We start from the raw sequence: 71,937 nt of genomic DNA, 5'->3' as shown, positions 1-71,937 counted from the left end.
CTTAATAAAAGTTAGCCAGTTTATTATTGCAATGGTGATTGTTTTTATATTCTTGGCAGTATGTCAAGTGCTTTAAGTATATTATTACTTCATATATTTCTACAAATATATATCTACCTATTAATAGCCATCTATATCATTCAACTTAACCATCTCAGCAACTCTGTAGAATAAATTCTCTTATCATTCCCCCTTCTAGGAGGGGAAACAGAGGATCCAACATTAAGTCACTTCCCCAAAGTATGCACAATACAAGGGTTTTGAAGTCCAAGGTTTTAGAAAAAAGCTGTGACTTTGAAAACGTGGTTCCACAATCACTGGTTTATGATTGTCAGCAAGTTGGCTTGCCTTTCCCAACCTCAGTTTCCTCATCTGGAAGATGTGTATAACCAGGCCTTGCTTCATTCACATCTTTGCTGTGGACACAGCTGCAGCAATGGCTGGGAAGACCCTTTCTCATGGTTAAAGAGTATTCAAGATTCCTAAGGGTTCCCATCTGGTCTGTTCCGGTTCCTAGTACATTGGAGGGGATGTAGTAGGTGCACAATTAAAATTAGCTGGATGAACGAGCAAAATAATTGCTATTGCTTCCATTGAGCAAAGATGTCTCAGAGCAGAAGTTTCCTGAGCAATTCCCCAAATCCAAGCAATTATATGGTCCTCAGAACAAGAGCCAGAGATGATGGTTGCAATATTTGTCCCAGGTTTATCTGTGATTTCCAGGAAGAAGAACAGATGCCGATTTCCAGGAGAGAAACGGACACTGCCATGCCACAGCGCTTGTGCCAGAGGGAGAAATGATTGGTTGCTGACAACCAGCGTGGCTAGTAATTCCAGGTCCTGAGTGGGAATGGCACAGAATTAAAAAAAATAGGCTTAGAGAAAAAGAAAGACGGGATTGGGAGGCCTCTGCAATGCTGATGGCAAGAACAGAGCACTCAACACCAGCTTCCTGCTTTATTTATAGAGCAAAGTAAGGCCATTAGCAAATCAAAGAGATCTCTGATCACATTTCCAAGGCAACCCAAGAATTCTACCAAGTATAGAAAACCCTCACCATACATAACATCTTAACTTCACAAGACAAAAGATAAGAGAAACTTGTCTCCAGTCTTTCTGGGGGACATGGGGGGTAGGATGAGTATAAACAATCCAGCACCATAGCAACTTCACAGAACAAGTGAGGTGGGGTTGGGCAGACTGTCAGCTTACTGCCAGTTCCCCACACCTCTGTCCCCCCAAAATCTACACTGCAAAGACCCTGTTGGCTTTCAGTCCCCAACAGTTGGTATCTTTGCAAAGACTGCCAGGTTGTGCCCTGCTTGCCCGCAAAACCCTATCCACAGGTAGGGTACAGTTCATGTCTCAGAAGTGGAAGTTTACATATAATAATTCATGCCAGTTTCATTTGTGGCCTTGTTTTGGTAGCTCAGAGCTCAGGCACCCTCTGAACCCCACACTCAGGTCACAAAGGAAAGCATTCCATGCTACTTGCTGATGGCCTGTGGCCATCCCCACATTCAACTTGGGTATTTCCTACACTTCTCAACAGAAATCAAAATCTCATTAGTGCTGTATTGTATGCTGAAGGAGGCATATATCTGATGACAAATCATGCCTGGTAAACGGACAGAGCCCTCCAGAGAGAGAGATTTATTAGTTTGCAGATAAAGCTAGAAAGGAAACTAATTAGGGCTTTTAATTCAGGTTCAATTTTGAAATGCTCCATTGTCAAGAGCCCAAAGGAATATGCTTTCAGGTCACAATGACTTGAGCCGCTAGACCAGAAGTAAACGGAGCTAGGAGTGAAAGAAAATGTAGCCCCCCTTCCAGGAACTGGCGGAGAGGTCCTGCAGGGGAGTGAGAGCTCTCTGCCCACAGGAGTGTGACCCTTCTGGTCACAATGATGGTCATGCATAATATTATTATACCTACTCACTGCAGCATGCAGATTCAACTACCAGTTCTGCCCCTGATTAGATGTTTAGCTAGACAAGGTGCTTAGCCTTCCCGGAAGCCTCAGTTTTCCTATCTGTAAATGGGCATGATGCTTGCCTACATCAGAGTTGTTCTGAAAAGTCCAATGACATATTGAGTGACAGAGCAACTCTAGAAATGGGGACGTGTTCATAAGAGTTGGAGCTCTCTTCAAGAGCCTTATGTCTCATCTTTCCCCCCCTCTGTCACCCCTTCTCCAAAGAAACAATGAACTCTTTCAGGGCAAGGTCCACGTCTTGTCCAGCAGTGAAATGCAGCTCAAAATGAACAGCCTCTGAAATGAGACACTCCTGGGCGTCAGGCTTATCCCAGTACACTTTGGCCATTTCAAGTTGGATATATTTCTTAAACTGAGACTTAGTTTTCTCTTCTAGAAAATGGAGTCATATTTTTTTCTGAGGGGTGTTGTATAGATTAAAAGAAATAACCACAATGTCTGACATTTAGGAGATGCTCCAGTGGAGTCCTTGCTACCTTTTCTCCCCACAGCACACTAGTTAGTATAATCCCACAGTTATCGGGACAGGGCCCCTACACACAGTGTGTGTCAAATTCATGTTTCGGTAAATAATGGTCTCAATAAATATGTGTTCTAGACCAGCTGGCTAATTCATTTGACCTTGTAGTTCAGCAGAAGGACCATTTCTGATTTTAAAAAAAACATTCTAGTCCCCAACTCTCTTCATGGGAAACCCAGAGGGAAATAATAGCAGTGACATCCACTAACCAGCTATTAAAAGCAATAAGCTATAGATTTCAGTGTTCTGGTATGAAGATCAAAATCATCATCATCACCATCACCATCATCATCACCATTACCATCATCACCATCACCATCAACACCATCATCATCATGTCTTATGTAGCTTTAACCAAGGCAGGCACTGTCCTAAAAGCTCTACAAATATTCCCTCACTTACTTCTCATAATGACTCTACATGCAGGTGTTATTAGTAATCCCATTCTATACAAAAGGAAAATGAGGCACAGGAGCCTTAAAGAAGGTCTCCTAGCATATAAAAGGTGAAATAATTCCATTCCCAGACCCCCTAATTGTGTCATTTTAAGTATACACACATGTAAAATCACATACACAGTGAGTTTCAGTCAACCACAGAGTTAGAGGGCAACATCCCCAAGACCACCTTCACTTCTCACAGCAACTGCAAATTCAGGAAGGTTCCCCAAACCCTCAGGTAATAGTATGCTAGAAGAATACACAGAACTCACGACAGCTCTTGTTCTCACAGTTATGGTTTATCACCAAGAAAAGGTGCAGCCACAGGAAGAAGTGCACAGGGCAGACAGAGCACATGAGAAATACCAAACAAGGGGTTCCCATTTCCCTCTCCCCATGGAGTCATGGACGTGCTACTCTCCTGGCATGGACGTGTGATGAGAGTATTCATAGCAAGGGATGCACACCAGAGTCTAGTATTCGGTGTTTATTGGGGCCCCACTACATCTGCATGATTGACAGACTGTCCAACCCATGGTTGGTCTAGTCAACTGATACTGCATTGACCCAAAGCCTGCACCCCAAATGATATTGTTGGTCTTCCGGCTTGGCCAGCCCCACCTTCAGTCACATTGTTACTATCTGATTGGCCCAAGGTCCCAAGCAAACAAAGATCACCTCCAGTAACCGAGGGCAAAGGCTTGACTCCTCTGAATAAGGTTGCACTCTTTACTGTACATGCATATACTTGCATTTGTATTTATACAGATATGTATGTAAACAATGCATAGAAGAAAGACTGGAACAAAACATATCAAAACGTTAACTATCAGAATAGGATGACATAAAACCTAAATACTTTACTCTGTGTATTTGTTCTATATTTCTCTATTTTAAAATCTTTCCGCCTGACCAGGCGGTGGCGCAGTGGATAGAGCGTCGGACTGGCATGAGGAGGACCCAGGTTCGAGACCCCGAGGTCGCCAGCTTGAGCACGGGCTCATTTGGTTTGAGCAAAGTTCACCAGCTTGGACCCAAGGTCGCTGGCTCGAGCAAGGGGTTACTCGGTCTGCTGAAGGCCCATGGTCAAGGCACCTATGAGAAAGCAATCAATGAACAACTAAGGTGTCGCAACAAAAAACTGATGATTGATGCTTCTCATCTCTCTCTGTCTCTGTCCCTATCTATACTCTCTCTGACTCTCTATGTAAAAAAAAAAAAAATCTTTCCCAGTGAGAATATATTTGCATATTACCTATGAGAAGAGTTATCTTTAGAACTTAGAGAATAAAGAAGGAAGAGGAAAGAAAACAAAGCCTGTGGTGGCTGCCACGCTGGCAGACAGGCGCCAGTTCTGAATTGCCACAGGACCCTATAAATAGGACGACTCTGCTGCCTTAACTTAGCGCGGGATGGCATGAGCTGGCCAGAGCGTGGAACTCATAGTTGGGAAATCCTCTTGAAAAGGCGAGCTGCTGGGATTTGGGAGGAAAGGGAAGGGGAGAGGCAAATCTGCGAGAGAGATGATTGTCAGACAAGGGTCATCTTGACCTGCGGCGAGCTGGCAGCCAGCCTGGGCTGAGTTCTGCCAGGAGATGAGTGGGGACAGCGGCTGGGGTGGAGAACAGGGAACTCAGATCTTGGCCCTGAAAATGGGGTAGGGGAGGTGAAGGTGAGAGGAGCAGGAGGAATCTTCCCCACTTCAATCCTCTTTCACCCCACAGCCTAGCCAGTAGCCCAGGGGAAGTGAGCAGCCAAGCCTTACGTCCTTCCTGCGTGGCATTCCATGGCACTGTTCTGTCCTCTTGTCCTGGCACGCAAAGTGCTCCCAGCAGAGCTCCCTGGGGGCTCTCTTATTTACATCCCACTTCTCTGCACAGGTCAAGGGAGGACCTGGTCCACCTGTCATTGTTCATCAGGACAAGTTCTCAGACCCCTGCTCTGAGGAGCCCAGCTGTCCCCAACAAAGGCAAGGCCTGGGAGGTTTTTACTTTTGAAATGTAGCTACACTTTGTCCTCTGAAAAGACTTTCTAATGAAACCTAACAGTGAAGAAAAACAAAGTTACCTGCCTAAGAAACACAAATTAGAAGACCATAATTCAAACACTCTATGGAATCTGCCTTGTTCATGTTCTCTACCACTGTTTTCCTTGTTAGAAGAGTCACAGATTGTTTAAAAAAAAAAAAAAAAAAAAAAAAAAAAGCTTGTAGTGGCATTAGATGCAGGACTGTGAAGTAATAACACAATGTGTGCTCTATACCAGGAACAGTGCTCATTTAAGTAACCCTCACAATGATCAGCAAAGTGCAGCCTGTTTTACAGATGTGCAAAATTGAGGCCCAGAGAAAGTAAAAGGCTCAGGGTCACACAGCCAGAGAGAAGAAGAGCCATTAAACAAACCCAAGACTGATGTCAGAGTCCACACTCTGTCCAGAAGGTCCCAAAGCTGCTGGTGCTCCCAGGAGGCCCACAGGAGGCCCTGGTTCTAGGATGGCACTGTAACCCATGATTAGTTGCTCCCTGTCAGGATTTGTTCCCAAATTCAGTAGCATTCTGAATCCCATAATGACCTGGGCTGACTTTAAGTTCTCTTATCATGAGGATTCATTTTCTAGACAAGTGATTTTTAAACCGGTGTGCCACAACCCTGTGAGCCGGTAAAGAAACTGGAGCTATGCGTAATGTGGTCAATGACCACCCCTTGGGGCGCTGAGCAACAGCTTCACACGAGCCTGAAAGGGACACGTGTGCCCAGTCCCACAGCCACGATTCTCAGTGACCGGGTGCACACAGGCCGCGCAGAGCTGGAGGGCCTGCCAGTGTCGAATGAGAAAATTAGGACCCCAAAATATCCAGACAGCCTGGAACAATTTCATGAATCCAACGAGGTGAAGCTGTGATGGGGACAGATGGTTGGAAGCCCTGTGCTCGGGCCCTGAAGCGCAGCTGCCCAAATCCCAGAGAGGGTGGCGAGGCTTAGCAGCAGCACGAGCGAGGAGGACGGAGGGCTTCTGTGGGGTAAGGAGTGCGGGGCGTCGGCCAAGCCGGGCTGGGAGCGCGGACGACGAGGGCAAGAGTAAGGTGAGCGTCCAACCCCTCTCCTCTCGGATCAGGGCCTCCAGGGCCCCACCCTTTGTGAGGGACAGTGAAAAGCTGGTGTCCATCCAGTGGAAAATGATGAGGACGGTGATGCGGAATGAGCCGTGTCATATGAGCAATGGCTGCAAGAGCTATGTTTATCCTGGGGAAGAAGGTCAAGGGGGCCACGAGAGCTGCTGTCAAATATCTGAAGGGCTGTCACAAGGGAGAAGAATTAAAACACGTTCTGTGCGTCTCCACGGGGTGAAACCAAGGCAATGGAAGTGGGATCAAGAAGACGGCTCCCAGCCCCGGAGAAGTCAGGTGGTGCGGCCTAGCAGCTAGAGCGGTCCAATAATGAAATAGGCTCTCTAGGGAGAGACTGAGCTCCTCATCACTGCAAGTAATCAAGCACAGCCAAAATGACCACCTCTTAAGGGCACTGGGGAGGGTATTGGCTGGCCAAATGCCCTCTGTGGGCCTTTTCTTCCCCAAGAACAGAGACTTTTCCTGATAGGCCTCAGGAGGAAAGACCTTCCTCCGGGGCTGGATGTCTCAAAGGGCCTTTTTCTTAAATTCTCTGGCAGAAGGTGGAGCCAAGCACTTTCAACAGCTGTCATCCCACTGATTCCTTTTCCTAAATTAGTCTCCCCGGGGCCTCACACCGCCTGGAGCCCAGACACAAGGGCCCTGCATAGTCCAGAAAGTAATTAAGTCCATGATATCATCACTCGACTTGTCCCAAAGTACACCGAAGCCCTGGGGGCAGGGGGCCAAGTTGCCTCAAATTACCATTCTTGTAGCAGATTTTGGCCTTTTGTCCCTGAGGGCCCCCAGGCCTCCGCAAGGTGACACATGCCAAATGGCGACTGAAATAGAGCTAAGCTCTGGGACCCAGGCTGCCACCCAGGAGGGGGACGTTCAGTCAAGGACACTGGGGAAGTGGCCTCCCATGTTCCGGTCCACTCCTCCCTCCGCTGGAGTCTGAAGTTAATTTCTTCTCAGTTGGCCAAAGTCAGGGAAGGCAGGTGGCCCCAGGCAGGTGTAGGAAGTGAGCCCCCTCGGGGTGGGCAGGACTGGGAAGTCTCCCACGAGGGCTTCAAACAGTGGACTCCTGAGAGCCTCCAATCCCTCACTCGGCGGATGAGCAAGCACGGACTCGGTGCTAGGCATTTTGCTACAGCGGCTCACAGGAACACTGAGTTCCAGCGGCAGGAAAGAACGTGAATACAAGTAAACAAACATTCTCTTATGTGGCACACAAGGAAATCAGAGCCCAGAGAGGCTGAGGGACTTGGCCAGGCCACAGAGCAGTGGCCAGACCCTGGTCCATTCTACAGAAATGTCAGCCACGCTGGGCCCAGGTGCACCAAGAAGCCACTCCCAGCCTGCCATCCACTGGCTCTCGTCTCTGGAACCTCTCTTTTCAGGAACTCAGAATTTGTTGGTAATTAAAATTGCTCCATAGGAAGACAATATACAATCTCTAAGTGCCTAGAGGAGGCAGATGGGAACCCCAGAGAGCAGCAACTCCCAGAAGAGCTCGGGAGTTCCAGAAGCAAATTCACCTTCTTCCCAAGATAACTGTGAACGCAGGAGACAGGAGAAGAAGGATGGAGACGTGTGCAGGGGAGAGAAGCAGCCACAGGAAGAGGCTGCCATGATGGGTGGACTGCCTTCAAACCCTCACTCAACAAATAAACATATGTGCTTAGCAGCAGGTGCACCTGGAGCAACGTAGTCTGTTCTGAAGTACTATAGAGGAAGTAACGTGATTCCAGGATTTCCTTCCAAATACCCCATTATTAATAGAAGGGGGAGGGGATAATAACTGAAACAAGACCGGCCGTGAGTTAATCACTACTGAGACTGGTGCTGGGTAAAAGGGGCTCATCATTCTTACAGTTCACTCTACTCTGTTGTGTATGTTGGAAATTTTCTGCAATTGAAGATTTAAAATAGAGATGTTGCCAATACTTGGAGCATTGCAGCTAATGTCACAGCCTAGAAACAGAATTTTAAAAGGATGCAAGTATTTTGCACAGGTCAGTTTTTGGTATCCATGATGGTGTGATCAGTCTTTCTGGGAGTCATAGGAGCAAATTGCTATTGAACAGGGGAGGGATTGAGAGAAGCACACTCATCAAAAACCATGGCAAAAAAGTTCCTCATCCTCTCTTCTCATTTCCAGGGGATGAGTTTGCTGGCTCCCTTCTGCCTCCTTTGTGGGAAGAGGGTATCTCTGTGGAAGCTCCTAGAAGATGCAGGGGGTTTCCTGCCCCTTTAAGTGCTTCCTGGTGGTGTCTGAGCTGCACGGCGTTTCCAGCAATGCCACCAGCAAGCCCGTTCTGGAGACTGGAGCAGCCCCTCTGCAGAGCCTGGCCCATCCCAAACCCAGTTGCTCACATGCCTTCTCTAAATAGAAGCCTGGTGTGGTGAGGCCTCCTCTTCGCCTGCCTGAGGAAGCCAGGCCGAGAGGCCAAGCTGATTAATCCTGAGCTAATTTTTACCTGTGTCCACCTGTCAATGTCAATTTCCACAGGTCCTGAATAGTGCAGGCACCGGGCATGGTGCTAGAACAGCCTGTCTTGGGGGCCGGACTGTCCGTGGCATAGGGGGAGTTCCACTGGCAGTTCAGGACACGGCTTTGTGGTCCACAGACACAGCATTAATAACACAGTAAGAAATGGACCATGTTCCATCATCAATTCTCTTCACATCTTGCCAGATATTACAGGAAGAATGTTTCATTTTGATGCCAGTATGTCTTTAACACTTTTTTTTTTTTCAGAGAGACTCAGGGAGAGAGATAGGAATATCAAGCTGCTCCTGTGCGTGCCCTGACCAGGGAATCAACCGGCAACCTCCGTGCTCCAGGATGCAATGCTCCAAAAAACCAAGATATCCAGCCAGGGCTTAATTTTATTGATTTTTAGAGACAGAGAGAGGAAGGGAGGGAGGGGGCAGGGAAAAGGGAAGCATTTATTTGTTGTTCCACTCAGTCATGCATTCTTTGGTTGCTTAACGTGTGTGACTGGGGATCGAACCTGCAACCTCGTCATTTTGGCCCAACGCTCTTAACCGACTGAGCTAACCAGTCAGGGCCTAACATCTTTCTAATACTAGCTAATCTCTCTTTTTAACAAAATAGCAAGCCTCAGGTCTGGAGTCTTTGCAGGCAACAGGTAAGTCACTAGCTAAGACTGAATAGCTTTGATTTTCAACATATTTGAACCTGTAGTCACTTTCTATGTATGGAAATAATGCTGGGATTCCCATGTACAAACACAAGACAATGTGAAGAAATGTTAAGCAAATATAGTTCAGGTGTTCTGCACCTTGTGACTACACTGACAGATTTAACACATTTAACACAGAGCTAATGAAGTTTGCAATGTCCTTCCTGAAGCTGCCCCGGCAACATTCAACATCAGAGACAGCCACAGGAGGGGAAGGCGGAGTGGGAGAGAAGGTGATCTTGACCACCAGGGATTAAGACACCCAATATCCATCTTTTCAAAGTCTACAAAAGCATAGAACTGTATGAATATATTTTGTATGTTTTTTTTTCTTAGAAAGGGCTTTCCTAGCCACCTGGCCTAGAACTCCATAAGTCATCTCTGACTTTTCCTTTAAATCCTACTCAGCATCTCCATTCCTGATAGTTATCACCATCACCATTCTTATCATCACCATAACCACCATCGTCATCATCACCACCATCACCTTTATCACAACCATCATCATCACCAGCATCATCAATGGATCACAGCTTTTTTTTTTTTTTTTTTTTTTTTTTTCCTATTTGAAGCTGGAAATGGGGAGAGACAGTCAGACAGACTCCCGCATGTGCCCGACCGGGATCCACCCGGCACACCCACCAGGGGCGAGGCTCTGCCCACCAGGGGGCGATGCTCTGCCCCTCTGGGGCATCGCTCTGCCGTGACCAGAGCCACTCTAGCACCTGGGGCAGAGGCCAAGGAGCCATCCCCAGCGCCCGGGCCATCTTTGCTCCAATGGAGCCTTGGCTGCGGGAGGGGAAGGGAGAGACAGAGAGGAAGGAGAGGGGGAGGGTGGAGAAGCAAATGGGCGCCTCTCCTATGTGCCCTGGCCGGGAATCGAACCCGGGTCCCCCGCACGCCAGGCCGATGCTCTACCGCTGAGCCAACCAGCCAGGGCCAGATCACAGCTTTTACTGAATGCTTGTTGTGAGCCAGTGCATAGCCTCCACTTCAGGTATCGCAGTGAATCCTCCCAACACCCCCACAAGCAGAGATACTCTTGCCCAGCCTATATTAGAGATAATAAAACAGACTTGGAGAGGTTCAGAGACTTGCCCTTGTTTACACACCCAGTAAGTGGAAGAGTCAGGATTCAAACTCAGTCTGTCAACAAAGTCCCAGCTTTCAATCCCTGCACTTTCCTGCCTATGGTGCAATCACGGATGTAGTTTAGGCTTGTAGTATTTCTTTCCTGGTCTTCAAAACGACCTAACCAATAAATGTAAATCTGGAGATTTACATTCTAGTCCTGGCTCTGCAACTCATCGGGTAGGTGTTCCTGGGCTAGATGTACCCCTTCTCTCAGCCTCAGTTTCCAGATCTGTGAGATGTTCAGACCCAGCAACTCTATGCTGCCTGCATTCAGGGAGAAGAGCAATGTGGGCGGAGTGCACAAACGCTGAGTCCAAATGCAAGCTCTGCAGATCAACTTTCTTCATCGTGTTTTTTAAATTAAATTTTATTGAGGTGAAACTGGTTAACATAATTATACAGGTTTCCGGTGCCCAATTCTTTAACACATCTCTGTACGTTGTATTGTGTATTCACCCCCACCCCAAGTCAAGTCTCCATCCATCACCATTTACCCCCCTTCTCCCCTCCTGCGTCTCCCCTCCCTCTGGCCATCACCACACTGCTGTTGTGTCTGTGAGGTTTGGGGTTTTTTTTGGGGGGGGGTTGTTTTTTGCTCCCTCACCCAACCCTGCCTTTCTTCATCATATTTTTTTTCAGTTAATATTAAAATGAACTCTGCCCAGTCATGGGATAAGAGTACTGACAGGAAGAGGGTGTTGTTCAGAGGAAAGACAGACTTGGGTTTCCATAGTTACTACTAATAATCCACTAAATCCATTCCCGGAATCAGTGTATGGAGGAGGAAGCTGAACATCCAGGATGGATAAGACTTGGACTTTATCCACCATCCAGCAAGTGGATTACACAATAGAATATATATTTTGGACATGTATGTGTGTACACTTATTGGAAAAGGCCCTAGAAAACTTTCCAAGACTAACCCACCCAGATGAGGATGCTGAGACTCAGTGAAGCTAAATGTCCATTTCTCACACTACCATAACTCTTGCACCAGCGGTGTCCATTGGCCCAGATCTCCTGACCCACACCCATGCGTGCCTAATCTCCCAGCAACTCCCCACACGTAAACCCCTTCTAAAATATATCTTGCCTACTTTTGCTCCAAAGGGACCCAGCTGCCCAGGCAGTGTCCCAGAGGAGGCTCTGATGCTTCTACGCCCGTGGGAGGCAGACGCAGACGCAGACACGTTCTTCCATATGAACCCAAAATACAGTGTTTTTCTCTAAGTTGGTTGGCACCAGCCCACCGTCAACCTGCCAAAAATCTCCCCTGCTCTTTGGGCTCAAGCCCAAGGTCATCATATCATTTTCCAGGGAGCCATGGAATTGGTCCCAGAGGGAAGAAACATCTGGAAAGTAGAAAATAGATACATATTACTCTTGGAACCAGATCAACCCTCACCCACTGCACGTGCTCACTAACAGGCATTGGGTTCACCATTAAGACACATGCAGGTGGGACTGGGAACAGGGCCATGACCTGGGGGCAGGGCCAGGCCTTGAGGAGCAGCCCTACCACACTCCACCCAGGAATAGCTACACAGAGACTCGTGCTCTCCTTGTCTGGCAAGAGAAATGGAGCTGGTACAACTTCTCTGGAAAGCAATTTATAAATATATACCATGAGCCTTTTAAATGCTCATGTCCCTTGATAATTCTGCTTTTAAAATCCTGAATGAAGAAAATAATCAGAGTTGAACACAAAAAGTGTGAGTATGAAGTTTGTGTAAAACATTGTGTGTGTTTATATATCACTATTATAAAATATATATATCTATATAGATAGATAGATAGATAGATAGATATAATGTACTAGCTACAATAGCAAAAAATTAGAAAAGAAAACAATTAAATGGCCACTATCATGCTAACGGTTATATAAACAAGTTACAGAAATCTATATAGAAAGAATAGAAAATTTTAAATATGTTTATTCATAATATTTACTCATAATGCTAAGAAGTAAATGCAAAGTTATGAGAACCAAACAACTACAGCTATATTGAAGAAAAATCCCTAAAGTAGTAATGGAGTTAGTCTCAGAAGTGAGAATCTGGGTGATTTCTGTTTTATGCCATGGTTTTCAAATGTTCTATAATTAATCTGAATTGCTTTTATAATCAGAACAATGGAGGAGCATCTTTTCAACCTCCGCCGCGCAGACCCCACCTGGCAGAGTTATCTGCAGCCCCCGGTGAACACTCCGCCTCTGGCCAGTTCCGGTTCTGTGTTCACTTGTCTGACATCTTCTCCACTTGACACTACGTCTGACCTTAGGCAACGCCCTGTTTAACTTTCCTGCAGCTCTTTCAGTGCTGCTATCTGCCAACCCAAGGCAAGGTGGAAGTGGGAATTGGGGGGAAAAATCCCCCAACATCACTCCTTCCTTCCCTCTGTTGCCCTGACCAGACATAAAGAGAAGCTCCTCATTGGCCAAACTCAAAGCTCTGTGTTAGTCAAGCCCAAATGAAGATCCTCATTGGCTAAATCCAAAGAAAGCTCCCCATTGATCAAAACCAAAGGATGCTTCCCATTGGCCAAAGGCAAAGGAAGTCCGAGGGAAAGACAACCCGTGAAGAATGGTCTTCCAGGGCTAGAGGGGCAAACAGAAGAGATTCAGCCCACCAAGCATTTGGGGATTTCTTAATAATTTCTACTAGTGAGGGGCGCTACGTATGTTCACAGGGAAAGTCCACAGCACCCAGGACCCCGAGTTTTTCCTTGAAAAGTTCCCCACCTGACATGTTGGCAATCTAAGCTGTGTTTTCTCTCCCCTCTCCTGCCATCTTCAATATGGTGGTCAGCCATTAAAACCAGTCACTCCCTTCCCAACTTCAAGCTCCCTGCCTCTGTTCCTAGCGGTCATCACAGCATGTCCTCCTAGCCGTACTGTGCCCTCCCCGAGAGGCAGTCTCATCTCATTTCACATTTTGTCATTTGTGTTGAACCACTCAAACTCCTTATTAGCTGCAAAGCTTTGTTTGGGGAGTGTTGCAATAGTAATAAATAATAATAATGTTCCCTGATTGATCTGGATAAACATATCCGTTGATACAAACCTGATCCCGTCATGGACCATTTGCTGCATCTACAGCTACGTGCTATCGGGCAAAGCTAGAGGCTTTCTGCAGCCCCGTGAGCAGCCACTGAGTAGATCTTTCTTTCAGAAAACTCTGAGTCAAGCTGGAGGAAGAAGAAAAATAAGCAGATGCTTTGAGCCAGGAGGATTTGAATGTTTGCATAATCAGATCTGTTCTGTTTCCCTGTTAGGGCCCAGATTCCCTTGTTCCTAGCAACAACCAGCGACCCAAAGCCATGTGCCTACCTTTGCCGGGAGCTGCCCAGAGCAGACCACACTGGCTTCTAAAGCACAGCCTGTCCTGACCACTTTCTATTTCTAAGTGAAGGGGCTGCTTTCTGTACCACCTGAAGCACTTGGCCTTTGTCTTCTGGAGCAATCCCCCCACTGAGGCAGAGCGACATCAGCGGACAGTGTCGGCTTCAGGAATGAAGGAGAGCTAGAAGTCTGAGGTCCCTGCTCAGCTTCAGACTGAACTCAGACCAGTATAGACAGAGAGTCTGCAGCCCAGCCCCTGTATCCTCAGAGGAAAAAGAAAATATCCCGCCTGGGGTTCCTCAAGTTTATATGTGACACTGACCAGGTCCAAGCTTACCATCTCAGAACAAAAGAGGTTGGCTGTGGGATGCCCTGTGTCAGGAGTGTGCAGAAATGCTGCCCTGGCCCTGGCTGGTTGGCTCAGTGGTACAGTGTCGGCCCAGCATGTGGATGTCCTGGGTTCAATTACCAGTCAGGGCACACAGGAGAAGTGACCATCTGTTTCTCCACCCCTCCACATTCCTCTTCTCTCTCACTCTCTCTCTCCCCCCTCCCACAGCCATGGCTCAAATGGTTCAAGCAAGCTGGTCTCAGACACTGAGGATATAGCACCATGTCCTTGCCTCAGGGGCTAAAATAGTTCAGTTGCTGAGCAATGGAGCAGTGGCCCCAGATGGGCAGAGCATCACCTGGTAGTGGGCTTGCTGGGTAGATGCCAGTCGGGATGCATGCGGGGATGTGTCTCTCTGCCTATCACTTAATAAGGAAGCGAGGAAGGAAGGGAGGGAGGGAGGGAGGAAAGAAGGAAGGAAGGAAGGAAGGAAGGAAGGAAGGAAGGAAGGAAGGAAGGAAGGAAGGAAAGAAGGAAAGAAGGAAAGAAGGAAAGAAGGAAAGAAGGAAAGAAAGAAGTGCTGCCCTGGTCCTTAGTGGTTTTGCTGACTACATTCCCCTCCCCTCTGGGAACAACACCCACATGTTCCTATGGGAATCAGCCTTCCCCCATCTGGATCAGGAGGTACTCATGGGGCTGGTCCCATTCCCTGGAGCCAGGTCTGGCTACTCAGCTCATTTCACCACAGAAACAAAAACTGGCTCTAGGCTGGCCCAAGGCAGTGATCTATTTGGCCCACTGAGTCTCAGTTCTGGAACCTTTTCTGGAACCACCAGGAAAGCCATGTACTCCTGACTACAGCAGTCACGGAGAGAGTCTGTGTAAGCCGAGAACTAAGGTGGACAGCTCGCCACCCCCAGGATGAGAGATGGAGAGAAACAGGTTTCTAAAGGCATTGTTTGAATCTCTGGGCACACCCCAGCCCAGGGAGTGCAATGCTGCCTGCCAACAAAGTGTGTCAGCCAGGGTGAGCAGGGCTTCTGCCTCTCGCGACCCAGTGCCCTGTGCCCACATGTGTACCTTCTGCTGTATCTGTATCACCGGTTCTTAGTGACACAAGTAACGTGTCCTGGCACCTCTGCACACCTCCCTCTTCTGCCTTTGGGTGTCCTGCCTTGGTCTGGAGGCTGCAGGGCGTAATGGGTGTGAGTCCTCTCTCAGCCACACAGGGGAGAGGGGACAAGGGACAAGCTGGCGGACCTGGAATAAGAGCATGGAAGCTGGACATAGGGTAGCCAGGGGTCAGATGCTAGTAGACTCGAGATGTCCAAACATGGTCTGTGCAGGGAGAATGTGATGGGACGGGGCCCAGGACACAGCTGGCCCACCAAGATCAGCAGTTACAAGAGGGCTGGAGCCAGAATCGGAGGCTGTGGCCTCAGGAACAAGCGGAGCTGCCGGGGTGACCGAGGTGGCGAGGACGGGGAAGGAGACGGTGCTCTGTGGAGGTCTGAGCCTCCTGGGCACACAAGCCTGCTCTGGTCTTAAAGAAACTCTCTCCGATTCCATAGAGAAGCCAGAGGTCCTGGTTCTGGTCTAAACCGCCACATGGCTTCAGAAGCTCAACCTCTACGAACCTCGGTTTTCTTATCTTTGAAATGGGTCTTAAAGTAAATGGGCCCCAGAGGACTGCTATATGTGTCAGATTGAGGCGGTGGTTGGAGAAGTGTTTCATAAATAGGCAGTGAGCTGGGGTGGGTTAAAAAGCCCTCTCCTGATAACAAGAGGACAGTTTAAAGGAGCCTTACTGCCTTATCCCAAAGTAGGAATTCATGACGGTTAGGAAGAAGGATGAAGGAGTTTGAGCCCAAATAGTTTGAATTTCAGTCATGACTTTGACCTTTTCTCTTTAGGAAATCTAGAACAAAACATTCTGATTTTTTTGAGTTTCTATTTCAACATTTTTCAAATCATAAAAAGAATTACAACTTCCCCTTGGGTCTAGTGTAGAAACCAAGTGAGGGCAAAAGAACTCAGTAAAACGCAGTAACAAAATGATAAAAATAACCATCGTCATCATATTAAAACAACTACCCTATAGTGAGCATTTACTCTGCCACACATTATCTCATTTAGTCCCCAAGCGATTCTCCAAGATAGAAATAACAGGAATAGTAATAATCACTGACATTGGAGTAATCATTATCGAGTGCTTAGCATGTGCTAGGCCCTGTCCTAAGGGCTTTCCTGGCATTTCATATCCCCAGTCCTCACGAGAGCTGTAGGAAAAGTAGACACTACTAACACCCCATTTTGCAGATGGGCAGACTAGTTCACAGAGACTGATAAATCCAGGTAGGCTTTGAAACGCATAGCTGGGATTTATTCAAATGCCAGGATGATTTTATAATTTATCATATGTCTGTTGTGAGTGTGTATACACTACATATACCTTTTATTGTATAATACAGGGGTCCCCAAACTGCGGCCCCCTGAGGCCCTTTATCCGGCCCCCGCCACACTTCTGGAAGGGACATCTCTTTCATTGGTAGTCTGTGAGAGGAGCACAGGATGCATTCACAAAGCGTGGCATCCTCACATACAGTACTACTTCCAGTGACGCAGGACGTATGCCTCACGGTTCCAGAAGTGCATCATATCACTTGTTACGGCTAGCAGTGACAAATATGGAACTGGACATTGACCATCTCATTAGCCAAAAGCAGGCCCATAGTTCCCATTGAAATACTGGTCAGTTTGTTGATTTAAATTTACTTGTTCTTTATTTTAAATATTGTATTTATTCCCTTTTTGTTTTCTTACTTTAAAATAAGATATGTGCAGTGTGTATAGGGATTTGTTCATAGTTTTTTTTTATAGTCCGGCCTTCCAACAGTCTGAGGGACAGTGAACTGACCCCCTGTGTAAAAAGTTTGGGGACCCTGGTATAATATATAAGTAATTCTAGTCCCATGAATGATTGGCAGGAAGAAGAATCACACAGGGCTCTATTAGTCACCTTGCCCATGACAGTGACACAAATCAGAAGCCATGGATAGGACCTTTACTTGCATTCTCTCTTTTTTTTTAATTTTTTTTTTTTTCTGAGACAGAGAGAGAGTCAGAGAAAGGGATAGACAGGGACAGACAGACAGAAATGGTGAGAGATGAGAAGCATCAACCATTAGTTTTTTGTTGCACATTGCGACACCTTAGTTGTTCATTGATTGCTTTCTCATATGTGCCTCGACCATGGGCCTTCAGCAGACCGAGTAACCTCTTGCTCGAGCCAGCAACCTTGGGTCCAAGCTGGTGAGCTTTGCTCAAACCAGATGAGTCCGCACTCAAGCTGGCAACCTCAGGGTCTTGAACCTGGGTCCTCCACATCCCAGTCCAATGCTCTATCCACTGCACCACCGCCTGGTCAGGCTACTTGCATTCTTAAATGAAGCTGTTTCTGCCTTCAGGTGTGGCTTAAGAGGTGGCCTAGGACCAACCCACCTTGAGAAGGGGCCAAGCCAGTGCTGGTGACAGAGAATGTTGAGCCCAAAACATCTACCCAAAAAGCACAGTGCATTTCCACAGAGCAGCTGCAGGGCTGGGGCCTTCCAAGAGCCACAGCTGCTCCCAGCGTCCACAGCCAGCAGCCTCTCTGCCCACCCAGCCTGGCAAGCCCTGAGGGGAGCTTGCTGTTGCTGTCAGCTGGTCTGCACACTTACCCCCTGGAGTCCCTGGGGTCACCCTTCTTACACACACGCGTGCGTGCATACACGTAAGCACACCATTTATACCGGCACGTGACATTTGCACCCAGAATTGAAAGCCAAACAGCCTGGCTCTACCCTACACTTTCCTGGTTAAAACAGCGCCCGGCACTTCATAAACTCTCAATAACTGTGTGCCAGGGTCACTACCTGCTGCGATCAGGGCAAAAGGGAAATAGGAATTGGAAGTTGTGGCGCCCGCCAAGGTTAGAGGAATCTCGGAGCCTTGCAGCGACTCCGGGGAGGAGACAAGGGTGCTGTTGGTACAACGGGGCTCCTGGATGGAGTCTGAGGACTGCTTGGCCATGAGCCTCTCGCAGCCGTCCCCAAACTACGGCCCGCCCCGTGGGCTGCATGCAGCCCCCTGAGGCCATTTATCCAGCCCCTGCTGCACTTCGGAAGGGGCACCTCTTTCACTGGTGGTCAGTGAGAGGAGCACTGTATGTGGCGGCCCTCCAATGGTCTGAGGGACAGTGAACTGGCCCCCTGTGTAAAAAGTTTGGGGACCCCTGCAAGGTGAGTTGCTCGGGCTCTGAGGATCTGGGGGCATAAGAATGGAACCGGCAAGAAGTAGAGCTTGTCTCCTTCCAATCTCTCCTGGGAACCCAGGGCACCGTCAGGGAGGTCAAGGACCCTACAGAGAGATTGCTGACACCCAGGGAGGGGCAAGGAGCAGTGGCTGGTGCCTGAGATCCCTTCATTCACAAGTTTAGAGCCTGCCCGGCACTCGGCCCTACTGGGGGGAGGGGCAGCCCCTACTCAGGGAATTCCCAAAGCTGCCCCGGATCTGACAGACCTTGTTCTCACCTGGTCACACTGAGACTCACAAGTGCCTGGTGAATGGGACATTACCACCCCCATCTTACAGAGGGGGAAACAGAGGCCCCCAATGAAGCTGTGGTGACCTGTGTCCTCAGGAAAATCAAGCTGAAGCAATCAGTTGGTCAACACAGCTGATAAATGTGTAAGAACAAAATGTTTTTTGAGAGTGAAAATGCAGGCCTTGGAAGGTTCTGGGACCCTGGGGAGCTGGATCCAGACCTTCTGAGGCCTCCGAGAAGCACATGGGTCCCAATGGCAAGGAGAAATCAGTGAGGGAGTTCATGAAGAGATGATGTCCAGCGTGAACGGCTCAAATGCCATCTCCCGGGAGAGCCCTCACTAACCCCCAGGGCCAAGTCCACGCCCTCGGGCCCCTGCAGCCTCTCACTGCACTCAGCCATAGCATGGTCCTAAAGGATGCAAACTTCAGGGGGATACAGTGTCACAGGCGGGGTTCCCCCAGAAGGCTTGCAGTGGAAATAGCTTAGTTGGAAGGCGACCCTGGGAAACAACAGTAGGAGTGTTAGCAAGTGAGACCGAGGAGGAAGAAACCAGGAAGCATGGATTATTGAGCAGGGTACTGCCCTGGCCACCTGGAGCTCAGTCCCACTGGAAACCACTAGGGGGAGACATAGAAAACACCTCAGGGTTATCCGTTTATCCTCCAACTCTCCCCTGCCAGGGGTGGAGGGCTGCTCCAGGGGCCAACATCTCCCCAGCACTTCCCACCACCCAGCTCAGTGAGACATCATCCGCATGCCTGGGAACAAGCAGTGACTAAAGCAAGCGTTTCTTATAGCTCTTATCGCTGGCATTATGATGTCCATCTCCCCCAGTAAATAAGATAGAGTGGGGGCTCTGGAGCCAAACTGCCCACGTTTAAATCCCTGGTTTTCCCTAGATGTGGGGCCTTGATTTAACTTCTCTGGGCCTCAGTCCCCTTCTCTGTTAATGCTACCCACCTGGCAGGAGTCACGTCAGTTGACACACATAAAGAACTGAGTCATGGCCCTGGCTGCTGGCTTTGACCCGGTGTGTGGAAGTCCTGGGTTCGATTCCTGGTCCAGACACACAGGAGAAGCAACCATGTACTTCTCTTGCCTCCCCTTCTCCCTTCTCTCTCTCTCTTCCCCTCCCACAGCCATGGCTCCATAGATTTGAGCACGTCAGCCCTGGGCACTGAGGATGGCTCCATTGAGCCTCCTCCTCAGGCACTAAAAATAGCTCAGTTGGGAGCAGCCCCAAATGGGCAGAACATCAGCCCCAGATGGGGGCTGCCAGGTAGATCCTGGTAGGGGCACATACGAGAGTCTTTCTATCTGCCCTAGTCTCTTTTAAGAAAAGAACTGAGTCACCACACCTGACACAGGGGTGGTACTCCAGAAAAGTTCCCTGATTTTGTGAAGGCCAAGAGACTGGAAGGCCAGGTCAATGCCTGACTCAGCTTCGTTTCCCCCATGCCTGGCCTAGTAAGTCTCCAGCACAGAGAAGGGTCTCAGTTCATGTCTTGAATGAATGTTATTCAACAGCTAATGTGTTGACCTAGATCATTACTTCTAATTTGACATCTCAAGCCCAGCTTTCCAAATGTCACTATTGTTTCCTATGGTGTCCCTTTGGAAGTATAAAACAGTTTTAACTAGACTCTCTGAATAATAAAAGAAAAATTAAATGTATCTGTGTTCTGGAGTTACATGATTTCTCTGCAAGAGACCCCATAGCCCAGAGACTGCTGAGAATGAGAGGCCCTCATAGAATTCTGATTTCACCCGCAAGGAACTCACTTGTACAGGAGATAGCGCTCTGAGGGTTCATGTGCGTACCCCTGGTGCCCTCTGGTGGACAGAGTCAAAGGCAGCAGGAAGCCCTGGGAACCAGGCTTTCTCCCTCCTAATAAGAAACATTTATTCAGTGCTTTAGTTTGCAAAGGGCTTTCACTGTCTGTTGCCTAACGTGAGCCTTCAAAGAACCCTGGAAAGGGAGGTAGGGCAGGAATTAACCCCTTGGCCAAGGTTATCCTCACTGCACTGATGAAGAAACAGATTTAGAGAAGGTAAGCCCATGGGAAGCTAAGAACTAAAATTTAAAGCTAAAAGTTCTGATTTCAAGCCCAATTATTATGACTCCTAATGTCAATTTCTACTTTGGATCATGCAGAAGAATCATATTGGGGCATTGGTTAAAATGACATAACCTCAGGCACCAAGACTGTGCATATCTAGGGGTGGGACTGGAAATCCGCATTCCCAGCAGACTTTCTGTCCAGATGAGGCTGGTGCATCAGGCCCCGATTCTTGGACTGGCTTTTAGAAACCACCACCTGTGCCTCATGGCGCCAGATTCTCTGCTTACACACGCTGTGTCTTAGTCTGCTCAGGCTGCTGTAATGGAATACCACACACTCAGTGGCTTAGAAGCAAGAGAAATTTGTGTCTCACAGCTCTGGAGGCTGGACGTACAAGATGAAGGCACCTGCAGATTTGGTGTCTGGTCAAGGCCCGCATCTTAGCTCATAGACGGCCATCTTCTCACTCTAACCTCACATGGCAAGGAAGCTCTCTGGGGTCTCTTGCATAAGGGTATGAATCCCATTTATAATAGCTCTGAACTCATGACCTAAGCACCTCCCAGAGGCCCCTTCTTAATTCCATCACATTGGGGGTTAGGATATCAACATAAATTCGGGGGGGGCACAACATTCAGGCTTTAACACCCTCCTTCACCTCTCCCTCCCCTTGCTGAGAGTCTGACACCTTCCTCCCAGCATTCGCCTGCCCTTGTGTTCCCTCACCTGCTGACAGCTCAGATCTCCTGCGAACCTGTGCCATGCACACCACATACACTATCCACTTAGTCTCCCACAATCCCAGCAGTCATTGCTTCCATCTTACAGATGGCACTTGGCAATTGCAATTGAGCCCGATATGACCCCAGACTGACCATGGAGGCCACATTGTGTGGCTTTGTACCACACTGCACTGTCTCCCATATAGAACATCCTATGCTATGTTCCATACCCCTTAAAGTAAGACCTGACTTTCCAGACATGGAACAGAAACAAATTGTCACTAAAATGACAGTGGCTGATTTTGGCCTAAAGGATTAGCTAGCTCCCCATATCCAAGTCACATCTTTCTTTTAGCTAAAAATTTTCATTCTTTCAACCAATAGGGATAAAAAGCAAAGAAATGCCCCATACTTGAAGACAAAGACAGTTGCAACATCCTCCTCTACTGGGGACCAGAGTAGAGGGAGGGAACCCCAAATCTGGGTGTCCCAGGGCCCTTCTGCTCCAGACAAAGTACAAGGGAGACACCAACTGCCGAGTCCCCAGACAGGGGTTTCTATGGCGCTTCTCTTCTCTGTAGGCGGCTCGCTCTGAGAAACACTCCCGAAAATAAGCTGTGTCAAGGGTCTAACTCTCGAAAGAAAAGAACAAAGGAAGGAAGAAAGTGAGACATAGAGGAAGAAAGGAGAGGAGGGAGAGAAGAGGGAAGAGGAAGGGAGGGAAGGAGGGAGGAAGGAGGGAGGGAAGGAGGGAGGGAAGGAGGGAGGGATCTGGCCACAGCAGGGGCCCTCGCTGTTGGTTCCCACTCGCTCTACCAGACGACCAGCACAAGCCTTTCGGAAGGAAAGCTGTGTTGTCTGTCCCCCCACCCCTTCTTCTTTGTCCTGTTGAGGTTTTTCAACCAGTGTGGTGTTCAATATGCAAATCGATTATTTTAAGAATTGCTTTTGTAAATATCTTTGTCAATATTTTAGTACTGTCTTTGATAATAGTCAACATTTTCATGACCTGGTCATAGCCTTTGCTGAGGTTTTTAAAATTCCTTGACTCAACAACAAAGACCAAGTTCTTTTTTCAAAACATACATACACACACAAAGAAAAAGGAAAGGAGAAAGAGAGAGAGAGAGAGAGAGAGAGAGAGAGAGAGAAAGGAAGAAAGAAAGAAAGAGAAAGAAAGAAAGAAAGAAAGAAAGAAAGAAAGAAAGAAAGAAAGAAAGAAAGAAAGAAAGAAAGAAAGAAAGAGAAAGAAAGAAAGTGTTAGTTTCCAGGCATGGCCTACAGTCTGTTGAGAGGCAGCCCGCCTCCCTGGCTCCCAGACATCCCCGAGACTGAGGCCTGTTCCAGCGGGTTCCCAAAGGCTGGAGGCCCGAGGCGAGGAGGCTGGAGGCGGCAGGGGAGGGCTCTGGACCCTGCCCCCACACCTCAACCGCAGCAACCATGTGTTTATATCTGGGTCCCACGGGAGATGTTGTTTGGGGGAAATGTAAAGACTGCCATGGAAAAGGAAAGGAAAAATGAGAAAAAGATAAACAGGATCCAACCCAACTCCTGACGGTACAGAAAGAAAACTGAGGCCCAGGAGGTGAAAGGACTTATTCAGCATCCTGAGCTGGTCGAGGCCACCTGGAATTAGAATCCAGCTTTCTTTGTGCTGAAGCAACATCTGGCAGCTTCATTCTGTCGCTGGGTCACAGATGGCCGTATCTAATGATGGGCGCTGCGTGTATCAGTACTGAGCTAAACACAGGTGTGCCCCACGGGGCTGGCGGCCAGTGGAGGGCAGACACACGTCAAATCATGGAGCACATGCAGCCTCTGCAGAAAGATGAGCTCTGAGGATCTGGCCCGACCTGAGGGCCAGGGGAACCATTCCCGGGGGAGGGGGGCGTGCGCTGAACTGAAGGATGAAGACAGGGAGGTCTCGGGCAGTCAGTGCTGCGGTGCTGAGGCCAGCTCAAGGCCACCTGGACAGGCGCTGTGACAAGCATTCAGCACTTTCACCCAAAGGAGCTTCGTTCAGGGAGGTACTGAGCTCCTACCGACGCTAAGCCCTGCAAACTGGATCTGTTTTCACCTTTTCTACCCAACCTGCAAAGCAAGCAGTGTCAACCCCATATCACAGATGGGGAAACTGAGGCTCAGGGAGGTTAACGGAATTTCTAGGTGTCACATAGCTGATAATAAGCGGGGCCAGAATTTGAACCAGAGTATATGTGGTCTCCAAACCATGCTATTTCCACAATCCCTGACCATTAAACATAAGCAAAAGGATATTAAAATTCTGAGTATAAGCCATCAGGGCCAAACTGTTGTATCTAGAATGTTCTTTCCTGCTAGAAAACATGATTCCACTTGGCCATTTTACCTGACCATGAAAAAACACAGTTCTGGCTTCATTTTCCATATCAAGTTCTGCACGTGAACTAGAAACTGAAGTTGGCCATGGCACAACAGGATGGCCACATGCTGAAGGCTAGGCTGTCTGGAAATACTAAGATGACAGGTACCTGGAGGGAAGGGAGGAAACCCAGTGGTGAAGGACATCCCTCCTGCTTGCTAAACAGTGACCCTCCCCACCCAGGAGCACACACACACCCTACACCCACACACACCCGACACCCACACACACCCTACACCCACACACACCCTACACCCACACACACCCTACACCCACACACACCCTATCACATACACACCCTATCACCCACACACAGCCTACACCCACACACACCCTACACCCACACATACCCTACACCCACACACACCCTACACCCACACACACCCTACACCCACACACACCCTATCACACACACCCTACACCCACACACACCCTATCACCCACACACACCCTACACCCACACACACCCTATCACACACACCCTACGCCCACACACACCCTATCACCCACACACACCCTACACCCACACACACCCTATCACCCACACACACCCTACACCCACACACACCCTACACCCACACACACCCTATCACACACACCCTACACCCACACACACCCTATCACCCACACACACCCTACACCCACACACACCCTATCACCCACACACAGCCTACACCCACACACACCCTACACCCACACACACCCTACACCCACACACACCCTACACCCACACACACCCTATCACACACACCCTACACCCACACACACCCTATCACCCACACACACCCTACACCCACACACACCCTATCACACACACCCTACACCCACACACACCCTATCACCCACACACACCCTACACCCACACACACCCTACACCCACACACACCCTATCACACACACCCTACACCCACACACACCCTACACCCACACACACCCTACACCCACACATACCCTATCACACACACACCCTATCACCCACACACACCCTATCACACACACACCCTATCACCCACACACACCCTATCACACACACACCCTATCACACACACACCCTATCACCCACACACAGCCTACACCCACACACACCCTACACCCACACATACCCTACACCCACACACACCCTACACCCACACACACCCTATCACACACACCCTACACCCACACACACCCTACACCCACACACACCCTACACCCACACACACCCTATCACACACACACCCTATCACCCACACACACCCTACACCCACACACACCCTATCACACACACACCCTATCACCCACACACACCCTATCACACACACACCCTATCACACACACACACCCTACACCCACACACACCCTATCACACACACACACCCTATCACCACAAACACCCTATCACCCACACACACCCTATCACACACACGCCCTATCACCCACACACGCCCTATCACCACACACGCCCTATCACCCACACACACCCTATCACACACACACCCTATCACCCACACACACCCTATCACCCACACACACCCTACCACCCTGTTGGGCAGATAAAATATATTATGCTCACTTTGTTAAAGATGGTGCCTCCCACATGGAGGCAGTCGCCCAGGTGATATTAATGTGTGTTTCTGGGCAGGCAGGATCTTTGTAGCCTGGGGCTTGGTTTTGGGATTAAGCCTTTCCCACCCTTTTTGACGTAGGGCGGTACAATCCAATCATGCCTCAGAGAAGTGACTTTGTATTAGAGACTTCCCTATTTTGTATATTGGATTAAGAATTTGGATTTCTACACTATAAAATAGGGGTAGAACGGGAGCTGGGGCGCTCTTGGTTCCTGAGATTATCATTAGAAGAGAGAGCAGAGGAGAGCAGAGAAAGGCCACGTGGAGGAGGCCAGGAGAAGCAGCCAAGATGGCGGAGTGCTGAGTGAGATGCCAGTTTGTGTAGAGTTTGTATCTGGGATAAGGAAGGAGATGGGGAACAGAGGTGAATAAGTCTGGTGAGCTAGAAACCTTTGATTCTAGGAAACTCGGATAAGTAAGTGGCTTTGTGAGCACTGAATGTGACTGGGTTTTGGAGCCCAGTGTGTATTTTTACTTGCCCGCCGGGTGCAAGCTAGAATTAAAGACTATGGTCCATCAGACTTTGGCTCCGCTGTTTCTTTACCAACTGTCCGAATCCAATGCGAACCTGCATGGGCCAGAAGGCTGCTGTGATAGTGGCCCTGGCCCTGGCTTCTGGCTTTACACACCCACACACACCCTATCACACACATACACCTTTTCACCACACACACCCTATCACCCACACACACCCTACCACCTACACACACCCTATCACACACACACCCTATCACACACACACACCCTATCACCACACACACCCTATCACCCACACACACCCTATCACCACACACACCCTATCACCCACACACACCCTATCACCCACACACACCCTATCACCACACACACCCTATCACACACACACCCTATCACCCACACACACCCGATCACCACACACACCCTATCACACACACACCCTATCACACACACACACCCTATCACCACACACACCCTATCACCCACACACACCCTAGCACCACACACACACTAGCACCACACACACCCTATCACCACACACACCCTATCACCCACACACACCCTATCACCCACACACACCCTATCACCACACACACCCTATCACACACACACACCCTATCACACACACACACCCTACCACCACACACAACCTACCACCCACACACACCCTACCACACACACACCCTATCCCCCCCACACACCCTAGTACCACACACACCCTAGCACCACACACACCCTATCACCCACACACACCCTATCACCCACACACACCCTATCACCCACACACACACCCTATCACCCACACACACCCTATCGCCCACACACACCCTATCACCCATACCCCATGCACACACACAGACCTACTCACACGGTGCCACTGAGCATGCACCCACCCTGGCATGCACCATGTGGTGCACATGAGACTTAACATAGTCCCTATTTATCCTAAGAAGACATGCCTGTATCATTTGCATGTGATACACCAAATGACACTTACATACATTCACTGTGCATACACACCAAGGGCACAAATATACATATACACATTCACCGTGCATGCACACATATATACACATGCACATACATACATACGCATATGCACACACCATGCCTACACACAAACGTACATACATACCCTTGTAACCATCACCACTTGGGTCTAGGCACGCTGGTCTTACGAAGCTCCCGACTTTCATGTGGATTCCCTCATTCTCCTGTGCACACAGGCTATCCTGTGGCCACAGGGCAGAGACCTCAGCACTCTGCGAAAACTGACTGCACACAGGCTATCCTGTGGCCACAGGGCAGAGACCTCAGCACTCTGTGAAAACTGACTAAGCCCAGCACGGCCCTGGCCACCCGACAGACTTTGTGACTGCTAAAGGCCAGGCTAGCGTCCTCCTTTGGCAGGGCAATAAAGGAAAAGCCAATTGCTTGAGTCTGGTGTTCTTTAAAAACAAGATCAAATCGGGACCAGAGCCACAATCTGCGATGGCCAGTTCTGAAGTTAGGGCTTCCCTGGTGAGCTCCCTCCACCCCGCCTGACGTCAGCTGCCCCGAGGGCAGGGCTACACAGAGCAGCTCAGTCCTGGGAGAGGCAGAAAGAGTGCATCAGGTCACATCCTGGCTGCAGCAAAGCTCGTAAAGCAGGTAACAGCACTACAGAGAAAGCACAACACTTACCACCCACCAGAGGGCCAGAATCCAGCTGGGATTTTGCCAGGACCATGGGAACTAAGAGGCTAGTGGCTCACAGGACCTCAATCAGAACAGTGTCCCTTTGGACCCACTTTATTCCTTCTAGATTTCTCACTGGGCTCACAGGCCAACAGTGTGAATGGCCCACTGGGCCTCAACCTTAACATAGTCCCTATTTATCTTAAAAAGAGATGCCTGTATCATTTGCATACTTATGTACCATCTTTTTAAGCAATTGAATACCAAGAGTTAAATATAAAGGAGAGATGAGAAGAAAGCGACTGTTTGTTTTTTTTGTTTTTTTGTTTTTTTGTATTTTTCTGAAGCTGGAAACGGGGAGAGACAGTCAGACAGACTCCCACATGCGCCCGACCGGATCGACCCGGCACGCCCATCAGGGGCGACGCTCTGCCCACCAGGGGGCGATGCTCTGCCCCTCCAGGGCATCACTCTGCCGCGACCAGAGCCACTCTAGCGCCTGGGGCAGTGGCCAAGGAGCCATCCCCAGCGCCCGGGCCATCTTTGCTCCAATGGAGCCTTGGCTGCAGGAGGGGAAGAGAGAGACAGAGAGGAAGGAGGGGGGAGTGGAAAAGCAAATGGGCGCTTCTCCTATGTGCCCTGGCCGGGAATCGAACCCGGGTCCCCCGCACGCCAGGCCAACACTCTACCGCTGAGCCAACCGGCCAGGGCGAAAGCGACTGTTTAACACACATCTTTCGATCTGTGGCTGCCCGGGCACAGTGGCATGAGGAGCGCCAGCGACGTCCGCAGTTACAGGTTTGGACTCGAGAGGGGAGAGGATCAGAAGCCACTTCAGACAAGGTGTATAGGAAAATCAAAGAACAGAGGTTAACTGTAAATAAAAATCAGCGTTGTGTTAAGTAATGATTGATGGAAGTTTGTATAACTAAGTTTGAAAGGAATGTCGGGGAATATCTGCAAGGCCTGTAAGATGTGGGGACGCCCCCGGCATGGCTGGACCTCAGCTCTCCTGGACGCCATCCACCAAATGCCACCAGTGTCACTTCTAATTATTCCAGCAACCAAACCGGTCCCCTCCATTTATACAAGGCCTCCTAGGGGCAGAAGCATCCCTTTGAGATCCATAGAAGTAAGCCAGGGGGACACCATCGGAGGCGGTGGCCTCTCATCGCCAGAGGGGGCTCCCAGACTGGAGCACACAGACTTTCAGAAGAGGAAGTGGGAAGCCTTGGGGAACTCTCCGTTTCCCCTGGCACCACTAGGCTCTGTCCTGAAGGTACAGAGTGCACCCCAATCCTGCCCTTGGCCTCCCCAGCATGCGGAGCCTGTGCCATTGGCTGGGGGCAGCATCGGAGACTGGCAGGTTTGCTGCGCTCAAGCATCTCAGAGCCGCTGGGTTCCAGCCCCTTTGCTTCTTACTCAACTTTCCTTTGTCTTCCTGCGGCCCCAGGGGAGCAGGACACCCCTCTGAGCACTGCTGCTGCTGTTAGCTAGAACCCCTCTCCCCCAGTGTGCAGGAAGCAGCAACACCCTGAGCAGAAGACTGGGCACCAGGGGTGGGAGTGGCAGGTGGCAATGCAGTTGCTCCTTTGAGGAGGATGCCCTGGAGGATGCCCTCCCCAACCGGGTCTGCTGGGTCCACACCTTCCCACCTCATGGGGGACAAGGGCTCGGGCAGAGAACCAAGTGAGGATACAGACTGGCCCTCCTGGGGTGTAGCAATCCCCTTCTGGGTTGGGGGCAGGCACAGTAAAATGACAGGGGCCTCTGATAACACACAAGCACCCCTCCCAGAGCCAACTGGACATTCCGTCAGCAGGTGTCCCCTCCGTCCACCTAGCCTGGCTGCACCAGCTGGCATCGCCTGCACATGACTGGGAGCACTAGTCCGTTTCAGTGGACAGTCCTAAGGTCTGCAGGTGATGTGAGACCCTGTGCCTATCTAAAAACCACTCTTCCAAGTCTCCCCTTGCATAGGCACCAGGTGAGAGGTCAGCATGTAGACCCTCAGTCCATCCACACTACAGGTTTGTTCTCCCCTTTGGGAACAGATCTCTAGTTCTTCAGTCAGGGCCTGTCTGAAAGGCACATCCCATGTTGCAAGGAAGCCCAGGCTGCATGGAGAGGCCAAGGGTAGGTGCTCCGGCTGACAGCAGTAGTGGAGGTCCCAGCCAACGGCCACCATCAATCACCAGATCTCTGGGTGAACCAGCCTTCAGATGATTTCAACCCCCTGTCCTTGAACTATCCCAGACTTCATGGAGCAGAGGTGAGGCCCCAGACATCATGGAGCAGGGACAAACCATCCTCATCACGACCATGTCTGAATTCTTGACCCACAGGATGGGAAATAAGATATTTGGATACAAGGTACTAAGGGCCTAAGAGCACTCTTTGGTGTGCATGAAGGGGCAGCCGATTGCGTGCATCTCTAAACATTTCAATAGTGTTCAGCTTGGCAAAGGCTCACACTAGGAGAGGCACCCCAGAGCCCAGACTGACCGGGGGGGGGGGGAACGTAACCAAACCACATGCTTAGCTGGAGCATTAGCCTTTGTTTTCTGTCCCTGCCATTTTAACGATTGGCCCTAAAGGCATGTGTGAAGGCGAATTCTTGTGGCTTGAACACAGGATGGATTCCAGCAGAGGGGCTCCAGAAGGACGTGTGGCTAGACAGACGAGAAGCTGAATTCTCCGGACGGACAGACACACCAGGGCTGGTAAACGGTTGTCCAAAGTAGCCCAGGACAGTGATGTCAGAAACAGCAGGTGTCCTCCCTGGTGAGTGCGAGCGGGCCGAGGGCACAGCGGCCGTGTCAGATAATGGTGCAGCCGCAGCAGCACCGCTCGGGGTAGTCCGCCACGTACACTCTGTGGTCGGTGCCGTAGATGTAGTAGACACTGGTCTTTCCTCGGTACCAGTAACGAACCTCCGTGAGGGGGATCAGCTCGATGGTCTGGCGCTGAGGAAACAATCGACCAGGAAAATGTTCAGCATTCTGCTCAAGCCCCTGGTCTGCTCAGGAGCTGTCGGTAGCTCCCTACTACCTGCAGGATGAAGTTTGTGCTCTGGAGTTAGCATTTTAGCTCCAATCTGATTGTTAGATGTATGTCCCACTACACTCCTTCACGTACCCTGAGCTCTGGGCCAAACTGAGCCGCCATCTGATCCTAGGTTTTAGGAAGGGCAGGCACAGGCTCCTCCAGGGTAGTCATGGGATGTACAGAGAGTCACCAGCCAAATAGGACATCTTCCAGAAACATTAATTTTATGAGATGGGAGTGGTAAATTTAGAAAAAGCTAGAAGCTTGCCTGACTGGTGGTGGCTCAGTGCATAGAGCGTCAACGTGGGATGCTGAGGTCCCATGTTCGAAACCCTGAGGTCACCAGCTTGAGGGTGGGGTCATGGGCTTGAGCATGTAAACATCAAAATGATCCCATGGTCACTGGCTTGAGCCTAAGGTCACTGGCTTGAGCAAGGAGTCACCAGCTCAGCTGGAGCCCCCGGTCAAGGCACGTAGGAGAAAGCAATCAATGAGCAACTAAAGTGAAGCAACTGTGAGCTGAAGCTCTTCATCTCTCTCCCTTCCTTTCTCTCTCTCTCTCTCAAAAAAAAGGTAGAAGATAAAGTCATTTTTAAAAATTTTACATTACAACAACCATGGACGTATTAGAGAGTCGATTACACAATTTGAATTAAATTTTAAAATAAAACATTGACACCACAGAAATTCCAGAGTTTGGTTGGCTGTTTCAGGTATTTTCTCAGACCCCTCCTGACCCCCCACCATGGATTTAGAACCTCCTTTGAGGAAAGACTTTCTCAAATATTCCCCTCCTTTTACAAACAGGGAGACCGAGGCCTGTGGGCTCATGTAATTTCTGGAAGATCATCTAGGCTGAGCCCCGCGTCCTTGCCATAGCTGGGCTGTTTAATGCTCATGTCTCCTCCTACCTAAGAGCCTGGACACTCACTCCCTCCTACAGGGAGATCCTGAAGTCCTGCATTCTCTGGCCCCTTCTCTGAGCAGTGACTCAATCACCTTCCAAAATCGAGGGGCACTGAACGGAACTAGCAGCCCCTGCCCCCAGGAAGGAACACTGGCCTCCTCCAGAGGCACCATCCCAGTTAGCTTTTAGTTCTGTTTTGTTATTGACAACTACAGATACAAGTGACATAAAAAAGTTGCCCCTAATCGCTGAAGCAAAGCTTGGTTGGGGACATCCTATGAATTAGACTCTATGTCAGAACCCCCAAGTTCTTCTGCACTGGCTGTTCTCTGTCCAGAGCCAGGTTTGGAGATCCCAAATGCAGAGGGAGGTGGCATGGCTGGTCCAGGACCAGACCCTCTTACTCACTAGAAATGCCTTTCCTTAGGAAGAGAGCCCACTCCTGTGGCTGTGGGGGATGGTCCGAGGCCCTGGGGAAAGGGTGAGACAGGCTGGGGAGGGGATTTGAGAAGCAGCTCCGTGTTGCACTGTGGGGAGAAGGTGAGGGGTAGTGTGACGTTGCGGCAGGAGAGGGCGCCAGGGGGAACCAGTCAGGGTGTGAGTTTTCCTCAGAGCTTTCTGTGGAATCCCACACTTTCTTTATCTGGGCCTCAAGTTCCTCATCTGTGAATTGGGGATAAAACTTCTATGTCACAGAGTTGTTGAGACAACCAATGAGACTGTGAGGCTGAGTTTTCTCCACGTGCCAGAAACTGGTCTCCAAGTGGTCATTTTGGAAATAAAGGGTAGAAGACCTCTCTTGACATTTTGATACAGAGGACCCAAGACGGAATTCCAAGGCAAGAGCTGATGGAAGCCCACACCACTGCTCAGAAAGCCGGACAGCAGTGTCAGGGCCGCTCTTATTTCCAGACCATTCTTCTAAGATCAGAGAGCACAGCAGTACCACCCACCACACCCTCCACCACCTGCTTCTGATTCAACTGGTCTCCGAGTCTGAGGCCACCGATGGGTCAGCACATCCATTAACATCAAGCAGTTATCTTGTAACCACCATTTATCTGTCTGTCCCCCTTGGTCACGACCCTGTCCCAGGACTGGGAATCGGAGTCCGGTGTCATGATGCTGCAGTCCACTCACTAACTTCTCAGGCCTAAACAAAATGTCAGCATGAATCTTTGTCTACAGATCCAGGACCAAAGGGAAATTTGGGAAAATGATCAAGAGACATGGCCTCTTCGCCCATTATGTTCCCTTTTAAAGAGAAGCGTGCAGCTTCTCCTGTTTCCCCTCCCTGCTCCAGGGCTGGTCCACAAATGGCTTGAGCTGCCCGAGACAGGACAGTGCATTGGGGGGAAGCCCCAGGAGATCAGGCTCCCGACTAGCGCTGCCCACCCAGCTCTAGATCTCAGCATTCGCTGCTCATCTTTGGGCCTCAGTTTCCCCAGCTGCCAAATGAAGAGTCCAAAAAGGATTTGAATTGTTTGTCTCCAAAGCGAAGAGTCCTGGGATAACCATGAGTGTCCACAAGCTACTGAGTCATGTCTTTATCCTCCTCCCTGTTCCCTCAGCATATGGGGTCTCCACTGGGACCCACACACAGGCCACTCGTGCTGAAGAGAGGGCTTCCTGAGACCCGTCCAGGGGTCTTTCATGCACATTGTTCTGTCCCACGTGGGTTCCCCCGAATCTGCCTCTGCAAGCTCTGCTGCTCTCGTCTCAGCCTTCCTCCTCTGAGCCCCGTCCTTGGGCTGCGGAACCCACCTCCCCCTAGCAGGAAGGACTTGGGAGGTTGTGCCAATGACTGGATGGTGCTGAAGAATGAAAGCCATGCTGGCTTACCTACAGGACGGTCTGAGGTGGGCTGACGCTCAGAGCTCCCCTGGGACTGGGCAGAGGCTGGGCCATCGCCAGCACTGCACCCTTGTGTGGCCTCCCCGCTCCCTCTCCAGCTCCACGGGTTCTCCTGGGAGCCCTGCCAGAATAAATGATGAGCCAACAACCCTCATCTCAGATCTGCTTCTGCAGAGCCTGACCTAAGGCGAGGTCCAACACTGCTCATTTCATCCAATCAGTGGCACAACCTCCCAGGTACTTTCTGCCTGGGAGAGAGGTGGGTTCCATACCTCAAGGACAGGAGTCATGAGGCCCAGGGATGAAGAAAGAAGCTCAAAGCCACGAATGTGCATCTGAGCTGATAAGCAGGCCCTAATCTGGTAAGCAAGTTATTCTTGCAATGTCTGTCTGGCCCAGGAAAAACGTCTTCACCAGCTGATACCCCTTCAAGTCTACAGTGACTTCCAAAGAGTTACTTGTGTCTCTTGAATACAGAGAATAACATCTGGCTTGGAGTTAGCAGACTCAGGTTCTACTCCTGGGCTCTTCCACTAAGAAGCTGTGTGAGCGTGGGCAGATCGCTTCCACTCCCTACACCCTCTCTGCTTTATTGGAAAACTCCTAAGTTTGTACTAGACCAGGGATAGCCTATGATGGCCAACTGGCCAAAGCAGGAGGGCCATTGGCTCATACAGTGTCTTAGTATTTTTAAAAATTTCATTGTCAATATTGAAAAGTTAGAAGGTTTCATATAAAAATCTGGACTTCAAAAGGTCTGAAATGTTTGCCTCTGCACCTTCATGAAGTTGATGGTCGCTGGCCCCTGGATAAGGGGCCTCTCATCCGTTACTGCCTGGCTCTGGTAGGCTATGGAGTTTGCAGCATCTCAATACCATGATTTCTGACATTCACTCCAGCTCCGGGATGTCATTTATTAACTTAAAATTAAATGCATCCTTCTCTCTTCCACAAACAGGGGACATGAACAGAGAGAGAAGGAGAGATACGCATTGCAAAGGAGACAGGAGGAACAGGGGCATTTTGATCACTGGGTTACAAGAAAATTGTCTCTAATCAGAGTATAGTATTGGCAGGAAAACAGGCACACAGATCACAGATGGAACAGACAGAGAGCCCAGAAATAAAATCACATGTATATGGGCAAATAATTCTCAGCAAAGGAGTAGAAAACACATAATGGAGAAAAGGAAGCCACTTCAGTAAACGGTGCTGAGAAAACTGGAAAGCCACATGCGAAAGAAGGAAACTGGACTACAGTTTGTCACCATTCACAAAAGGTAATTCAAAATGGATCAAAGACCTAAATAGAAGTCCTGAAACAATAAACTACACAGAAGAAAACAGGTCTTAAACTTATGCACCTTGGTCTTAGACAGGATCTTATGAATTTGACCCCAAAGGCAAACTAAGTAAAGGCAAAAATAAATGAATGGGACTATATCCAACTAAGAACATCTGCACAGAAAAAGAAACCAACAAAAAAGCAAAAAAGCAGCCAACCAAATGGAAGAAGATATTTGCAAACAATACTTCCAATGAGGAATTAATAATAAAAAAAAAAAATATATATATATATATATATATCACAACTCAATAACAAAAATAAAAAAAAGATCTAATTGAAAAGTGGGCAGAGGACCTGAGCAGACACCTCCCCCAGTAAGACATACCAATGGCCAACAGATACATGAAAAGATGCTCAACTGCACCAGCTATTAGGGAAATACAACTCAAAACCACAATGAGATACCACCTCACACCTGCTAGAAGGGCTATTCTAATAGCAAAACAGGGAAACAACCACATGTCCTTCACTAGAGGACTGGATAAAGAAGACATAGTTCATGTGTACAATGGGATACTACTCAGCCAAAAGAGAAGATAAAATACTGCCACTTGTGCCAACATGGATGGATCCTGAGAACATCGTGCCAAGCAAATTAGGTCAGACAGGAAAAGTCAAGAGCCATATGCTCTCACTCATATGTGGGATATAAAACTGAAAGCAAAAAATGAACAAATCAACAAAAACTCAAAGACAGACCACAGTATGGTCATTACCAGGGGGTGGGGGGAGGGAGAAGAGGGTGAACATGGCGACAGAAGGAGGTGCGCACACAATGCAATAAATATATCATGTATTATAGAACTGTACACTTGAAATCCATATCACATTATTAACCAGTCTCATTCCAATGACCTTAATAGAATTTTAAAAAAGAAAAAGAAAATTGTCTCATCCTTACAAATCCCTCTGAGGCCGTTTAAACATTTCTTTCCACAGGTGAGAAACTGGACTTCAAAGTGGAGGAAGTATGTGGCCCGTGACCGGGTTAGGATGCCAGAGAACCAGGATCTGAGCCCAATCTGCAAGACTCCAGCTCCCCTCACAGACCCCCTCACAAAACTGGCGCTGGGCATTGCCTATTCAAACCCATACGTTATAGCAGCTTTCTGCCAGTAGCTGCTGTGAATGCCGAGCCTGGGGACATAACCTGCACCACTGCCCCCTAGTGTCCAACAGGATGCAGCACCGAAGCAACCTGGTCGTGGCCTCCACCTCACCTCTGCCCATGGGAGGATTAGGGAAGACTGGCTTGGGACGTGGGAAGTGCCCTGAGGGGCAGGACACTGGGTTCTCACCCTGCCTAAGATTTCCCTCACCCTCTCTGAATACAGGGAGGTGCAGATCCAAACCACACTGAGACACGTTCCTACTTGAAACCCTGCAATAGCTTCCTGCCACCCTCAGGATAAAAGTCCAAACCTCTCACCACGGACTGTGTGACCTGCTCTGCTGGCTGCCTCCCACCACCCTGGCCTCAGATCAGTCCCCAGTACTCCCCCTGTTCCTCAGGCTGGGGACCCCCTGCCCACCACCACCCCTGTAGCTGACTCTTCCTCACCCTTCCTCCCTGCCACTGCCAGGAAGGAGCCCCCAGCAGAGGGAATATCGCATTTCGTCCCTTACGTGACCAGAGGGACAGTGTCCTTGGAGCCCCCACCAGGCCCCAGAAGCCTCGAGTCCCAACAGCCCCAGGCCCTGCCCGGCTCACCTGCTGCAGGATGCGGGCTCTGGAGGCCAGCGTGGCGCTGTGCTGGGCGATGCCCCGCTGCGAGGCCAGAGAGATCTCCCGCAGGGGGAAATCCACAAGGGGGTACACCTGGGGAGAGAGACGCACCCCCTCACCACTCTGACCAAGGGCCAGCTCCTGAAACTTGGTGGCTGATTTCTGGTGGACGGAGAGCGAGCCAGATTGGGAGGGTCCGAGGCCACGCAGCAAGTGGGTGGGGACTGTGTAAGCTCCACAGACCTTTCATTACCAGTTTGTTGGTACTCCTCCACCTGCTGCCCACTCGGGTCGACAGCCGGCCTCTGAGGTTGCCTGACGTCACCTGCTGCCCACTCGGGTCACCAGCCGGCCTCTGAGGCTGCCTGACTTCACCTGCTGCCCACTCGGGTCACCAGCCGGCCTCTGAGGCTGCCTGGCATCACCTGCTGCCCATTCGGGTCACCAGACGGCCTCTGAGGCTGCCTGGCGTCACCTGCTGCCCACTCGGGTCACCAGCCGGCCTCTGAGGCTGCCTGACTTCACCTGCTGCCCCCTCGGGTCACCAGCCGGCCTCTGAGGCTGCCTGACTTCACCTGCTGCCCACTCGGGTCACCAGCCGGCCTCTGAGGCTGCCTGACTTCACCTGCTGCCCCCTCGGGTCACCAGCCGGCCTCTGAGGCTGCCTGACTTCACCTGCTGCCCACTCGGGTCACCAGCCGGCCTCTGAGGCTGCCTGACTTCACCTGCTGCCCACTCGGGTCACCAGCCGGCCTCTGAGGCTGCCTGACTTCACCTGCTGCCCACTCGGGTCACCAGACGGCCTCTGAGGCTGCCTGACTTCACCTGCTGCCCCCTCGGGTCACCAGCCGGCCTCTGAGGCTGCCTGACTTCACCTGCTGCCCACTCGGGTCACCAGCCGGCCTCTGAGGCTGCCTGACTTCACCTGCTGCCCACTCGGGTCACCAGCCGGCCTCTGAGGCTGCCTGACTTCACCTGCTGCCCCCTCGGGTCACCAGCCGGCCTCTGAGGCTGCCTGGCGTCACCTGCTGCCCACTCGGGTCACCAGCCGGCCTCTGAGGCTGCCTGACTTCACCTGCTGCCCACTCGGGTCACCAGCCAGCCTCTGAGGCTGCCTGACTTCACCTGCTGCCCACTCGGGTCACCAGCCGGCCTCTGAGGCTGCCTGACTTCACCTGCTGCCCCCTCGGGTCACCAGCCGGCCTCTGAGGCTGCCTGACTTGAGTGCGGTGCAGGGCCTTCCAGAGGGCTGACGCCTGCCGGGAGCCTTTAGGAAGCCTCAGTGATCAGAGCAAAAAAAAAAGATACTAAGAAATATTATTCAGCCATAAAAAGGAAAGAAGACCTGACATTTCGACGTTAAGGATATTATGCTAAGTAGAGTAAGTCAGACAGAGAAAGACAAATACCATATGTTCTCACTTGTCTGTGGGATCTAAAAACACAAAGCAACCAAACTCATAAATACAGCGAATAGAGTGATGGTCGCCACAGGCTGGGATAAGGGATGAATGAATTGTTTTGGGGGGGAGGGTGTCAAAAGGTACAAACTTCCGGTTATAAAATAAGTCCCAGGGATGTAAGGACAGCATAGCGACTATAGCAAATACTACTACCTTGGATATTTGAAAATTGCTAAGAGAATAGCTCTGAAAAGTTCTCATTATAAGAAAAATCATCTAACTATGTATGATGTGCATGTTAACTAGACTTCTTAAGGCAGCGGTTCTCAACCTGTGGGTCGTGACACACAGACACCTCTCAGAGAAAACAGCGTGAAGACCCATAAAGACCAAGTTCCCTGCCAAGGCCCAGAGCAAGCTTGGCCAATCTTTTCTGTCAAGGGCCACGTTCCAGGCTTTGTGGGTCATAGGAGATCTGTCTCAAGTACCTGATCCTGCCTTTCCAGCACAAGGCCAGCCACAGACAACACATAAACCAAAAGGCATGGCTCTGTTCCAGTATGACTTTACTTATAAGAGCAGGCCGGGGGCTGGAGTTTGCCAACCCCTGGCCAACAGGACGCTCCCTGTTGTATGAGGCTGATCTGGCTGCTGGCACTTCTCCTGTCTTAGCTCCTCATTCTGCCTGGCTTACTGCCCTCAGTCGCACTGCTCTCTGCTGCTCTTCAAGGTCTCTGCCATGCCGTGGCCTCTGCTGGACGCCTTCTCTCCAGTGGCCTCACACTCCACCCCCTCCCTGCACTGCATGCAGCTCTTGGCCCAACCCTCCCTGCCCCCACTGCTGAAACAACACCCTCAACCCTTCCTGTCTTCTCACCCTGGTTGCATCATTCTCAGTGATGCTCACTGCCACCTGACATTGTGGTGAAATGTTATCTTCTCCCTCACTGGACCGTGAGATCTACGAGGCAGGAGTTTTGTTGGACAATACCCCCTGGGCCCAGACAGTGCCTCATACAAAAGGAGGTCTCCAAGTATATGGAAAAGAGGGAAGAGGAGAAAGGAGGAAGAGGAGGGAAGAGGGCGAGGGAGGAGGGGGAAGGAGAGAGGAAAAGGAGAAGAAAGGTCCAGTATGTGAAATTCAAGGGAGAACTGGCCCCACGGGTCCCAGATGCCTCTATCCTCTTGGGGAAGCTCTGTTCCCTCCCAGCCTGTCTCTCTAAATAAACAAGCCCCCACGGAAAGCCAGAAGAGCCAGAAGAGGAGCCCAGCTTCCAGGGGGTGCTCGCAAAGCGCTCCTTACCATCGTGTTTTCATCCCTAAAGAGGTTTTCTCCTTTGGCTTTAGCTAGGAGCTCCCCAGGGCAGTTCAGCTGATGCTCAGACACAAACTCAAACAGGCTGTTTTTCCTGGAAGTGAAGAGGATGAGGGACAATTAAGAGCATGGGTTTGAAATTAGACAGAACTGAGCTGCAGAGCTGGTGTGAGTACAGGTGGGACCTGGGGAAAGTTCAGTTCTTTCTCCTCTCTGGGCCTCAGCCTGGTCAGCTGTAACCTGGGAAGCTGGTAAAGCACTGACAGCGCCCTTCTATTTCCTCATTTCATCCTTACCTGCGAGCGCTTAGCAAAGTGCCCGACAGGAGAAACCCACAAGGCCTAGGAGCCTGCCCTGACATGGGAACTTAGGACACAGGACACCCAGGTGCTGAGTGACTGCTGCACTGGACAGGGGTGATGTCAGAACGTGAACCCAGGTCTGTTCTAACGCCCACCAGCATCCCACCCCCCATGCTACCTCTTCCCGGGGTCTCTCCCTTTCCAAGTAGCTTTAAGCCCATTTTTCCCCGGCAGGTGCCTGGACTAGAAAAGCCACACCCACATTGAGTTTCTCTGCAGAAACCAGCCCAGGCCACATCCCCCAGCTCCTGCCTCTGGGCCACCCATGGAAACATAGCCGCATACCACATGATGACCAGCTGGATGAAGTGCAGCAGTTTCTTTTCCCCCTTGCAGGTGGCACAGGTCTTGTTCCCCCTCCCTGAGCACGTGCTGCACCTGAGAGGGACACACCGTCAGGACCACTCATACTCACGGGGCCCTGGTGGCTTCTGAAGGTCACCGTCCCCAAACCCTTCCTCAGAGAGGGCGACTGGGTGGCATGGGTGGCTTCCACCCGCCCACCATCTAGACGCCTTGTTTCCGGTGGCAGCGCCCGACTTGCCTCTGGAGACCATTCTTCTCGCACCCAGTCTATATGGTTCAGGGGCTTGCCCCCACCCCTTCCATGACCAGCTTGGCACCTCGGCCTAGCCAGTCAGCTTATTCCATCTCCCTGACCACAGTAGCCGACACAAAAATGGGCACATGACCCAGTGCAATGAGATCCACCCTAGAACTTTTGTTGGAACTTTCAAAACAAAGGACATCCTTTTTCTATTGGTTATTATGCTTCAAGCTGCAGATAGTCCCCTCTGCCACAGCAAGAGACAGCTTGCCAGAGAATAAAACCAACACAATGGAAAACATAGTGAGGAATACAGATTCCTGGTGCCACTGTTGAAGAACCTGCATCCAGCTATACCTGAAGCCATCCCAGAAATACACTCCTGGACTTCTCTGTTACGTGGGACTACACATTTATTTTGCTGAAGCCAGTTTGAATTGGATAGCTCCCATCTGTAAATGAAAGAAACCTAGTTTCTTTCCCCCTGAAAGACCTTCTCTACCAATCACAGGTGGCAGGTCCACCAAAGCTTTGCCATCTGGTTTGTTAGAAGGATGTCCTGGGTCTCAAAGAGCTAAAAGTATCTTTAACCAGCACAACTTTAAATATTGTAGTTTCACTCCTCATGGTTTCCTGTTTTCCTTTAAAGATTTATAAATGCATTAAAATAAAAATACATGATTTATAAAATGCAAAGCCCCTCTATTTCAAAGCTTGGTGAGCAGAGATGAAAATTTGTTGATTGTTTAATCAAACAACCAACCTTTCTTCACTCCTCCTCCATTCACAACTGCCATGAGTTAAAAATTAGGGTTTGTCCAGGTCCAGATCCTCAGAGAGTTAGAATCTCACCTTGAGGAGTTTTCTATAGTCACTCCCCACCCCCTACGTGAGCAAGACGAGGTTTCTTCTCCTCAGACTGCCCCCCTTCCTGACTGCAGTGCCTGCTCCTTACACCTGACCCACAGATTGCTTGATGAGTTCCAGAAATATCCGGCCTCAAGAAAAACCCGCCCACTCCACAAGCATTTACCAAGCACCTACTATGCACAGGGGTCTGGGGACATAGGAGTGGCAAGACAGACTGGGCGCTGATCGCCTTCCAAACGGGCAGACAGTAAAAAGCCAGGGAGACCTGCTCATACCTGTGCCTGCCAGACCCTGAGCACATCTGACACCTCCGGAGCTGCTTGGCTCTGCGTTTGGCTCCGCTGCAAGAGGGGCATCTCACCTGCGGACACACCACGGCCTCAGCAACCCCCGGCCTCCCGGGAAGCGGTGCAAAAACCATCCCAAGACCTCATTCAAACCCCAGTCTGGTGACTCTGAGCAAGTGCCTTCCTCTCCCTGGGCCTCCGCCCCTTCATTTTAAGCCACCCACTTCATGGTAATGTATGACAGTGGCCCTCAGAAATGTATCTTAGGGCCCCTCCAGTTGTCCTTTCAAAGACTCTACATCCTAACATCCCTGGGACATCAGCCTCTCCTGCTCCTCTCTAATCCCCTGTGGGCCCTGGAACTGTCCCCCAACCAAACATGGCCAGAGGAAGCAGGAGGAGGGCAGCCGGCCTGGGGACTTGGTGTTGGAGACATCTCACTCGCAAAGGCCCCAGCGGTGGCTCAGGGTGGGCTCCAGGGGAAGCCCGAGGGAGGAGGGAGAGCAGGAGTAGCGGTGGGGGAAGGCACAGAGACCCCCTCAGGGGGGGGCTCTGGGGAAGCCAGGAGGAGGGGAACGGCAGGAGGGAAGGCATAGAATAGGCAGATAGATGGGGCATGGCCCACAGCTGGCCCCGCCGGAGCTCGGGGGGCAGAGGAGCAGGCTCGCAGTGGCTCAGAGTCACAAGTGGTCAGTGTGTGTCCAAAGGGATAGGTGTAATGGGCACAGCTAAGAACACATGAGGGGCTTGGTGCTACTCCTGGGATGCTGAAAGCTTTATAAAAAGGCTGAGGACACCAGAGCCTGCTGTGTGCTTTGGGGTCTATACTGAGTCAAAGAGTGTCCCCTCCCTTCTCCCCACCAAAACTTACATCCAACGGAACTTCAGAACACGACCTCATTTGGAAATAGTCTTTGCAAGTGGCATTAGTTAACATGCGGTCATCTGGACTGGCATGGGCCCTAAATGCAATGACTGGTATCCTCAGAAGGAAGTCATGAGGACACACAGAGACACATGTGGAGGTAGCCATGTGAGGACAGAGCAGAGACTGGAGTGATGCAGCTACAAGCCAAGGAGTGCCAGCAGCTGCCGGCAGCTCAGGGGATGGCTTCTCCCTCGGGGCCTCCAGAAGAAACCCACCCTGCTGACATCCTGATTTTGGACGTCCAGACGGTAGGACTGGGAGAGAATACATTTCTGTTGTTTTAAGCCACCCACTTCATGGTAATGTATGACAGTGACCCTCAGAAATGCACACAGGCCCCATTACTTTGTCTTAGAAGCCCTGTGAACTTCACCTTCTCAGCACTCATCACCCTGCACTGCAAGGCTAGTCACGCTCAGTCTCTCCCACAGATAGGGGGGCCCCGACAGGAAGGACCCCAGGCCTTAGTCCTCTTGCTGGGCCTAGTGCCAAGCAGGTGCTCAATGAGTGTTCATAGATAGATGAGAAAAGAAGAGAAAAATTAAAATCAGAAACCATCAAAGTGAAATGGGCCTGTAGAGACCACCCAATCCAACTTTCCCATTTGATAGATGGAAAAATGGAGGCCCCGCAGGAGAATGAGTTGGCTGTGGTCACACTGGTCATGTGGGAAGCCCCAGGCCCCCAGCCCAGCCCCTTGTCCCCATGGAGCCCCTCTGCCTGTGCTACACTTACCAACAGCCAAACAGGACTCACCATGCCGGCCCCATGGCAGCCGCTGCACTTGTAGCGTCCTCGCCCGTGGCATTTGTGGCACTCCTGAGGGCGAAACACTCTCCCTGGATCTCGTTTCTCAGATGCCTGCAGTTTTACTGCCTCCACCTCACCCCCGCCCCCATGTAACCATCCCAAATAGTGGTGCCACCATTCAGAGCCAGAGGGGGAAGAGGGTCATTCCCGCTTCACCATGATTCCAAAGGGACTTGAATGCCAAGCCCAGGAGCTCATGTGACCATTTTCCCAGAGCCCAGCCCAGTCTGTCCTGGATGCTAAGAAGTGGACACGTCCTCTCCAAGTACCATGTCCTAGCTCACGCTCCCAGACTAAACCACCGAGGCTGATGTCCTTCGCACAGTAAGTAGCCAAAGTGGTCTCAGGGAATAGAAGCCATAAGACATGGACTGCATTTTTGTGAAAAGGCAATGAGCTAGCTACTGGGATTTAATCACTGGACCAAAATAGCTTTTTCTCTCTCAAGAAAAGAATGGACACGTTGCTGAGCTCTCCAAGTCCTCTCCACCTCATAATGCTATGCCAACACGGGGAGAAGTACACGCTTGAGTCAAGATCCAAAGTGGAAACAGAACAAGTAAACTGTCTCGTGCTCTTGTCACACATTGGGTTACCCTTGCTTCGTGTCGTGGTTATGCTTCTGTAAAATAGGACCGAAGTTAGATTCTGCTCCCCTACTGACTGACGTCGGTGAAAACCCCAACAACGTTTCACTTTATATGTTTCATTCAACACTTCAGCCGTTTACTGGCAGGCCAAAGGGAAAACAATGCATAAACACTCAGATGGTTTAGGAATGTGAATGTTCACTATTTAAAGCTGGTGACAGTTTTGGTAAACGATACCATTCTTTGGCTATGTGAATAGACAAGAAATAAACTAACAGGCTGGATTTGGTGTTTCCTTTCTAAAAGAATAATGTTTCAGGAAACCCACAGCCCCTGGAAAAGCAACTCAGGGAAAAGGGCGTGTTACAATAACCTTGTTACCTTGACCAATGACGAGTGAGGAACTTGAAACTTCCTGGTGTCTTCCTGAAACATCGGGGGAACCTGGACCTTGATGTCCCAAAGCCTGGGGGAGGTCCCTCTTCGTGGCCCATCTACCAAGTGCTCTGACACAGAAGTGGATCATTGTAAGGACAACAAACAGCTGTTAGGACAAGCTTTCATTTATTCAGCAGATAGTAAGGGGCCCTCACTTGGTGCTGTACATTAGGCAAGACCCTGGGGCTACAGGAAGGGTGGATAAGAGCCCTCTTGGGATTTGTAGTTAAGCACCCAAGGTTTGGGGTTGAAGAGACTTGGGTTTGACCTCTGGTTCTTCTACTTTCTGTCTGTGTAACTCCAGACAAGTTACTTCACCTCTCTAACCTTCAATTGTCTCATCTCTAAAATGGGGATAATAGTGAAAATTACATAGAAGAAGGCATTTAAATGCTTAGCAGAGGGCCAGTATCATCCCTATTGTCTCCATCCCTACCTTCTCCCTCCTCCTCCTCCATTCAAGGAGACAGGCACAGCTACAACCAAGATGGTAAGTGCTTTGGACAAGAGTCACATAAAGGGCTCTGAAAACCCAGAAGACTGACTCATTCTGCTGGGGTGGGGCGAGCGGCAGGAGAAGAAATTCTGAAAGGTTTCAAAAAAGAGGCGATTTGTGAGCTGGTCATGAAGGATGAACCAAAGTGGTCAGCAGAGGAAACAGGTGGGGTATAGGGCTTCATGGGGTTCAGAAGGAGGAGGGATGGCACAGTGAACAGGGGCCAGGGGTGGCCTGGGAGGCAGGCTGCCCAAGCACAGGCTCCCTGGGCCATCTAGCGCCGGTCACAGCGCCACCTGCAGCCAAAGGCAAGCGCTACACTTTCTCAGGACCTTCTGCAAACCATTTTCTGGACAAGAAGCAGTTGCTAAGATCAGCACTGGGAAGTCTCTGAAGGAAAGCCCACCCCCGCGTTTTACAGGGGACAGGGAACCCAAGGCGCTGAACAGAAAAAGCATCTCATTCAAGGCTTATGGCTAAGACTAGCCCCTGCCACGTTCGCTCCCAATTAAACTGACTTCAGACAACTCACTAGTAAAGGGTTGAAAAGTCCATTCACTTATTCTGGATTCGCTGAAAGTCTCCAGTCGATACTACAGAGAAAAAGACAGCATATTCACACTCGTGCCCTTTAGGAAGACAGAGCATTATGCAAAAAGAGAAAGCCCCCTCCTGCCAGGCTCAGTGGGGAAACCAAAAGGTCTCACACGTGGCACAGCGGGCTGCCTAGAACAGGCCAGCAACACGATTTCGGGTCCAGGTGCACCTGCCTGTCTGCAGGGAGGCCGTTCGCCCCTGGAAATCTCACTTGATAGGCTCACGAGAGCAATTTCAGTTCCCCATTTCGTTACACAAAGAAATGTTCCAAGAGGCAAATTTTGGAGCGTCAGTTGCCTCTGACAGATGGAGGTCTCTGGAATCCACTGCCCTGAGGGCCCCCTTGGAAGGAAGTCATCTGCCAAACTTCACAGAAGTTCCTCCTTCTTGATCCTCATCCACGGAATCAAACCGGGAAGGTATCTCAGATGTCCCCTGGCTCCTCTTTTTTCATGTGAGGAAGCGGAGACTCAGAGAGGTCAGTTAACTTGCCCAGGGCCACACAGCTACACAGGGTCCCTGCTCTAACCAGTTCCCACAAGGCTGGTCTGATTTCTGTGTGACTGTGTGCTGGCCAGAGTATCGCTGTGCCAGTGACACTAGGAAACGTGAACCTAGATGCTGTCCCTTGGCCCTCTCAGTGTGGAAGGTGACGTAGGTGCTGTTGTTGTCCCGGTTGTGGTCTCAGTGTAGGATTTCCCTGGAGCATCAGGCCTCGGTCATGAATAAATGAGCCCTTGGCACAGACGTGACTTGGGGCAGGCAGAGGACACGGATGGAGGGGAGCAGATGGGCCTCCCTCAGCTCACCCGTGTAAACGCGGGTCAGCCTTGTGTTTGAGAACATGGGCTTTGGCGCCAGCAAACCTGAGTTTGAATCCCAGCTCAGTCACTTCTAGCTGCGTATTTTTGGGCTTGTACCTTCACCTCTCTAAACGTCAACTCCTCCTCTACCAGTGACAGTTCCCCCCACCATGGAGGCAGCTGTGAGGATGGGGTGAGACACGTATGTAGCATGCTTTACACGATATCTAGCACATTCGAAAGAAGCTCGAATGCAGACCAGAGAGGTCGTAGAAGAGACTTCAGCGTCACCGCCATTCGTACACACTGCCCTCCGGACCCTCCTCTCCCTCTGCCCCGCCCCGGCCCGCCAGGCCGGCCCTTACCCTGCACAGGATCTGCTGCCTCAGCTCCTGGATGATGAGGTCGCTGGCGGCTGAGCTGCCATAGCAGCATTTGGAGTTCACGAAGCTGAGGAGGGCTTCACGCGCCACCTCCTCCGTCACCAGGGGGACTCTTCTGGGGACCGAGCAGAGAGACGGGTCTGGGAGGGTCCTTGGGCTCCCCCGGGCCAGGCAGCTCTCCCTGTGTGGATGGAGACTGGCCCACAGCCTGGGAGAGCACTCCTCCACCCGGGGAGGCCCCTGGGCAAAGGGACTGTGTGATCAGAGGCGGTGGGAAAGCGGCAGTGGTCCCCAACCTGCTTTGGGCCACGGACCGGTTTAATGTCAGAAAATATTTTCACGGACCGGCCTTTAGGGTGGGATGGATAAATGTATCACGTGACCGAGACAAGCGTCAAGAGTGAGTCTTAGACGGATGTAACAGAGGGAATCTGGTCATTTTTAAAAAATAAAACATCGTTCAGACTTAAATATAAATAAAACGGAAATAATGTAAGTTATTTATTCTTTGTCTGTGGACTGATACCAAATGGCCCACGGACCAGTACCGGTCCGCAGCCCAGGGGCTGGGGACCACTGTTCTAGGGGACAGTAGAACGTGTCAGCGGAAGTGTGGAGGTCAGGAGGAGGGCTGATAAAATCTCAGAACTCCAAAAATAAAAACCCCTTAAAGATGAACGATGCCATTTCACAGATGAGGAAAACTGACAGCCAGAGAAGACATCACACAGCTAGAGGCAGAATTAGGCCAGACGAGGTTCCTGCCCTCAGGGAACTTGATCTCAGCCACAGGAGCTGTGAGCAACTTCACAGGAACCACAGCCAAGAACCGCCCGACAGCTGTGCCCACAGCTCCTGGCTCACCATGAGAGCCCGCTAGATCAGGTGGCGGCCAGGAGGGAGGCAGACCACCGGCCCCCTCCTCAGCCTTCTCACTGGACTCCTCCCCCTCCCACTGGAAGCTCCCGAGGCCCAGCTGCCAGGTCCCCTCCTTAGGGAAGCCCTCCTGCCCAACCCCTCCTGTAAGCAGGAGCCCTCTCCTCCTTCCTCCCCTCACTTCTCCACATTTCTCCACTCTCCACAGCAGCCCAGCCCAAATGCCTAGCCCCTCTTCTGCACACTATGTCTCTCTAGCACTGGCTCAGCACCCCGATGGGCCAGTGGGAGGCATACAGGCCAGAAGATGGGAAGCCAGGGAGGAGAATTGGCCAAGGGGAGGTGCTCCAGGCTCCCCTTCTCTCTGCACAAAGCTGGAGGGGACGTTGGAGCTCTGCCCAGTCCTCACCAAACAAGGAGAGTGTGGGCTTCTCCAGGGACCAGCTAGCTTTTCCTGTAAAGGGCCAGATAGTAACTATTTCAGGCTCTGTGGGCCACCTGGTCTGTTTCTCCACCACTCACCACTGCTGCTGCAGCGGGAAGCAGTCACTGACAGGAGTCAACAGATGAGGGGGGCTCTATTCCAATAAAGCTCAACTTACAAAACAGGCCATGGGCTGGATTTGGCCCTGGGGCTGTAGTTTGCAACCCCTGATCTCAACTATGATTTTCACCTCTGGCTTGTTAGCCACACAGCCTGCAGAGCAGAGTAAAATAAAGATCCCCAGGCTCTATCCCTGGAGAATCTGACCTGAGAGGTCTGGATCCTGATGCACTATCAGGCTTGAGATCTGTGGCCCTTAAGATCCCCAAGGAGGGCTCTCAGGTCAAGGGTGACTGTGTGGATAGCCATGTGTGCCCCTGTGTGATGGCTCTGTGAGGGTCACCTTCAGCTCACCTATGTTCCAGGAATGAGGACCAGCACCTTTGTTCCTGGGGTCTCGGTGGGGCCTCCAAAGGTGGGAAGAATATCTGTGGTCCTAGAAGAGAGGGGAGGAGTCAGGGCTAGCTCAAATAGACAGACACCTGGGGCCAAAGAAGGAAAGACTGGCTGAAGGTGAGAAAGAACAGATGGAGGAAAAGAATGATGGTTCTCAGACCAGCATCTTTTTTGTCTTAAATGGTCATGGTCATGGAATGTTTATGGACACGAGCTTCTGCCCCATGCCCTGACATTCCCTCACAATGGTGACAAGTGGCTCCCCACTGCCCCCAGAGGAAAGGGGAGCTATCCCAGTGCTAGCTCTTCCAGAGACATCCCCCCAACCAGCAGAAGCCCCAGGAAGTGGCCACAGGAACCAAGACCCCATGGACTTACCACCTCCTTGAAACAGGCAGTCATAGCTGGGCAGGCTCTCCAGGAGTTCAACTGGGGGTGCCAGAGGGCTCTCGGCCTCAAAGCTGAGGTCCACCACACCTGCAGAAAGGAAGGAAGTCCTGAGCCTCGGGCAGGGAGGGCCTACGGCGACTCCACAGGAAGCTGACGAGTGAAGGCAGGCTTATTATAAAAACAAAAACAAAAACACCTCACTCTGGCACCCTCGGCAGACAGAACACGTCTGTAGGGTGAGAAGGGAAGGGGTGATGTGTGAGAGTTGCAGCAGTAATAACAAGGATGGGAAAAACATTGAGAATGGCCGCTCCTGAGGTTTGATAGCCACCTATTCTGTGCCAGTCACCATGGCAGGTGCTTTATACACAGTGTCATATTCCATGACCCTAGAAATAGATGCTGAATCACAGATGGTCAGACTTCTTTAAGATTTCTCTCTTTCTCATTGAAAGATGGGTCTATGTCTCCTCCCCTTGAACCTGGGCAGCTTTAAGACTGCTTCAACCAAAGGAACACAATGGAAGCAATGAAGAAACTGCAACATCTACTTCTGGCCTCTAGGAGCATTCTCTCCTGAGCACTGAGCTGCTATGTCAGACGTCAGACTATCCTGCTAGACAGGCCATATGAAGACGCCCTAAGACTAAATGGAGAGGGATTAGCAGAGCCCAGCCTTCCAGCCACCCCCACCAAGCCACCAAGCATGTGAACAAAGCCATCTGAACCCTCCAGGCCAGACCAAGCTGCCCACCGAATACCACTGAGTGACCTGTTATGGACTACGTGGCCGTGTTGCTCCTCCTGCCTCCCACCAATTCATATGTTGAAATCCTAACTGCCAGTGGAATGAATTAGGAGGTGGGCCTGTGGTGTATTTTGCCAAGGAATTGCAAAAATTAACATTAGTATTTTAAAAGGAAGAATCAGGCCCCCCTTACCCTCCTTTCTGAAGAGAAAAAAAAAAACCTGAAGAGAGAGATTAAAGGGGCAAAAGTTAGTAACTAATCATAGTTTAACTATAGTTCTCTAGGACTGAGGCCACTACTTGCTACACAGAGCAAAGAAGGTAAAACTTATCTGAAAACGTCCTCTTCCCCTTCCTTAAGAGCCTTTAGGACACAATGTTTACATATCTTAATTAAAAATTCCTACACTGATCCTAACTCTTCCTCCCCTCGTGGAGTCCTGAGAGTGACATATACCTCTAGACAAAGGGATCAGGAGCCCACTGCCCTTGCTTGAAAAACCTGTATTCTGTAACATTTTATATGCTCTCTAATAACCATCCTTCTGAAATTCTTAATATATATAAAACTTGTAAACTAAGCAAGCAGGGACTAGCTGATCAGGTTTCCTAACAAGCTGGCCCCAACACTTTTAGCAAAGGTAATTTTATTTAACTTCTTTCCTTATCCTAAGCTAACCATTTCATTGTGGCAACAGGGATGGGTGGTAGACACTAGAAGATTTGGGAATGTCTTTGCCGGGTATGTAAAACAATTATCACTACTGTGTTATCTTGTGGTCTTAATATGTGGGAATGTTTTTCCTTTTAATAGATCCTATAGATAAATGTAAGCTTGTTAGTAATTGACTATTGTACCCTGTTCCCCCTCCTTACCCACCCTAACCGGTACTTGATTTTGTATAAAAGAAGGCTCAGAACTGTATGAGGGCCTATATGATTTGGGACCGTGGCTCATGTAGCTAGTCGGCTAATTAATAAACTCCTCAAAATTTATTCTGTAACCTGCCTTGGTGTCTCTTTACAGTGGGAGGTGACTACATGGAGATGAGGTCATGAGAGCAGACCCCCTGTGATAGGATTACTCTCCTTATAAAAAGAGAAAGCGACCAGGGTGCTCTCTCCCTGGCATATGAGCACACAGTGAGAAGGCAGCTGTCTACAAGCCCAGAAGTGGGTCCTCACCAGACACCCGATCTACCAGTACCTTGGTCTTGGACTTCTCAGCATCCAGACCTATGAGAAATAAATGTTTGTTGCTTAAGCCCCCCAGTCAATGGTGTTTTTGTTCCAGCAGCCCAAACTAAGACAAACTTTGACCCATTACACACAGAACAGAAAAATCATCCAGCTGAGCCCTGCCCAAATTTTTGACTTGCAAAATTATGAAATAAAGTAAAATGTTTGTTGTTTGAAGGCAGTGAGAAGTGGATCCATTTGTTACACAGCTTCCTGTGATGGGGAGTCTTGGCTGAAGCACTCCCCACAGACCTGAGCAAGACTCTCTTGGAGTCACACCATGTTCTGAGGCTCCTTCTGCTCACACTCCATCCTGCCCACTCTCCTCTTACATGTCTGGCCTGCACTGCCTCTGAAGGTTGTCCCTGCCTCCATCTGCTCCCTCTCTTCTTTTCCTTTCACAGGTGTCCCTAAAGGACTCCTGTCACATCTAATGCCATCTTGGTGTGTCTGCTTGTTGGATGACCCAAACTGATAGACCAATCCCACCCCGTTCTACCAATGAGAAGACTAAGACTCAGAAAGGTGGTGACTCGCCCAAGATCACACAGCCAGGAGTGATGACGCTGGATTCAAGCCACAGTCCATTGGTCTCCAAAGCCCATGTTCTATCCAAGAGGTTTTATGAGGCAACCCCTATGGAAGAATCACTCACTATAAATCTGCTGATTTCACTTATATGTGCTATCTAAAGAACAAAATAAATGAACAAACGAAAGTGAAACAGACTCATAGATGCAGGGACCAGACTCAGATGTCAGCGGGCAGGAGAGTTTGGGGGGCTGGGTGAAGGTGAGGGGTGTACAAAGTACAAATCTATAGTTACTAAATAATGTAATGGTGATATAGATTACAGCATAGGGAATATAGTCAACAATATTGTAATAACTATATTACAGGTTATTACTATAACATATAGTTTGTTATATTACAGTTTATTATATTACATATTATATATGACAGGTGGGTACTGAAATACCAGGGGGATCACTTTGTGAAGTACATATATGATTTTCTAACCATTCTCTGCAAAACAGCCCTAGGTGTTAGACCAGTGGAGTCAAACCAGACCTCGGGTCAGCACCCTTGGGACTTGAGTTCTGGCTAAGAATTCCGAGCCAAGAACCTGAGTTCTTGGCTTTACTGTTTACTTAGAAAGTCACAGAGATAGAAGACATAGACTCAGGAAACAAGCTGCGAAAGAAGGGCTCTTGGAGCGTAAGAGAAAAAGAGAGGCAAGGACGATGAGCCTGGGAAGCGGGACAGGGAGAGAGGAGGGCAGGGGAGAGAGGAGGGCAGGGGAGAGAGGAGGGCAGGGCAGGGAGAGAGGAGGGCAGGGGAGAGAGGAGGGCAGGGGAGAGAGGAGGGCAGGGGAGAGAGGAGGGCAGGGGAGATAGGAGGGCAGGGAGAGAGGAGGGCAGGGAAGAGAGGAGGGCAGGGAGAGAGGAGGGCAGGGGAGAGAGGAGGGCAGGGGAGAGAGAAGGGCAGGGGAGAGAGGAGGGCAGGGAGAGAGGAGGGCAGGGGAGAGAGGAGGGCAGGGAGAGAGGAGGGCAGGGAGAGAGGAGGGCAGGGGAGAGAGGAGGGCAGGGAGAGAGGAGGGCAGGGAAGAGAGGAGGGCAGGGGAGAGAGGAGGGCAGGGAGAGAGGAGGGCAGGGGAGAGAGGAGGGCAGGGAGAGAGGAGGGCAGGGGAGAGAGGAGGGCAGGGAGAGAGGAGGGCAGGGAGAGAGGAGGGCAGGGGAGAGAGGAGGGCAGGGAGAGAGGAGGGCAGGGGAGAGAGGAGGGCAGGGGAGAGAGGAGGGCAGGGAGAGAGGAGGGCAGGGGAGAGAGGAGGGCAGGGGAGAGAGGAGGGCAGGGAGAGAGGAGGGCAGGGGAGAGAGGAGGGCAGGGGAGAGAGGAGGGCAGGGAGAGAGGAGGGCAGGGAGAGAGGAGGGCAGGGGAGAGAGGAGGGCAGGGGAGAGAGGAGGGCAGGAGAGAGAGGAGGGCAGGGAGAGAGGAGGGCAGGGAGAGAGGAGGGCAGGAAAGCCATGCTGAGCCTTCCTCTGGAGTGCATTCATCTGGAACTCTCAGGGGAGGGTCCCAGTAGAACATTCATTAGCTTCCCTGGTGTGTCCTTTCGGGGTCATGGTCTCTACTGACGGGTTGGCACCAGGGCAGGGGTCATTAATCAATGCAGCTGGTCCTGAGGTCAGCCATGGCATCCTTTTTCTGGTTTTGCTGCTTTTCTGGGCCTGGAGCTGAAACACAACTGCAGCCCAGATGTATTTGATGCAGGTCAGAATCTCGTTGTCCTGCGGGCTTAACACTTAAGGGCTGTTCTCCTGTTCCCTTATGTGTTCCCCCTCTAGGGGGGTCTAACCCACATGACTAGCAATGTGCCAGGGGAGGAAAGGTGGGGGGTGGGGTCCAAACCGCATGACCAGACTAATGCTAGCGTAGGAAAGGTCACCCTGGGGGCAGGTCCTTGTTTTCCCAGTTTTGCCCATGGCTGTCTACCCTGGGGACCTTCTGTGCCTGGCCCATCATCCTTGCTCTGCTCATGACTGTCTAACTACCTTCCATATAACCACTATGCCATACACTCAAAATTAAATATGAAGCAATATGGAATTTAAAAGTTTTTTTGAAACCTCATCTTGGTCTGTCAGGCTATGTAGATAAAAACAAGAAAGCACAATATGAGAACTGGCCCCGGAGACTTGGGATAACTCACAAGGCATCATCACCCCACACACTGTTGCTTCACTCCCTTCTCCCACCCAGAGATATGGAAGGCAGGACTTCCAACTCCACTGGACATGAGGAGTCTGAGGCTCAGAGAGCTTGCTCGAGAATCCCTGGGGTGCACAGGGGCGGAGTTGGAGCAGGGTAGAGCCTCGTCCTTCCAGTTCCAGCCCCCTGGGCCACCCCGCAAACCTGTTCCCCGAAGCCCCCATGCAGAGAGACAAGAATCCCTCAACTATCTTTCTAGCTGCCCGTTTAATAACAGAAAATTGGCTCCAAAGGGTAAACTGATTTAAAGAAATCATCAGTAGAAGTGACTGATTCTCCCCTCATTCAGTCACTGAAGCACATTCAGGTCAAACTTCTAGCCGATCCACCATGTCCCTTAGAGTCCCCTTTTTCTTCTTTGCAGCTCTGTAAAAAATAAAACTATGTCTTGTTTTTTTTTAGTTTAATAAAAACAGAAGTCAGAAGAATAAGCAGATCTTGTTCTAAATTGGAGCAGCCTAGTTTGTGTCAAAGTGGAGATGGCAGCTGGTGACAAAGCCTGAATCCTGAAACATGGTGGCCAAGAGCAGTGGAAGGAGGGGGGTATCGTTAAGACAAATGAACAACCCCATTCTACCCCCTTCCTCCAAAACGTCTTTATCCTCAAACACATGTGCATCTCTAAGGTTCTTTCTCCTTGTAGGAAACTTACAAAGGAAGCCGAAATAGAAGAATGTTTGCAGATGTAGAGAGTGCCTTTTTTAGCAGGAAAACCTATCTTTTTAAGCAAAAGATTCTGCCAAGAAAGAAGTGAGAGAGCCAGGACAGACATGGGTGTGGCACAAAGTGACATCATCCCAAAGCTTCAAACTGAGGTATGCTGATGGTTACTGAAGTCCTCAATATGATAATATAGAGTTATTATTCATACCTTGGTTCCCAATATTGTTTTGTTTCTAATGAATTCAGTAGCATTGCAGGCTATTTTAGCCACCAGGAACCCAGGGAATGGCAAACATTATCTATAAATAGTCAGGTAGTGAATATTGTAGACTTTGTGGGCCAAGTGGTCTGTCTCAATTACTCAACTCAGTTATTGTGGCCTCAAAGCAGCCACAGACAACTCACAATTGAATAAGAGTGGCTTTGTTCCAATAAAACTTTGCAAAAACAGGTTATGGATCAGATTTGGCCACTGAGCCGTATTTTGCCCAACCTGACCTAGACATGGGTGGATTTGAGTGCAGTCAGGAAGATAAAGGCAGGAATTTGAGCTTTCAGGGACTAAGACCCATGCTCATCCACTGCAGTCCCCGTGAGCCCCATTATCAGAATCAAAGATGAAGATTGGAGTTGGACTGTATCCAGGGTGTCTGCAGTCGGAATCCCTGAGGCTCGGTGGTTAGGAAGCTGGGCTCTGATTCCCTGGAGCTGAGCTATGTAATACATGACCCCATGCCAGCCACACGTCCTTACAGAACTCAACTGCCCAAGTTGTGAAACAGAGCGGATATTAGTGCCATCTAATGAGACAATGCATACACAGCTCTGAGCCTGGCGTTTAATAAATGCTCAGTCAATGTCCTGGACATGAGGAGGCAAGCTCTTCCTCTTTCTTTGTGTTCCTTTAAGCCAGGGGACAGTGAAAATGTCAAGCACAGAAAGGTAGGAGCACCACAGCCCTCTCCCCTGGGATGGCCCCACCCACCCAGAGTCTTGGGTCAGCTGGGGCATCAATACTGTCCTCCTGGAGAAGACAGGGAAATGCCCTGGCTGCTATGTCCTGCTAGAAAACAAACAAAGGGGCAGGAAAAGGGGAAGAATGAGAGGTGGGAAACTCAGAGCTCCATCCATCAACTGGGAGCCACCCTGACCCCGTGGGGCAGTCATAATTCGTCAGAGCTAAAATAATCTCACCATTATGTTAAGTACAAAAATAAAGGGCTCCAGGCTGAACTACAGGCGGATGCGTCATTTCCTGTGCAGATCTCATCAGAACAACAGGAACGCGGACGTCAGGGGGCATTGTGTGACATCCAGCATAGGGCACTCCAAGGGGGCACCAGACACTTCAGTGTTTCCATGGTGTCGGGCTGCGTTCCAGGGCCGTCGGCCAGCTGGGCCCTCCCACCCTAACACAAGCACTGCATCCTGCGGCTCACAACCCGATGGTGCAGGCGTGATCTCTTTTGCGCTTCGCCACAACCACTGTTATTCCCGTTTTGTAACAGAACAAGATGAGGCTCAAAGATGTGATTTGGGGCAATGTGCTCAAACATTCATAGCAGAGACAGAAATAGTCCTTAGAACTTCGGTCCTGGCTCCAAGCCCAATAACCTTTCCACCTAGCTGAACACCCTGTTGCAGATGGCATCATGGTTGCTGAGAAAGTTTGGCAAAGTGTTAGACAGGTAGGGTTTCTGCTCACCAGCCACCAGCTATTTTTTATTTGTACAGAAAGGAATTTTCCTCGTAGAGAAAGGCATAATTAATGGATCACCTCTTACCTTTCTCTTTTAAATGCCAATCCCTTTAGGAGAAACAGAGCCCATGCCTTCTGCTTCTGATTCCAGATTAATTATCTTACAAGCACTGAAGTCAGGCCACTTAGCTCATATGGCTTCCTGCTGCTATCTTGCTTTAGTTTTATATTTTCTTTCCTTCAACACCTGTAACCTCCCCTTTTAAACAGGGAATCCCCCTTCTTGCATACAGTTGGTACACATAAATGCCTTGTAATTTTAATTATACCTAAGACAGAGCAAGAAAGATTCAAGTGTCAAATTTACAGAGACAGAAAACAGAATGGTGTGTTCCAAGGGCGGGGGGGATGGGGAGGTTTTATGTAACGGGTACAGTTTCAGTTGGGGGAAATGAAAATATTCTGGAATGGTTGGAGGGATGTGCTTAATGCCACTGAACTGTGCACTTAAAAATGATTAAGATGACAATGTCATGCGTATTTTACTGAAATTTAAAATGAAAAAAAAAAAAGGAGAAAGATAAGGAGATTCAGGTGATTTAAGATAAAGAAAAAAAAGAAGTAGTCCTGTTTAGCCAAGTAGAATAAACAAACAAATAATAGTCTACACTAATTGAAAACCCTCTGGTTTTAGCAAAACCAGAAAGCCTGAGCGGATTGTCCCCCTCTCTTAAATAACACAGAGGCTCACTGCTACCCACAGCTAATGTCCAAGGCCCTGAACTTGTCAGATAAGACCCTAAATGACCTGTGGGACAGGAAGAAAAGGTTCCCATTTGCTCAAATGATGGGGAAAGAACTCTTTCTGTGTTGTCCAGAGCAAGTTGAGAGGAGAGAAGATAGGTAAATGGGGAGGGCGAGGCGGTAAGGACAGAGAACAGAGCAGAAAGGGGGAGGAAGAGAGAGAAACAGAAGCAAGCCTGCTTGAGGCTTGAGAGAGAAGTGTGAGATTGGCCTTGGCCAGTTGGCTGAGTGGTAGAGCGTTGGCTTGGCACGTGTATGTCCGAGGTTTGATTCCCGGTCAGGGCACACAGAAGTGACCATCTGCTTCTCCAACCCTCCCTCCTTCTCTCTTTCCGTCTTCTCCTCTTACAGCCATGGCTCAATTGGTTTGAGCACATGGGCTCCAGACACTGAGGATAGCTCCATGGAGCCTACACCTCAAGCACCAAAAATAGCTCCATTTCAAGCATGGCCCCAGATGGGGGTTGCCTGGTGGATCCCAGTCAGGGTGCATGTGAGAGTCTGTCTCTCTATCTCCCCTTCTCTTACTTGGAAAAAAGAAGAAAAATAAACATATATATATATATATGAGAAATGTGGGAGTTTTGGGGTGGGGACCTTAAGAAAATATTTGGGGGAGCAAATGTAATGTGAGACCAGCATCAAGAGAAATGGAAAAAGAAGACCTGGAAGTATTCCTTGGAGTGATGAATGCCCCTGTGGTGTGCCAGATAGAATGAAGCAAATGTTACAACACATTTACACATTTCAGTGAGTGGGAATGTGAAACTCTGGCTTTGTAGACAGTGCCGCCATGCTCAGAGAGGCCCATGTGAGGGCTGGGCTTTCTAAGAGGTGCCTCTTCTTTCTAGAGGTGATTTGTCACTTCATGACACTGAGGTTTGCATTTATCCTCATACACATACCATGCCATTTCTGCCAGCCTTGCTCTGGCTGTTCCTGCCCATGACACCCCACTACCGGGTTTAGCCTGGTTCGGCCCAGATCTCACTTCCTTCAAAGCCAGCCTGGGTGTGGTTCTCCTCTGTGATTTCAGAATGCCATTGCTTTTGAGGAGAGAACTCCACTCTCTATCATTGCTTTTGCCAAATGGCTTTATAAGAATTATTATTTGTAAACTACCTGTTTGGGGTCTGCCTCCCCTGCTAAACTTTGAACACCATGAAGGTAGGTCGATGTTTTATTCATCCTTCCCCCAGCCATGAGCACAGCACAAAATAGCTAGCCTGCTGTGTAATCTTAGAGGAAAAATCACTTAACTTTTTAGGGCCTTGATATCCTTTCCCTAAAACAGAGAGGAGCCAGGAGCTGTGGCTGAGAGAGCTCTGCACCCTCGCCAGGCACCTCAGTTAGTTACAGCAGCAGTTTTCAACCTCTTTACACTGGGGGACTGGTGAAAATAGGAGAACTATTTCAGAGACCACTAAGGCAGAAATCACCCTGAGCATAAACGAATTTGACTAAGATCATTGGGTCTGTAAGCTTCATACAACATCGGGGTAGTTAACTCTTTTGTTTACCCTCATGAAATTTCTGGAGGACCAGTCTGCTGATCAGTGGTTTAAAAAAGACTGGGTTAGAGCATCCAACCAATAGGCCAAGGTTTCAGGTTCAATCCCTGGTCAGGGCACATACAAGAATCAATCAACAAATGCATAAATAAGTGAAAAAACATATCAATGTTTCTCTCCCTCTCCTTTCCTCTCTCTCTAAAATCAATCAATAAATTATTATTTTAAGAGAGAGCTCTGCAAGCAAAGGAAAGAGTTCTTTGGATCCTGTCTAAGCTATGGTATGACTTCATCAAACATTTGTTTTTTAGTCTCCAAAGGGGACAGTATCTGTCCATTAAGGAGATTCCAGACCTATATCCCCTTCCAGAAGTGTGCAGCCCACAGAAAAGGCCATGAGGCCAGGGCCAACCTGGCAGGGAAGACCTGCTCTCCTGGTAGCCATGGTCCATCCCAAGGGATGTCTGGAAAACCCTGAGGCACCAACGTCAGCTGGGCCCCTGCCGGGGTCGCCAGGTTCCTTTGCCACCAAGTGACCATGATAGCTTCAGATCCAATCTCAGATCTCCAACTCAGAGCTGGGGCGAGGGCGCTCTAATGAATAAGACTTGGGGAGCAAAGCTAGTCTGGATGCCAAAGGGAGAGTCCCATCTCTTCAGAACTGAGTCACTGATGGTGACGATTCTGTGGACTCAGATCATTTCCCCCGCCTCCCTAGGGATCAGTGCCCGGGGTAAGGAGGTGCCACTGAGGTCCTATGGTCCTGGACCAGAGCGGTCTCCTCCTAAAATTACCATGGGCTCTAGTTATAGCCCTTCTTACTGAAGAGGCTCTTGCTTACCATTTCTGGGAGAGGCTTAAGACTGCAATAAAAGAAATTTGCCTGACCAGGCAGTGGCGCAGTGGATAGAGCGTCAGACTGAAATGTGGAGGACCCAGGTTCGAAACCCAAGGCTGCCAGCTTCAGCGTGGGCTCATCTGGTTTGAGTGGGGCTCACCAGTTTGAGCCCAGGTCACTGGCTTAAGCGGGGAGTCACTCGGTCTGCTATGACACCCTACCCCCATCCAGGCATATATGAGAAGGCAATCAATGAACAACAAGGGTGCTGCAACGAAGAACTGATGCTTCTCATCTCTCTCCCTTCCTGTCTGCCTGTCCCTATCTGTCCCTCTCTCTGTCTCTGTCACACACACAAAAAAGAAATTATATTACAAAGGATATGGTTTTTAGAATAAGGGAGGGGATTTTTTTCCTCTTCAGTTCTGAGCTAGGACATCTTCCTCTAGAAGAGTAATTTAAGAATTCACATTACTTCTGGGACCACTGAAGAAACAGGACCTAGTCAAACTAGAGACAAAAAAGACTTTGACACCAAGTAGTAGAAGCTCCAGGGAAAGAAATATCAACTCAATAGAAGAAAACTTTTACAGCATCAGCTGTAGACAAGGGATGAGCCCTCCACTGAAGGTCTTCCAGTCAACAGTGAGAGATGCTGCCTTCAGGTGGTGATGCTGGCAAGTGCTAAAACAGCCTTCCAGGTGACTTCCATGCAGGTCCCACATCCCACAATGTCCCTACCCATGCCACCTTAGGTCCCTAAGTGTTTCACTGGAAAAGGATATTCTCTCACTGAAGCTGCCCACAATATAGACTCAAAGACTAAGAGACAGCACATTAGTGACTGGGAAGGGGAACTCAGCTGGACAAAGTGGGCAGCCATTTCTCACTTAAAAAGGGACATTTAAATTTTGAAAGTCCTATAGCAATTAGTAAGTCTGAAACCTGGAGAAAAATTTACATTGTTCCAGAGCTCATCAACTTAGTTTTTAAAAAGCTTTTCTGGGCAGTTCTAGCCCAAGCAGTAGCCTTTAAGTGCTGACCTAAGGCTTGATTATGCTAGAAATCAGCACACCATATGACACTATGAAAGAATCAGGGTTTATCACAACTTTTAGAATTTTAAGGGAACTGAAGCATTCACCTTACTCTCATCTTGCTTACTAAAAAAATGATGTCAAAGCAGAAACATCATAGGTGATTATATCTTCCATTAATAACAGATTAATTTTAAAGCTCTGGGGGACAAAAATCTGATAATTTTCTAGTCAATATTTATTTCATACCTATTCTGGGCTGCATGATGCTTTAGATCATTTACATCTAATTAATGCTTTACTAAGTCTGGAAGATGAAATCATCTCTATTTTAATTGGGGAAAATAAAACTCAGAGAGGTTAGGTGACTTAAACAAAGTCACCCAGCAATTAGGAGGCACACCTTGAATTTGAATTGAGATCTGATAGAGCCCATTTCTACTAAGAGAGAAACTCCCAATAGAAATGGAAAGACTGCTAATGAGTAGTGTTTTGAACAGGAAAGGTTGCATTTGAATGTTAGGAGAAGCTTACCAAACTAAGACTATAAATATACAATTTTTAATATATCAGATTAGGTCCTCTTTAAACACATGCTAAAATAGCTCCATATAGCTTCCATTTCAACAGGGAAAAGAATCCCAACAAAATTTAACTTGCTCTCTAAGATTAGAACGAGTTCATTTAATAGCCTACTCCGGCTCTGAAGCTCAAAGTGTTGAGATTGCAGCATCAACAACAGAGAGTGTTGGGCTCTCAAGGGACCTCCAAGGCCACCAAGTTCAGTAAGTATGAAAATGTACTAGTGTCATTTCATGTGAATCGTCTCTGAGATTCAAAGAAAGTCCATGCAGCCCTATTTAAAAAACAAAAAACCACATTTAAGAACTCCTCACCCATTCTCCTTTTCTAGATGAAAACACTGGGGTTCAGAGAGGTGAAATGACTCGCTGACAATCACACAACCAACGCGTAGCACCGTCAAGACCTGAGCCCCAGCCTTCCAACTGCCAATCTGATACTGTACCACAGTCAAGAATTTCCCTTTTCTAAACATAGCACATGTTTCCCTAAAATATCATTTCTTTCTTCGTCTCTTTAAATAGTCCTTGGATTCCATTGTCCTCCCGTCCCAGCAGTGACAGGACGGGCCCGCCCAGGCTGCTTCAGGAGCCGCAGCGAACACACGGGCTCTTTGCTGAAGGGAGATCATGACTAAACACCTTTCGTGACATTTCATTAAAATTAACCTCATCTAAGAACTGAACCCAACCATGACTGAAACAAAATCCTGATATTCTCACTTACACTTGGCGCTGGAGGAGGTGAAGACTGTCAGCCAGAGGAAGGAAGGATAAAGATGGCAAGACTTGGGCAGTAGTAACGTGGCTGGGGCAAGTTCTCATCCTTCTCCATTGCCCAGAGGCCCTCGCAGAAGAACAGCCTAGGCTGTCGGTGGGCTTTGCACACGAAGGGAGGGAAGGAAGGAAGAAGAAGAGGAAGAAAGCGAGGCGTCCAGCAGAGCAGACACAGATCCCGAGACAGTACTGAGGACAGAGGAAGGTTTCAGCTCCGTGCCCCCTGAAGAGATGAGCACCCCGTGCCCGCCCGGGTGTACTTACTGTCCTCGTCACTCAGGTCCCTGTCCATGGTCTGGACGTCCAGCCAAAGAGGTTTCTGCCCTTGCAGTGGGCCCAGGCTACCGGGATCTGAGGGACCACTTTCGGCCCCTCCCAGAACGGCAGCCCATTGTTACCCAATTTGAATACAACAGAGGGAAACATCAGAGGGGAAGCACTTGGCCCATCAGAGCAGCTGCCCGGGACCCAATTTACAGGGGGCTCCAGGAGCTCCCCCTCACCAGACTTTCTGCTTGCCAGCCTCTGGCTGGGTGCCTCTTGTTACCTGTGTCCTTTTGACCCCATGAGGGACACTTCACGATGCCCACTTTTCTGAGCTGAATTCAAACCTGTGTCCGACTCTCAAGTCAGAGCTCTTTACTGTGCTGTATTGCTCATCTGTAGGGGACAGGCTTCTGCGTGCTGTGCAGGTGGGGTGGGGGATACAGAACAATGTAATAACCCCCCCCAAGGGGGAGAGAAGGTGTGGGAGGGACCTCTCAAGTTCTGCGCATAAACTTCATCTCACTGGGGAAGAAACGAGGACACACTGCACATTATGGGATGGCCAGCTCCCAGCCCAGGCTATGTGAGCCACTGCAGTCACCACACCAACCCAGCCCGCTGTGACACACCTGTGGTTTTTCTCAAGGTCTTTCAAGCCTTTTGCATTGGGGTTTGGCATTCCTTCAGCCCCTTGGAAGATCACCCTTCTCATCCAGATGAGTCTAAACAATGAACATCTGGACCCGGTCACCTGGTGGCGGAAGCAGAAAGCTTGTGCCCTGGCAGCCCAGCTCTGCATCCTTGGCAATGACCCCTCATTCTGGGCCTGGCGCTCTTCTGGCCAAGGAAGCCTTGCTCCACAGGGCAAAGCAAGTGCATCACCCATGGGGATGTGCGTGACAGTCCTCCGGGAGCCCTGGGGACTGCACTCACCGGGAAGCCCTGTGACTGACGGCATGGCCTCGGCACACAGAGATGGCTCCAGGGTGTGCCACACAGTGCCTCAGTCTCTCTCTGCCGTTTCCACCCTCGTTATTCACGGCACAGCCCCAACAGAATGCTGTGACAGTCATGAAAGCAGCAGCAATATCTGGCAAACGCTTCTGAAACCCCCTCAGATGATGCAATGCCCACAGATTGGTTTTTATAGCTGGTAAGAGCACTGAATTTCTTAAACTTGAGAGTTATGGAAGTTTCATTACTGTATATACATGAGAAAGAGAAACATCCTGAAAAATGAAATTAGTCTTTGGATACCTTCATACGTTAAGCAATGATTTTAAGCCCTTGCAGAATTGATTCCATGGGATAGGATGTGCGTGACTGGCTGTGTGCATATTTTACTCTAAGTGTAATATATGTGCATGTGTCTGTGTCTGTATAAGTATGTATATGTGTGTGTGTTTGAGCTGAAACTCAGATAGATAGATAGATAGATAGATAGATAGATAGATAGATAGATAGATAGATAATAGGTAGACTGAGTACCTGTCACTTAACTAAAACATATACTATTACTACATCTTGAGTACTTTTTTAGGCAGCAATATATACTCGACTGAAACCTTCCTTGGCAGTTGAAAGAAACAATCATAGGAAATCATTTAAACAGCAAACAGAAGGAACAGAATGTTAAACAGAGCTGAATATGAAAGGGACCAGAAATCTTGAGGCCATAAAAAGCGTACAATCATGGGTTATCTCTTAGGAACCAGGGAGTGTAGATCAAAAGGAGTGACAGTTCCTTGCTGCACACTAGTTAGATGACGTAGTAATGGGTTAATAAATTAACACTAGTATCAGAGGAGTTTGGGGCTGTGTGCCGAGCTCTTTACCTTCCTTTGTGTCACTGCTGCTGATGTCAAAAGCTGGACTTCTTCTGCTGATCTTCCTAAACTGGTCCTCAGTGGGCCATGGACAGGATCCATCATTGCATGTGCTAAGTACTCATGAAGCATTCATTGAATGAAGGCAGCTGTCCAAGAGCTAACTCTAGACATGTATTGCTGTGTGAGAACCTTATTTGTCCCTGAAAGTAAAGTCTATGTAATCTCAGAGTTTGGTCTCTGAGCCGTGAGTCTCTGTCATAGCTGCAGGAGACCTGGTAGGGCCATGCACAGCTTCAGAAGGGAAGTCTAGAAATCACATTGCATAACTGCAGCTGAATGTGATGGGCAGGGAAATGCCTACGGGGGAGCTCACCAAGTGCCTTCGCGTATTTAAGGGGCTGCCGCGGGGAAGAGGAGGCAGAGCCGAACCTCAGGACACCTATCCTGAGCATGAATACTGAGAGCTGGTCCAGAGCAAGGGACCATTTCCAACTTACCAGAGGGAAGAGCTGTCTAGTGAAGAGTTTCCTTCCATTGTATTGGACCTCTCTGAAGAATACTAAAGCAGAAGGTTAATCATTAAACAAAGCTGGTAGTGGTCATGGGATGTAACAGTTTGGGACTTCAGAGTTGATATAAACAGGGTTCAAAGTCCAAAAGTAGATGCTGCAATACTGTAATCCCTTTTTGGGACACCCCTGAAGGACAGGTGAAGGAACATGCTCCCAGTGGTCAGCACTTTGAACAGTGCACCTGACTGTGCGTTTTGTCTGGAAGAAGACGTGGCCACAGGTAAGAGTCTGTCCCAGCTCATGAGCTGTGGAGAAATGGTTTGGTTGGTTGGCCCTCACTGGAGAATTGTTGATGAGGAGGTCTGGGGAAGAGATATATTATAGATTTCTCTAAATGGGCAATGAGTGTGGAGATATTTGCACTCCATGTTAATGCTTGCCAAAGGGTAGCTTGAGCAGAGGAGAATTTTAATAATTGAGTTGATGGCATGACCCATTCTGTAGACACCAGCCAGGCTCTTTGCTCAGCCACTTCTGTCATTGCCCAGTGGCTCAGAGGTGATGCAGGGGCTTAGCAACTGGGCATCCACTCACCCAGGCTGGCCTGGCCACTGCTGAGTGCCCTGTCTGCCAGAAACTGAGCCCAAATATGGCACTACTCTATGAAGTGAGCCACAAGCACCTGACAGCAGGTGATTACATTGAACCATTTCTATCATGGAAGGGCAGCACTTTGTTCTTCTAAAAGAAGACACTCTGGCCTGACCAGGCGGTGGCGCAGTGGATAGAACATTGGACTGGGATGCAGAGGACCCAGGTTCAAGACCCCGAGGTTGCCAGCTTGAGCGCAGGCTCATCTGGTTTGAGCAAGGCTCATCAGCTTGAGCCCAAGGTCGCTGGCTCGAGCAAGGGGTCACTTGGTCTGCAGTAGCCTCCCGGTCAAGACACATATGAGAAAGCAATCAATGAACAACTAAGAAGCTGCAATGAAGAATTGATGTTTCTCATCTCTCTCTCCCTTCCTGTCTGTCTGTCCCTATCTGTCCCTCTCTCTGACTCTGTCTCTGCCAAAAAAATAAAAATAAAAGAAGACACTATGGATATAGACTGGCCTTCTCCACAGCACAGCACTTCTCTCAAAATCACCACCTCTGGACTCTAGCAAAAAGACCAGGCTAAGAGACAGCAGTTTCTGGCAAGTAGATCTGACATCTAAGTAACAGAAAGTTCATCAGATCCTCATTCAAGAGTTCAGAAAGTGCCTGCTGTGTACCAAGCCTGAGAGGTAAACCAGGTAATCCCTGCCCTTGAGGAACTCCCAGTCTTAGTGGAGGACAAATTCATAATCAAGTGCATAAAATGCAGAGGACCAAAGGCCACAACAGGAGGGCACACAAGATGTTCTGGAAGATGGAGGATCAAGTACTTTGTGGGACCAATATATGGGGGTGGTCGCGGCAGAAAATGCACTACTGACTGGGCACTAGCTAGCACTAAACTATTGAGTGAGTATTGTGTGAACTTTCTGATTAAACATCAGATCTCCCTGCCAGGATGCTCTGCCTCTCAGCCAGGCTGGTCTGAAGGTTTCTTTGTCTGGGAAGAGGCAGCTTCTGTTCAGCTCTTGCCTGACCTCTCGACAAGCATCAACCCTCCTAGCTTCCTCCTTGTGACTGCACCTCAGCCCCCTGGTGGCTATCACTGGTTTTTCTCCCACCAAAAATGGTAGCCACCCAGATTGCCACTGTGTCTGTTTCAGGCTTCCTAATGAATTCACTTGGGCTGGCCCTGGGCTCTTGTTCTTCAATCAGCCAATAGGAATTATCAAGGGGCCTGTCAATACAAACTTCCAGGCTGCACTGCCGCCCCCCCCCCCCAATCCTGGGTCAAGGTGCCTTAAGTTCCCGGGTACTTCCAACTCAGGCAGTCCACTCTGCACTTTCAGAAACACTGACTTAAGGGAGCCACTCGTACAATTCAGCACTCTAAAACTCTTACAAAAAATCATTTCAAGATACAAGCAATAAAAGTTTAATGAGATTTCCTACCATCTCTCTTAGATTTTTTTTTCCTTTTTATGGAGGAACTTTCTTCAAAGTGAGATAAAGCTTTTATAATATTGGGTTAAGTACTTTAGTGAGGTCATTCTATCCACCCACGGGGAGGAGCTTCATTTTCCTCTCTCAAGGGCACAAGTCTGATGGGGAAACAGTCATAACCACCATGAGAACTGGGAAGCATTTGGAGGCACAGATGTTATTTCAGTTGGTGGCAGCTCCACCTTGAACAACGTAGGACATTCAACTACAGGCACCATCTATCCCGTGTCTCCTGTCTCCTTCTGACCCCAAAGTGCCACCATAACCATCTAACAAATTGATGACCTCAATAATTTGCCCAGAATTTTCAATTATTCAGGATTCAGCCATTTCTATAGGTAGACAAGTGGAAAGGCTCAATACCTGTTAAGGTAAATTGTGTTTTCACACAGAAGGTGGTAATTACATAGCACTTTTGAAAAATGTTTGCACTGTGGTAAAATGCACATAACATATAATTTAGCATCTTAACCATTTTAAGTGCACAGTTCAATGGTGTTAAGTACATTCACATTGCACAACAATTACTACCATCTATCTACGGAACTTTTTCTTCATCCCCAATTGAAACTCTGTCCCCGCTGAGCACTACGCCCCTAGCAATCACCACTCTCTGTCTGTCTCTGAATCTGACTACTCTATGAACCTCAGAGGTGGAATCCTATAGCACTGACTCTGTTACTGCTTTATTTCACTTAGCACAGTGTCTTTTAAGTTCATGCGTATTACAACATGTATTTGAATTTCCTTTTTAAGGCTGAATACTATTTCCTTGTATGTTTAAACCCATTTTCTTTTTTCTATTCTTGGGCCACGTTTTCTTTATCCATTCATCCATTGATGGACACTTGGGTTGCACTGTTATCATTATCTCCATTTGACAGATGGTTTTTTTATCTATTTATTTTTATGTATTGACTGTTTTTTAGAAAAAGAGAGGAAGGGAGAGGAAAAGGGAGAAAGAGAGAAAGACATCAACCTGTTGTTCTACTTATTTATGCATTCATTGGTTGATTCTTGTATGTGCCCTGACTGATGCTCTAACCAGCTGAGCTACCCAGCCAGGGCCTACGGATGGTTTTAAAAGGCTCCAAGAGGGAAAGTGACTTGCCCAGGATCACACAGTACTCCTGGTGCTGCTCTGTCCCACCACACAGTGACATGTGAGCACTCATCCCAACTCCAGGCTCACCCTCTCCAGACAAAGGTCCTGCCTACCATCCATCTGCAGAGCTCTGGGTCACCGACTGGGTTCACCAGGGAACACTCGCTGGGCGCCCACTATGAGCCAGGCCCTGCCCCACCCCCTCTCAGCCATCCATCTAAGCCTCAATTCACCCAGAAGCCCACAAGAGCCAAACTGCCCAACAAAGGAATTCTGCCCCAAAGGGCCTGGCAGCTGCGATAACATTGTCACTGGCTTATCTGCAGGCTGGGTGGATGGAGAGCAGTGGTGCCCAGGGCAGGAATTGAGGATGAAGTGGAAGAGAATGGTCTTGACACAAATAAGAAACTTGCCCAGGTGGGAGGTTCCTGGAGCACTGTGCCCAAGCACCGTCCTCGCCCTGGGAGCCATCCCTTCAGTCCCAAGTCGTGGGACCCCAACTGTAGAGATGGAAAGATGTTTTCCTGCCTAAACCCTTGCAACAACCCACAAGGTAGATATTATTTTCTATAGATGAGGAGGCAGGGGCTCAGAGAGGGCCCAAGATTTATCTAAGGTCACACAGCTCATGGATGGCCAACCTAGGATTTGAGCAAGATCTGTTAGTACTAAGGCCCTAATGTTGATCACTGAATATAATGTGCATTATTATATGTCATTATAAGAATGTGGGAGAAAAGAAAGTGACATGGTTTTCACTGACCTAGCCAGAAAATGGCTCAGTTTCTATAAGCCTGGCTGTCCAATCCACTGAGCAGAACAACAAAGAAAGTGGTAAAACTCGTGGCTGCGAGTCCCTGGCCTTCGGGAAGGCTACCCTGCCCTTCTCTAGCTAAGTGATGAGAGTCTGAACCTCTGTCTCCATGACGACAGAAAAGCCACACTTTAACCTGGGTTCCTCACTGGTCTTTCTGGAGATTCCCAAGGAACAGTTACTATTACACTGATCCATGCTGGGTGTGCTGCCACTCGTCACCCTGGCCTGGTGCTCCCGGCTCCCGCAGGGCTCCGCATTACACTGATCCATGCTGGGTGTGCTGCCCCTTGTCACCCTGGCCTGGTGCTCCCGGCTCCCGCAGGGCTCCGCATTACACTGATCCATGCTGGGTGTGCTGCCCCTTGTCACCCTGGCCTGGTGCTCCCGGCTCTGCAGGGCTCCGCATTACACTGATCCATGCTGGGTGTGCTGCCCCTTGTCACCCTGGCCTGGTGCTCCCGGCTCTGCAGGGCTCCGCTCACCCTCCCTCCCCACTGGACAGAAGTGAGGCCCCTCCTGTGAGTCTCAGGAACCAGGCTGTCCCGCTTCACAGAACTCAGCTGTGGAGATTTTGCAACACAAAAGAAACCCTAACATGAATCATGGATACATTGGGACTGGTGGAATCCAGAGAACCCCAAACTCACCAACTCTCCTAACAGACCCTGACCCGCCACCATATTATAAGGGCCTGGTCACTCCCCCAGTCGGGTGCTCCAGGTCCCCTTCAAGGCCTGAGGCACGTGCTCCCAACTCATGGCAGCGTCAAATGCTCAAGGCCCAGAACCCTGTCCGGCCCCATCTGCCTGAGCCAGAGGGAGCTACCTTTCCTAAGGGCCTGCCCCACCCCTCCAGGGAGGCCCACACCCGGTGACTGGTCAGTGTAGGTCCTGCATGCCTGAATGCGGGCCACCAACCCACCTCCCCATGGAATCAGTGCAGGCCTCCCAGCTGGACTCTCCCTGTGCTAGGCCTGCGGCCTTTGCTACGCTGCAGAACTTGCCCCCAAGAACACCCCCAGCTGACTTCCCACCAGCACACCTCCCGCTGGAACCTCCTTCCTGGGAAGGCGGCCTGCAGCAGGGTCTCTCATCACGTCCGCCCTGACGGAGCCCCGCAACCCTGTGGTTCCCAGGAATGAGTTCCTCACCCTCACAGCAGTCCCAGGGTGGAGAGGTGGCCTTGGCACCTCCTCACCCTCATCTCTAAATATCGGAGCACCTGGACCCATCTTGTCTCCATCAGCACTCACTCTGGGTGACCTCCTTCAGCAGCATGGCCATCCCCACATGGATAGTTTCCAAATGTGCACCTCTCCGCTGAACTCAGACCCCCTGTCCAGCCAGGACCCCCTCCCCCCCCTCGAATGTCTAGTGGACACCTCAACTCTGCACATCTAACCCTGGGCTTCTGATCCCTGACCCCATAACTCCCCTCTTTTTCTCATACCCCCAGTGCCAGGTGAGCATGTCACATCCGCTGCCTGGGTCATGGCACAGTGTGACTACTTGCTCCTACTGGTATGTGAGTCCCAGCCCCTTGCCCCTCTCCCCATATCATTGCAGGGGCTTCCTCCCTGGGTTTCCTGTGGCTCCCATGCCCCAGCACCCAGCACCCAGAGCCTCCGTTAACAGAGCCCTGAGACAGGTTCTTCTGTAACTGCAAGTCACAGGTCAGCCCTCCTCTGCTCAACACCCTCCCTCACTGCCATCTCACTGGGACTGAGAGCCCAGCCCTTGCCATGGTCTACAAAGGGCAACCTGTACCCTCCCACCATGTCATTTCTGCCCTAGAAACCCTCCGCCCCTTACCCCAGCCTCACCAGCCTCCCCATTGCTCTAAGCTACACCAAGCACACTCCCACCTCAGGGCCTTTGCACTGGCTGTGCCCTCTGCCTGAAATTCCATCTCCATATGACTCACTCCCTTGCCTCTTGCAGGCCTTTGCGCAAATGTCACCTTCCCAATGAGGCCTTCCCTGGCCCTCTACTTAAAATCGAATACCCCCACACACCACCCCCACAAAATTTCCAGCTCCCTATTCCTGGTTCTTGCTTTGGTTTTTCTTCATAGCGCTTATTACTATCCAACACAGTAACTATCTTACTATTAATTTTGTTTACAATGCCTCACCACGCTATAATTAGGATGTAGGCTGCATGAGGCCAGGTGTTTGTCGGTCTCATTCCCTGCTGCATGCTTAGCTCCCTGAATAGACCCTGGCAAATAACAGGTGCTCCATATGTGTGATGAATGAATTGAGTAAATCAATGAATACACAGTCCACATTATTATGCAGGAACTTTATCGTCCTGGACTTCTGAGCAGTTTTCTCCAAGTGTGATTTTGTTCCATCTGTGAAACAATAGGAAAAAACAGCAACAACAACAAAAACCTAGTAATGTTTAAGTATCAGACTTTCACACTTTCAAAAACAGGAACTCAGTCTCATGGAGCCTCATCACAAGGACAGCAGAAGGGAGTTGACAGCGCCCCTGAGGTCCACAGGCTGAACTAAGTATGCTTCCCCAGAAGCTGGGAATAAAAAAGGCTCTGTCCCCACAGGTTAAGAAAACTGGCCCAGCCTGGCCAGGCGGTAGCGCAGTGGATAGAGCGTCAGACTGGGATGCGGAGGACCCAGGTGCGAGACCCCGAGGTCACCAGCTTGAGCGTGGGCTCATCTGGTTTGAGCAAAAGCTCACCAGCTTGAACCCAAGGTCGCTGGCTCAAGCAAAGGGTTACTTGGTCTGCTGAAGGCCCACAGTCAAGGCACATATGAGAAAGCAATCAATGAACAACTAAGGTGTCACAACAAAAAACTAATGATTGATGCTTCTCATCTCTCTCTCCGTTCCTGTCTGTCCCTGTCTATCCCTCTCTCTGATTCTCTCTCTCTCTCTGTAAAAAAAGAAAAGAAAAAAAAAAACTGGCCCATGACAGCTCACGCTCCCTCCCGTGGCCACGACTCTGAAAGGCCTTCCTCAAGGAGCCCCATAGCAGGCTCACGCCGACGCCCAGCCTGGCTGCTTCAGGTTCCCAACTAGAGCCGTCCTCTAGGGCCTGGCTGCCCTGCTCTTGGGCAAGAAGTCTGAGGTTTTCATTCCCAGCTCCTGGTAGGTGAGAAGGACAGAGTGGTCTGTATGCAGCAACGTCAGAGATGCTAATCTCATAACGGGCAGGGCTGCCTGCCAGCAGGCCACACACGGTGAGCTGGCCCTGTACTTCCTACTCACTTCCGACTAATCTGATCCATGTGTCTCCAAACCCAACTTGGGATTTTAAAACGTCAGTGTCCGTGGTCATTTAAATTTTCAAACACAAATTCAATTTGCTATGTGAGGCACCATCAGCCATCCAAGGCCTGGAGACAGCACCCACCATGAGCCCCTGTGACTGCAGAAAGGTACATCTGTCATCAGTACTGGGGACAGCCTGTGCCCCCTCCACCACCCCAGCAAGGTGGGCAAGTGTGGAGGAGGGTCATCTTGCCTGGTGGTAAACATGATTGACACCTCAGAAATCCTCTTGTCCTACCTCTTCCTGGTACACATAGGGAAACTGAGGCCAAGAGGAGGGAAGGGATTTGTCCAGGGTCACAGGGATAGCTTTGCATTTTTGCACAGAGGACCACGCAGGGAGCCGGGAGCAGTTTTGGGAGTAGGAATCAGGTGTTTGTTTCACTCATCACCACGAACAAGCTTTGTTTCCTTGCAGACAGGTTCTGGAGGTACCTTAAAATATCTAAGTAATATCAGATATTTTAAGATACCTCCCATGAAGCCCAAAGTGGCAGAAATGATTTCTCCTCCACCCTCTAATCTTAGACCTCCTAACTTACGTCAAGTGGACACACAGCCCTAAGCAAGGGTGATGTGTTGCCATGACTCAGATCTAATTACCTTCCTTCCCAGGCCAGACCCTCCTTCCTTAGCCGCTTCTTGCCCAGTGGCTTCACCATCCACACCCTCCATCCCAAAGCCACACAAACCGTAAACCTCTAGTTAGCCCCAACTCCTGCCTCTCCTCAACCACTTGCCTCCTGCCAATCTCTCCTCCCCCATCTCCACAGTGAGGGTTCTGGCCCTCACCCCTCCTCCATCTCGCTGTTG

At 49.8% G+C, this 71,937-nt stretch overlaps 1 protein-coding gene across 1 annotated transcript; it reads right to left on the bottom strand.

Moving 5' to 3' along the window:
* Positions 1-28,115: 28,115 nt before the first annotated feature.
* On the bottom strand, positions 28,116-61,523 carry SSUH2 (ssu-2 homolog). The gene is made up of 12 exons (XM_066244810.1): positions 61,464-61,523; positions 48,522-48,620; positions 48,102-48,183; positions 46,310-46,442; positions 45,077-45,137; positions 43,992-44,116; positions 42,967-43,029; positions 41,271-41,356; positions 39,864-39,956; positions 39,205-39,310; positions 36,484-36,591; positions 28,116-30,581 (listed from the first exon to the last, which is right to left on the bottom strand). Exons 1-12 carry the CDS (start codon positions 61,489-61,491, stop codon positions 30,435-30,437), a joined length of 1,131 nt encoding a protein of 376 aa, XP_066100907.1. The 5' UTR covers positions 61,492-61,523; the 3' UTR covers positions 28,116-30,434.
* Positions 61,524-71,937: the final 10,414 nt, after the last annotated feature.

Source organism: Saccopteryx bilineata, chromosome 10, assembly GCF_036850765.1.
Source record: "Saccopteryx bilineata isolate mSacBil1 chromosome 10, mSacBil1_pri_phased_curated, whole genome shotgun sequence".
Taxonomy (NCBI): Eukaryota; Metazoa; Chordata; class Mammalia; order Chiroptera; family Emballonuridae; genus Saccopteryx; species Saccopteryx bilineata.
Note: the sequence above shows the minus strand (reverse complement) of the source record. Positions and strands in the feature narration are given on the sequence as shown.

Bases quoted from the DNA above. Each gene is read 5' to 3' on its own strand.
- SSUH2 (XM_066244810.1), bottom strand. From the start codon at position 61,491: ATGGACAGGGACCTGAGTGACGAGGACA. The intron at 45,138-46,309 runs GTAAGGGCCGGC...TTTTCTCTGTAG, and splicing joins GGCAGCAGATCCTGTGCAGG to TATCGACTGGAGACTTTCAG. The intron at 39,311-39,863 runs GTATGCGGCTAT...CTTCACTTCCAG, and splicing joins ATCCAGCTGGTCATCATGTG to GAAAAACAGCCTGTTTGAGT.